Source organism: Alosa sapidissima, chromosome 9 (assembly GCF_018492685.1).
Source record: "Alosa sapidissima isolate fAloSap1 chromosome 9, fAloSap1.pri, whole genome shotgun sequence".
Taxonomy (NCBI): domain Eukaryota; kingdom Metazoa; phylum Chordata; class Actinopteri; order Clupeiformes; family Clupeidae; genus Alosa; species Alosa sapidissima.
The window spans coordinates 2,367,504-2,438,630 of NC_055965.1; the positions used below are offsets into that span (position 1 = coordinate 2,367,504).

At 44.5% G+C, this 71,127-nt stretch overlaps 3 protein-coding genes across 10 annotated transcripts in view; 2 read left to right on the plus strand and 1 right to left on the minus strand.

Annotated features, from left to right (window-relative positions):
- Positions 1–704: 704 nt before the first annotated feature.
- Positions 705–26,880, minus strand: si:ch211-79m20.1 (platelet-derived growth factor subunit B). 3 transcript variants are annotated; one of them, XM_042103878.1, is made up of 7 exons: positions 26,876–26,880; positions 18,976–18,979; positions 9,805–9,899; positions 5,553–5,649; positions 3,405–3,479; positions 2,041–2,240; positions 705–1,718 (listed from the first exon to the last, which is right to left on the minus strand). In XM_042103878.1, exons 3-7 carry the CDS (start codon positions 9,877–9,879, stop codon positions 849–851), a joined length of 1,317 nt encoding a protein of 438 aa, XP_041959812.1. In that variant the 5' UTR covers positions 9,880–9,899; positions 18,976–18,979; positions 26,876–26,880; the 3' UTR covers positions 705–848. The 3 variants fall into 3 exon arrangements, with proteins under 3 accessions (XP_041959812.1, XP_041959811.1, XP_041959813.1); XM_042103877.1 differs by lacking the exons at positions 18,976–18,979; positions 26,876–26,880 and having other exon boundaries at positions 9,805–10,646; XM_042103879.1 differs by lacking the exons at positions 18,976–18,979; positions 26,876–26,880 and having other exon boundaries at positions 5,557–5,649; positions 9,805–9,825.
- Positions 26,881–41,237: 14,357 nt separating this feature from the next.
- LOC121718723 (SUN domain-containing protein 2-like) lies at positions 41,238–57,316 on the plus strand. 3 transcript variants are annotated; one of them, XM_042103831.1, is made up of 19 exons: positions 41,238–41,371; positions 41,491–41,542; positions 44,856–44,970; positions 45,161–45,288; positions 45,780–45,950; positions 46,568–46,675; positions 47,933–48,026; positions 48,207–48,268; positions 48,479–48,582; positions 49,277–49,390; positions 49,507–49,560; positions 49,822–49,874; positions 50,189–50,339; positions 50,768–51,010; positions 52,627–52,711; positions 52,955–53,070; positions 53,430–53,597; positions 53,721–53,810; positions 54,060–57,316. In XM_042103831.1, the coding sequence occupies exons 2-19, from the start codon at positions 41,530–41,532 to the stop codon at positions 54,174–54,176; spliced, it is 1,986 nt and encodes a 661-aa protein (XP_041959765.1). In that variant the 5' UTR covers positions 41,238–41,371; positions 41,491–41,529; the 3' UTR covers positions 54,177–57,316. The 3 variants fall into 3 exon arrangements, with proteins under 3 accessions (XP_041959765.1, XP_041959768.1, XP_041959767.1); XM_042103833.1 differs by having other exon boundaries at positions 41,246–41,337; positions 41,446–41,542; XM_042103834.1 differs by having other exon boundaries at positions 41,238–41,542; positions 46,568–46,627.
- Positions 57,317–62,024: 4,708 nt separating this feature from the next.
- LOC121718740 (BUB3-interacting and GLEBS motif-containing protein ZNF207-like) overlaps positions 62,025–71,127 on the plus strand; it is a 13,734-nt gene continuing 4,631 nt past the window's right edge. The window contains exons 1-7 of one of the 4 annotated variants that reach the window (XM_042103866.1): positions 62,025–62,185; positions 63,025–63,151; positions 63,243–63,381; positions 68,273–68,449; positions 68,570–68,648; positions 68,757–68,830; positions 69,373–69,521. In XM_042103866.1, coding sequence (XP_041959800.1) covers positions 62,145–62,185; positions 63,025–63,151; positions 63,243–63,381; positions 68,273–68,449; positions 68,570–68,648; positions 68,757–68,830; positions 69,373–69,521 — 786 coding nt within the window. In that variant the 5' untranslated portion in view covers positions 62,025–62,144. The remainder of the gene's footprint in view (positions 62,186–63,024; positions 63,152–63,242; positions 63,382–68,272; positions 68,450–68,569; positions 68,649–68,756; positions 68,831–69,372; positions 69,522–71,127) is intronic. The other 3 variants (XM_042103868.1, XM_042103869.1, XM_042103870.1) reach the window with 3 other exon arrangements.

The following is a 71,127-nucleotide window of genomic DNA, read 5'->3' on the forward strand; positions in this document are numbered from 1 at the left end:
TACACAGAACGTAGATATGTAGATTACCATCAACTGTAAGTCATTGATTTAAATAGAAATTTCTCTCTCTCTTTCTCCCTCTCTTTCTCTCTCTCCTCTCTCTCTCTCTCTCTCTCTCTCTGTGTGTCACTCACATGATCATGGCTCTCATGGTGGCCTTGCTGATCCTCCGGCGGTGCTTGCGGCGTCTCCTGCGCAGGGGTGGGGGGCGCGGGGTGGTCTGGGCTCTGGAGGACGGACTCGCAGGCTGTAACGTAGTTGGAGCGTCCGTCACTGCTGGACAAAAAGAGAAGGGGGGGGGGGGTGTTAGAATGTGTATAAAAGGCAACCTAATTGCCCTCCAAATGGGTTTGACAGTCCATGGAAATTTGTAGTGTATCCATTCCATTGACGTACTCAGCGGCACTGGGAAGAATCACAGGAAGTGTGGCTAATTACATTAAGGCCATGTTTGGGCTGGAGATAAGGGCACATTACTCCCGAGGAGCTCAGATTAGAGCCTGGGAGTCAATAGAGGATCCACGAGAAAGTGGGAGCGTGGCTAACAAGCCGCAGGACACCGCGGATGCACAGCGCGCCGCTCGGACATAATCACACGTGGACAACACCCACCTGCTCGCTGTGTGGAGGTCTGCGGCTGGCTCTGGGGATGTGCCTGTTGATGATGATGATGATGATGACGATGAAGCTGTGACTTCACTTCCTGTTGCCTGTCCGTCTCCCTCTCTAACTCCTCTGCGTGTAACCTCTTCCTCTCCTCCTCGGTGTCCTCCGCTGCTCTCTGGCCGTTGGTCAGCTCTGACTGGTTCGGATCGAATGGACTGCTCCCCTCCGACGCACTATGATGGCTACTCCCTTCTGGTTGGACATGCGGCTGACCGGCCATGTCTGATTGGCTGTGGTGGTAAACGGGAGCGTCTGGTTGGCCGTGGTGGTAGGGCGGTCCGTGTTGTGGCTGGTGAGGCGTGGTGGCGTCCCGCAGCATGTGCGCGCCGGACTGTGTGGGCAGATGCCTCGGCTGCTCTCCCACCATGAGCCTGTCGCCGTGCTGCGGATGCTGCTGCTGCTGCTGCTGGTACTGATGCTGCTGCTGCTGCTGGTGCTGATGCTGATGCTGCTGCGGATGCTGCTGGTGGTACTGATGCTGCGCCCCACCCAGCGCCCGTCTGCTGCTGTCGTCTCCGCTGCCGTGCTGGAGCGTCGGCGTCCTCCCGTCCTCCGCTGGTCCGCCGTCGCCGAGGGACGGCTGAGCTCCAGGCGGCATCTGTCCGGCCCCCAGCTCCCCCTCCCGATCTGCGGCCCCCCCCCCCCGGGTGCTGGCGGGGGGTGGTGGTGGTGTGGTGGTGCGGCGGGGCCTGGTAGTCCATGCGGCGTGCGGGCGTGTGGTGCGGGGGTTCCCCGGCCGTGTGCGATGGGCTGTACTTGTTCTGCCAGAGGCGCTCCTGGCCCAGGCGCTCGTCCAGGTGCAGCCGCTGTGTTTGCTTGAGCTGGTCGTGCCGGTGCAGGTCCTCCTTGGTGTGGCCGTGCGGCTGCGGGGGCTTGTGGGCCACGCGCGGGGCAGGAGGGGGCGGCGGGGTGGCCTGGGGCTTCCGCGCCGTCGAGGTACGGCCGGCGTGGGGCGAGGTCAGAGGCTGGCAGCTGCACCTCACGTGGTCCTCCACGGGTATGATGACCTTCTCAAAGTGTGCCCGCATGTTCACATAGGTGATCTTGGTCATCTGAAACAGCACACCAGAGGGGGGTATGACTTTTTCTGCCAGCTCACACAGTCAACCAATACTATCCATGTGCACTGCATACTAGCGACAGCTTCCATATATGTTTCTAGTGAATTTCCCTCCATTACTTCATGGGGTGAATCATTAACTGTGAAGCATGCAGGCACATTCCTTATCAGTATCAGTAGCTGAAAATGGTACCACAAGTATGCCAGTTACATAAGAAGCCAAGTTTTATGGACATCTAAATTTCCATTGACTGTTGACTTCGGGGGCTTTTCCCAGATGCTCAGTGCTTGTATGTGTGTGTGTGTGTGTGTACCTGCAGCTGCCTGGTCTCCGTGACGACGGGCACGCACTGCGAGGTGCGGCTGTTGCAGCAGCCAGAGCAGCGCTGCACCTCCACGCAGAGTGGCCACAGCATGAAGTGGGCGTTGGTGCGGTCATGCATGGAGCGCGTCACCTCCAACACCTCCGTGCGCACCTTACACGCAGCCTGCAGCGCCGGCTCAGCGCTCGCCACTGGACACAGCAGGACACACAGAGAGAGAGAGAGGAGGAGAATACAAGAGTTAGTATTATATGAGCAAGACATGGGAGATACAGAGCCATGAATACACAAAACATATGACTAAAATGTAACTTCATAAAATGGTAGTTTCTTTTAAAAGTGCAAAGTTAATCTAAGACATTCTGAGATGTAAGTACAAATACATTAGGACAATTATTGAAGAATGTGAATGCATTAATGCATTAAATGTAGGGCTGTCAATCGATTAAAAAAATGTAATCTAATTAATTACATACTCTGTGATTAATTAATCTAAATGAATCGCATATATAATTTTTGCTGTGAAAGTATTTTAAATATTTAAATTAAAATGAATCATTGAATAATCAGCATTAGTGACATTAAAGTTCAAAAACTCTTTTATTATTATTTTCACTGTTCAAATAATGGCCATAATAATCTACGATATAACCTATTATGCTGAGGAAATAAATTCAAAAGTGCAGTGCAAAAATACAATGCATTTCAGGCCACAGATATAACCTAGGGGACACAATGAAAATCAACACTCCCCTCAATGTCAACACTATTTCTTTGCATTGATGTGCGACTTTAGAGTTGACAAACTCCGGTGATATGCAAATTCCTTGCTACAGACATCGCAGAGGACTTTATTTTAATCAATACTTTATTTTTATCAATACCATCAGGCTGTTTTTTAAAAGTAAATGTTCCAATAACTGATCTAGGCAGTACATTTTCTTCTCTCTCCTTTATTTTACAGTCTAAAGGTTACTGACTAGAACGACTTAGGGTCAAAGGTCATACGGAATCGATTAATCTGCGCTATTTTTTTTAATCAGTTATTTTTTCTCAAATTAATTAATTGAAATTAATCAGTTATTTTGACAGCCCTAATTAAATGTATTTATACAAATAAATGTGTGAGTGAATGTGTGTGTGTGTGGTGTGTGTTGTGTGTGTGTGTGTGTTGTGTGTGTGTGTGTGTGTGTGTGTGTATGTGTGTGTGTACATGACCATGTGGAGTGGCACAGATGTAGAGACAGGGTGGTGCCTATCCGTAGACAAGACTGGAAGCCAGTATTGTCTCCACACACACACTCACTTCACAGAAAATATGAACAATGAGGAGCTTCAAGACTGAAAATACTCACTGAGGCTTCTGGGAACTCGGTGATGAGCATCGCTGGAGTGGATTTCATTGGTTGTCTGGTTGTCTGATTCTTCTTCTGTGAAATGAAACAGAGGCATGGGTCACATGAGGAAAGAGAGGAAGCTTCATCCATTTTGAACACTGTTTCAGCCATTGACTGGCTTCATTCTGGACCGTTCTGGTTCTTTGCTGGTGATTCCGTGTGTGTATGAGATATGAGGCACGGAGCCCCCTAGAACAGAGAGGATTTGTGGGCCCGTGAGGGAGTCTGGCTCCCGAAGCCTGACATTGTTTGGGCACATAAAGGAAATTGTCTGATTGTAACAATTGCTGCTATTTCTCCCCGCAGCCTGTCTGCCACACAGTGAGGAATGTGTGTGAACAGAGATATGAAAGTACAAATATAGCATGTGAGTCTGTGTGTGTGTGTGTGTGTGTGTGTATGTGTGTGTCTGTGTGTGTGTGTGTGAGAGAGAGAGAGAGCGAGAGAGAGAGAGAGAGAGAGAGAGAGAGAGAGAGAGAGAGAGTGTGTGTGTGTTTGTCTGTGCGTTTGTGTACATATGTGTGTGACGTGTATTTACTTGTGCGTGTGTCAAACTCAGTCGTAGAGACAGAAAAAATTGAATGGCGTGATTTTGTAGCTGTCTGTGTTTGTGTCTGTGTCTATGTTTGTGACATAGCGTAGTGGGATCGTTCGGTACACAATGGCAACTTCTCTGGGTGAGTCTCTCAGACGTCCAGACAGATGCCTGTCTGTCTATCAGTGTGTACCAACATGTCTGTATGTGTGGACGGACGTCTGCATATTGGACAATCTGATGTACATATTGTACTCCCCTCTCATCTCTACAACACAATATTGTATTTATACTTTCATTAAACCTTTTTACCCTTAACTTTGTTAACTTTTTATATATATATAGTTTTTGTCTGTGTCTAAGAAAGACAGGGAAAGAGAGGGAGTGCCTCTGTATGTGTGTGTTTTAGACTTGATGTTGAGTATGTTGGGGTCAAAAACACAGAGATATAAATAAGGAATCAGTGCCTATTGTTGTGTGGGAGAGGGGTGGGACCCTTTGCAGAAACACACACACACACACACACACACACACACACACACACACACACACACACACACACACACACACACACACACAGGATTCCGGTACGGGAGAACAATGGCGTGGCCTTGAGTGTGTCTCTCGGTCTGTAAACGGAGAGTGAGGCCTGAGCTCAAGGTCAGTGGTATTGTCCGCTGTGTTCTCCGGGCTGCTTGTCCATGTAAATATTACCATTAGCACCGAGAGCCACGCACTCCCTGGGCATTCCACACACGGAGGCTTTCCTGTGACCACCACCCTGCCCCATCTGCCCAGGCAAAATGCAGCTGCGCACTTCTCCAGCTCCCACTCACACTAGCTCAGTGTACGCCCTGTGTGTGTGTGTGTGTGTGTGTGTGTGTGTGTGTGTGTGTGTGTGTGTGAGAGAGAGAAAGGGGGAGAGTGTCTGAGTCTTTTTCTGTGTGTGTGTTTTAGGTCTGAGTGTTTGAATAGAGTATGTCTGCTGCAGTGAGTTGCACTTTACTCTGTGTGGGTGGATAGAGTCAATGTTCGGGTGCCAGTCGCTGTGCAAATGTGCGAATGCCATCTTTGAGACCGAAATACCCGTGAAGGATTTATTGGAGCCGGCCTGCGGTGAGGGTCTCGCTCATCCAGCACATCATCCCATTTAGCACACAGAGCAGAGAGCTGCCATGCGCCTACTGGAGTCACAGCCTCCCCTCTCTCCTCTCTATCTGCCCTCTCTCCTCTCTATCTGCCCTCTCTCCTCTTTATCTGCCCTCTCCCCTCTCATCTGCCCTCTCTCCTCTCTATCTGCCCTTCTATCTGCCCTCTCTCTTCTCTATCTGCCCTCTCTCCTCTTTATCTGCCCCTCTCCCCTCTTTATCTGCCCTTCTATCTGCCCTCTCTCCTCTCTATCTGCCCCTGTGTGTGTGTTACTGTCACTGTGTATAAGAGAGAGGTGTGAAAGGAAACCACAGCATGTTGGAGCCCCATGCACAGCAACTGCTTAGAGGGTGTGTGTGTGTGTGTGTGTGTGTGTGTGTGTGTGTGTGTGTGTCTGAAAGGGACTGGTGAAAGAGCTTTACCTACGGAGTCAGTGTCCAGCAGCTTCTTCAAGTCTTCTATCGATGAGATGGGGCTGTCCCTTACCATAACCACCAGGGACGGAGGGAGTGGGTCCCCCTAAGAGAGAGAGAGAGAGAGAGAGGAAGGGAGGGTTAGCATGTCAGATTCTGAGCACTTCACAGATTGCCTGCAGCCACAGAAAATGGAAGGGTGCCACTTATCCTGACAGGAATCCATCTGTAAAAAATGTGTAAGTTTCCATGAAGAAATATAGGTAGGGAGCAGAGGTTAAATTACTAGGTGTGAGCATTTGACTGTATGGATGTGTATTCCTGTGTGTGTGTGTGTGTGTGTGTGTGACAGAGAAAGAGAGAGAGTCCATGTGAGCAGTATTTGAGTATGTGTGCATGCAACGTGTGTGTGTGTGTGTGTGACAGAGAAAGAGAGAGAGTCCATGTGAGCAGTATTTGAGTATGTGTGCATGCAACGTGTACGTGTATGTGTGCGTGTAGCCTGTGCTAGTGGTTTTGTGAATATGCGTGAGTCAAAAAGTTTGTGTGTTCAGGATTAACCCGGAGAGCAAGGGTTTCCTCTGAAACCAAAGGAAAATAATAAAAGGAAGTCTCTGTAAATAGGTGTCTTTATCCTTTTTCATTCAGCGTCTATTTTCATTCCTTTGGGTTAGTCATAATCAGCCTGCTCTCTCCTGACAAACACACACACACACACACACACACACACACACACACAGACACACACACACACACACACACAGTACAGTACAGTCAGAGTGGTGACGTTTGTGTGGTGGGGGCCGTTGGGACGCTGGGTGCGTACAGTACAGTGTGCTCACTGTCATGTGGCAGAGTACTGAAGCAAAGAGAAGCGCAACCCACAAACACATCACTCCAAGCTACTGCCAAACAAAGCAACTAAACACACACACTCACACAAATCACTCCTGTGTGGGTGCGCGCGTGTGCGTATGTGCACGCTTGCATGTTTGTGCGTGCGCGTGTGCATATGTGCACGCTTGCATGTGTGGGTGTGTGTGTATGTTTGTGTGTGGTAAACCTGTCTATGCATGCAAATGGTAGTAGGGGGTCAATTCTGTCACACACCTGTTTACATTTTACTAGTGTTTGACCCAGCGGCCTAACTGCCCAGAGACTCTCAGAGCGAAACCACTGGAGCCAAACTCCATCCAGTCCTAAATACCCCCCCCCCCCCTCCACTCCTGTGCTAGACTCAGAGGCACTATAAAGACCAGATTATTCCTCCTCTGCCCAGAGCTACAGAAAAGTACTGCTGCCAAACAGAGCAAAATCTGTGTGAAGGGAAAATGGCTGAATGCAGAAATCACACAGAGCTCTTTTTCAACTCATGAGTCTGTGTTGTAGTATTCAACTCATGAGTCTGTTGTTGTGTTCAACTCATGAGTCTGTGTTGTAGTGTTGTAGTGTTCAACTCATGAGTCTGTGTTGTAGTGTTGTAGTGTTCAACTCATGAGTCTGTGTTGTTGTGTTCTCAGGAATTTGTGTGCTGCTCTTCCTCTTTCTTCTCCAAATGTGTGACATGGCATTAGGGAGGAAGCCTCCCTCCCCAGTCAGACCAGGGGCTGATGTTTCTCACAGTGCAACAGCTCTAGTGTCAGCATTTCACAGGGAACGGGCCGTTTACCACGCGCACTATACTGCTGTCAGATATATGCGTGAGAAAGAGAGAGAGAGAGAGAGGGAGGGAGAAAGAGAGAGAGAGAACAAGAGAGAGAGGGAGTGAGAGATAAATGGCTGTGTGATGTACCATTAAAATGATCAATTCATTGAACACTGCACCATGTTGTGTATGTATTTGTGTCTGTTAAGTGTATGTGTGTGTGTGTGTGGGTGGGTATGTGTGGGTGATTGTGTGGGTGTGGGTGTGTGTGTCTGTGCGGGTGTGTGCTTCTGTCTCAGTGTGTGTACTGGTAGGTGTGCAACTGTGTGCCGGCATGTTGGTTTTTCCACCAGATGTGTCTCAGGTGCCAATCAGATGACATCAGCCTGCCCTCCTTTGAGGGATTAAAGGAGGATCGGACTGATCTGGAATGGTTGTCAGTCCAGAGAGAAAGGTTAGAGGTAATTGCATAGAATTATGGAGCTGCCCGGCTAACTGCTGACACATGCACACACACACACACACACACACACACAACACACCTACATGCCGTACTTACAAGGATACATAGACATGAATAGACTAACAACACCCACTGTAACTCCCTACACCCATAAAGATGATGTGCACACTCCCAACATGAAGACCTGTGGCAAATGGTCAGGGCTGTGGATCCAGACATAAAGAAACACTTCATCTCAAGACTTGGCAAAAGTAAACACACTCAGACAGCCTACATCCCTGTGTGTGTGTGACACACCTGCAGCCCTGCAGCGGACACACATCACACACACACACACACAGGATGCATGAATTCCACATGTCGTGGAAATGGGTAGGTAGATGATGGATGAACAGATAACACAAGGGAGGAGTGAAAAAAGTTGATTTGATTTAACACACTGCTTACAGCCTTCTCTCCCAGCCTGTTCTGACATCTCATAAAGCACTATTCATCTAACTGTCACAGAACCACAGTGGATGAGAAACAGAGAGAGAGAGAGAGAGAGAGAGAGAGAGAAATAAAGGGAGGGGGGGGGAGCATCAATGTGTACCATACAATGAGCTTGTGATTTTGCCGGTAATCGATTTATCTGCTTCAGTAGATCCATATACACTACAATCTGCTCAGATTCAATAGCTCACAGTGGATAGCACAAGACATTTGAAATGAGCATTTGTTTTGGGACTCATTCAAATCATATCTGGTAGCATCATATTCCAAACCACAAATATTCGCTCACAGAGGACATTTTAATACCCTTGAGAGCTTTAAAGCCCCAAATAATCTTATGTGTTTTTGGGCTTTGGTCGATAAAATCTGAAAACAGATTATCGTGATTTTTACCCCCCCTGTTCTTACATAAACAGGGGAGTTAATGCCTGCGGCCTAGAAAAGATGCAATGACAATTGCCCTTGGTTTGGCAGTTGAAGTGAAAGGAAATGATACTTCACTCTGACCTCAGGCCAAACCTGTTTGGGACTCACTGCGGTAAAAAAGAAGACTCTCAGTATTCTCCCTTCACTGCCCTTTTTGTAAGTGCTGATTGAGACTGAAATCAAGCTGATTATTAATCTCACTTGTGTGAACACTTGGAGGAAAAAAACACAAAGGAAGGACATGGAGAGGATGAATGTAATGGCCATGGTCTTAGTGCTACTGGAACTTATTGCTACAGATTTTTTTCAGGCAGAATTCGAAGTAAGTGTCTTCTGAATGGAATTCAAAAAGCATCAGTGCAGTCACTTTGTTTTAGCTGTCTTCACTTCTGCAGCGTGGTTTTGGGTCATTCTTCATAAACCACAACTGAGGATACAATTTCATTAAGCGCTGCATGTTTGGTCTCTTCAATAGCCACATGCCTGTGTTGTAATGCATCTATTAACTTATTATTTTACACTTCTAGGCAATATTCTAGCCTGGTAATTTCACGGACAGAAGCCTGGATGAGAGATCGATGGCTGTGACATACCGTTTTATCCTGTGGTTGAGTGCATTTATAAATTGTGAATATTACTAATCTTTGGGCAGGAAGGTTGAGGTGGAAAGAGCCCTCAAAGATGGTCTTGCCATGAGAGAACAGCGATGTTTTCTCTTTTTTTTTTACAAGAGCGGTCCCGGGAACTCAGCCAGGCGATACATTTCAAGCAGGCTAAAACGAAATGTCGCACTTCGCTTGATTGTGCATACAAACAAAATTTGTTCAAAATCCAATTAGCGTCCAGCCTCCAGTAACAGGAAACGGCACAGTATTTCATAAACATAACGGAAAATGGCGACATTAATAGCGGCAACAGTGGTATGGTGCACTGCCAATGGACAACTGAACATACACTGCATACAGGTGACAGGTTAGCAGGACAGATGCCACCGCAACACCGCAAGTTCTAACAGACCTTCAATTTACTGCCCTTCGCCTCACCAAGTTTATGAGAACTGTTGTATCATGTTGTTTATCATGTCATGTCATGTTGTAGCTGTTTTGTATGTTATTTAAAAAAAAACGTGACTTCAGGTGAGCAGAAAAGAGTATTCTAAAACTGACCATTTAAAAAACTGGCAAGGAGACTCCCCAGGTAAAAGCCATCCATATGACAATCAATGTCAGTCTTACCTCCGCGCTACCAAGCCTCAGGAATGCCGCAAACGCCGCGAGCAGCAGAATGCACGAGCTCTTCTTGCCGCCCATCCTCGAGACCCCGCGATCGGCTGGGCATTTATGGGCGCGTGCTGGACGGGGTCTCTCCTCAGCACTTCAGCGCGCGGGACAGCGCTCCGGCGAGAGAGCACTAGCTTCTTTCAGGACCCCTTTTGCGTAGAGTACTGTCCCAAACAAGGTCTTACTGAGGTTTTCGAGCGAGTTGATTCGGAGAGGGTCAGGAAAGTATCTTGGAAAAAAAAGTCAGGTTTGTCTAATCTATAGTAGGCTCTCCCATCTATATAGTAGTAATAATGAAGATTGCGAACCCCAACACGTTGATAGGTGGGATTTAGCTCACTGTTGCTTAAATGGGATGTTTTACCATCAAGGAGCATTACAAGTAATTAGTAATCGGGGAAAGATAACATTTATCCTCCTAAAATAATACCATTATCTTAAAGAAATGTTACTATTGATAAATGTTGCCTATTGATTTTGTAGATCGCCTTGCTGACAGGTGTCAGAATTCCAGATTTCTGATTTCCAAAAAGGAAAAAAACTTAAGTGCATGGCTAAAAAATAGTGCATCTATTCCATGAACATCCAGTTCAAATAGGTATTCTTCAGGTAAAAGAAAGTCGAGTGTGTTATCCAAAACGATTTCCGTCGTGCGCAAACCGCTTGCTTGTGTTCTAAACTGTATTGCAGCTGTGACCGCGCTCCTGACTGAGCTATAGTGCAAGATCAAGTTGTTAGCGCTCCAGTGCCGTTCCACTCTGATTATGCTGCGACTGTGCAGCTTTCCAAATAGAAACGGCCTCCAGTCCTCAAGTTTGTAAGACTGTCCCCTCCCGTGCCCTCCCCTCGCCCCTTTAAGGCAGGCCTGCCATGTCCATATTAGGAACAAGGGGAGCTTCTCCTTGGTTGAAGTGTGGTGCGCTGCAGAGCGATCTTAAAGGGAAAGTCCTCAACTCTGCCGAATGTTGCAGTATACTTCATTACAGCATGTTCTCCACTAGACATTTTAACACACGTGCCAATGCGATGTTTATAAAAATACGTTTCAAGCGGAAGTATTTCACCATAACAGTATATCATTCACCGAATGCAAATGAGATTGGGCAATTATTAAGCACCATAGTGACTAATGGGTCTTGTCAAACACTCTTGTCTGGAACAGTAAGGTGAATCATATCTCCTGAGAACCGCAAAACCAACTTAATGTGTAGGAGAAGTAATGTAATGAACATTTTGATGAGTTTGCCATATTTTGAAGATGACTGTGGATATGCTTATGAAAAATGATTGACAGATAGCTGATGTGTGAAAAGCAGTTAGCTTATATAAGCTCTGTGCTCCTCAATGGCCAGTATGTTGGACCACCTCAGTGTAATATAAACCCATGAGGTCGTGCTGTCCGTCCTTGGAACCTCTCCAAACTGAAATGGTGTGAGAGGACACACTTTCACGTAAAGGTGAAGTTTCTTGTATACTTCTGAATGCAATATTGTGAACTATATAGCTTAAAAGGACTGCTCTTTCTCTCTCTCTCTCTTTCACTATAAATGACAGGAAGATTTATGTACAAGCTTTGGAGTCCTACCGTCCACCCAACCCTAACCCACTTTCCCCTCCTCCAAACCACCCCTCACCCCCCATTTCTCAGAAGATCACACGTTCCGCTGGGGCAGGTCACGATGACGGCTGTCAGAGGTCAGCAGCAGAGATGTGGATTCCCCCGTTGCATTCACAGGAAGTGACATGCATGTTTTTAACATCCCCCTGTGAGGGTTATTTTTGGACCCATTGACCTTTTATATCCACATGCATTGAGTGATTGATGGCTGGAGGACATGGTTGCTGTCACCGGCATTAAAGCTGAATGCTCACCTGCACTGAGAGAGAGAGTGTGTGTGTGTGTGTGACGGAGAGACGGAGATAGCAGGTGGACTCTGGGCATTTTACTGTAGCATTTCATGTTTAATGTCTTCGGAAGGAGAATGGGTTGTGTGTATGTTTTGATGTGTGTATTTTGTGTGTGTGTGTGTAGCCACACCATGACACCCCTGTCATATGCTTTTTCATTGTGAGCAGTTTGACTTTGGTTGTCAGGCCCACCAGTGGGGTTTGATTGGTATGGTGCGATGTCGGCATATCAGTGTGCCTGAGCATGTGGTTCCTCCAAGTGTGGATGTGTGCATATTATGTATGAGAGTGTGTGTCTGTCTGTCTGCATGAGTGTGTACACACACTCTTGTGTGTTGTATGAGTGTGTGTACACACTCTTGTGTGTTTTTGTACTCACCGGTTAACCTGTCTGATGAGAGTATGTGTTTGAGTCTGATGAGGATATGGATATGTGTTTGAGTCAGGTGAGGGTATGTGTTTGAGTCAGATGGGGATATGGATATGTGTTGGAGTCTGGTGCATGGTCTGGTCTGTGTTGTGGTAACTGTTTTGATCTGGCGGCTCGGGCTCCTGATTCACTTACTCTGTTTACTGGGTCTGAATCATAGCACAGAAGAGGCCAGACCACACAGCAACTGAAGTCTGACAATTCAATTTGGACCAGAAAGACACACGCGGAACGTCTTCACAACATCCTCACCTCTACCCATCTGTCGGCCTCTTTCTCTCTCTCTCTCTCTCTCTCTCTCTCTCTCTCTCTCTGTCATTCTCTCTCTCTCGGTTTCTCCCTCCCTTTCTCCATCTCCCCTTCATGCGTGTCTTTCAGTGCCCTTTAAAGAGGTAAGATCCTGTTTATGCCGGTCAGGCAGAGCGGAGGGCCAGTAGTTGTTGGATCTCGTCCTCTTGTCCTCTTTCCCACCCTCCCCTCTGCTCTTTTAACAGAATTAGGCAAAACCAGCCGTCCAGTCAGCCGGAATGGGCCGAGCTGGAGCTCACCTCAGATTCCTCTGTGTAAATTAGCCTTCGTCTGCCTGCCTAACGTGATTAATGGAGCCAATTTAGTCCCTCCGCCCAGTAGCCCAAACTACTAAATTCACTTCAAAGACAACAACTTAGAGTGCTGCTTAGATCACGCCTCCCCTGTCACTACTGCACATGATAGCAAAAGCTCTTTGAAGGTGTTAACATCAATAGTTTTAGTATGCTGCTCTTTAGTATGTTGTTCTTTTCTTTTCTTTTCAAATGATTCATTGGCAAAAGGTAATTGTTGGTTGTAATTTGGAAAAGTCAAGTGGCTAGAATTGCGATGTTGCTATTCAAATAGTTCCACAATCAGTGGAATGGAAATTTTTGGACACGGGCAACGTAGGAAAGAGCAGCAGGAGCAGTGTTGGGAATTCTGCCCCTCCACAGGGTTTACTGTTTGGGAATGCACCTCTTGATCTCTCAATTGTTTGTAGAGGCCCTGGCAGTAGGAAACAATGGCCAACGCCGTCACCACTTGGCTGTGAATCACGCCGTTGCATCGTTCTCAAAGCCCTCACGTTAAAAATGAATGGAGAGTCAGGAGGCCTATACTCTTACAGTTGAGAGAGGGAGAGAGAGGGCTGAAGAGAGAGAAGGAGGGCAGGGTAGAAAGGGAAGAGGAGGGGGGGTGGACTGCATTGTTTGTGTTTTCCCGAGTCAACAGCAGAGGAAATGAACACACCAGCTAAATATACAAACAGCACAATGCACGAGCATGAAGCAGCTGCACACAGGATCATGAATTCAATATGAATATAATACCAGATGAAGAGAGGCCGGACATCAGCATCCGCTAACGCAAACTACCGGCAGAGATGGATGCATGAGCGGAGAGAGGGATGGGCACCGGGCATGGTGTGGGGGCACAAGTAAGGGCAGGTGACAAATCACCACATGGAAGATGGAGAAAGATGTTTAGTCTAAGGAGATTGCGTCAAAATCATTGGCTATAATAATGATTAATAATAAAATATAAAATATAATAATAAAATTCATAGGCATTTTAGGTACATCTGTATGCAGTATACACACGTGTATAGTACATGTTCATTACATGTAGGCCTCTGTGTTAACATTTCTGAGTTGAGTGTGTTTGCAGAAAGACCTTACAGGATAAAAGAACATGTGTGTTGCCACGCTGGGCTGTAAGCAGCAAGCATTTATAGGTCATAATGCATGTGAATCCGCGTGTGTGCAGACACAGTCTTGGTCCAAATTACAGGTCACAGGCAGAGGCGGGAGAAAACAGGAAGTGGCTATGCTTATGTTTTCTTTGGTTCTGTGGCGGATGTTGCTGTCATTTCTTAATGTGGCTGTGCTGGCGGACCAGGATGCTCAGATATCTCCATAGACCTTTGCTGTGTTCATAAACCAAACCACTGGACTCACACATCTACACACACTCCTCCCCACACACACACAGAGGGGAGAGAGAGAGAGAGAGAGCGCAAACGGAAGACCTTTTCACAACTGCTAGCCCCTGTGTCCCCCCCCCCCCCCACACATCACTCTATTAACAAACAGCACACCGTCCCCAGCCCAACTGATAATGTCATAGCAGAGGTGGGGCCACTTTCAATTCCACCATTTGATGGAAGAGCCCTCTCCTTTTATCTAAATTAAAACAAAAGGCTATCTGAGAGCTGTGGTCCACTCCCCTCTCTGACCACTGACCAAACTCCACCGTAGCTGGTGTGTAAACACTGATTGACTTGGGTCAGTGTGGTGATGTTTCCATTTCGGGCTGCGACGCTGAGCCCATTGTGCACCGGCCAGCAGCCCCCTCCTTTCTATGCTGATGTCAGACCTCGCTGCAGGAGTTTCCATATTTACTGAGTTTCCAAAAGGGTGGCAGCTGTACCTGCCCACTGCAAATTAAAATAGGACAACTGGAACGCCTCGTCTTTGAGGTGTGATAGCACCCATGTCATAATCTCTGGGAGTGTCACAGAGAGGGGGGAAGGAGAGGCTGGTTCAGCCTTGTCTTGGTTCTGGGGGAATTTGCTCCAAGACCTTCGTTTCATCCAGTGTTTCTGGCACAGGTTGCAACATTAGGCTCAGGTTTCAGGCATATTTGCAAATATGAGGTCCTTAAGCTACAGTACGGTGTCAACACACGCCAAAGCGAAATGGAGACCGAGAGATCAAGTGCATTCTCCTCTGGTCTTGGCTGGCTGTTGAGCACTCAGATGTGGCCACGTGTCTCTTCATGCTCAGGGTGTCCGGAGGCCTCAGCCTGGGTGTGTGTGTGCCGCTGGCTGCTCTCGATCAGGTTCAGTCAGCAGTCAATACTGTTGCATACCTCAGACTTCTCTGTGAGGTTCTGCTGTTCTGCAGTGAACTTGGTCTTACAGTATATAAGACGTAAATATGCATGTATGTGCATGTGTGTGTGAGGAGGTGCTTGGGAAAGTGTGTATTCTGAATGGGGTTCTTGGTCTCGGACTGTCGTTCCCTTTGAGCGGCTCACAGTGGGACTTTATCACTGCGTTTGTGTCGGTATGCAGTCCAGCCCAGTCAGGTGAAATATGCTGAGGTTCACAGAAGTGGCTGTGTGCTGTGGCGGGGGTCAGCCTCAGAATGTGTGGGCCAGACAGGTGCTAACACTTTATTATCAGGCTGTGGCTTAAGGTCGGAGGTTAGCAGGGATAATGAGCCATGATTGGCTGGGTGAGAGAAAGGAGCATAATTCAGTGCTGTCGATGTCTGCCATCAGCCTGTCACTCTTCGTGTAAATCTTGGCTAAATCCAGAGAAGAATTACATTTATTTGACCTTCATCCTTCATTAGAAGCATTTTGTGTAACTGAGAGCTGTCAGAGATTGCCAAGAGAATATTCAAACCACCCTCCTTTGTGTGTGTGTCTGTGTGTGTGTGTGTGTGTGTGTGTGTGTGTGTGTGTGTGTGTGTGTGTGTGTGTGTGTAAGAGAGAGTGAAACTATGAGAGAGAGTATGCGTGTTTGTGTGTGTGTGTGTGTGTGTGTGTGTGTGAGAGAGAGAGAGAGAGAGAGAGAGAGGGGGTATGCGTACGTGTGTGTTTTCTGTCATGAACAAGCATTAGAGCGTATTTCAGCAAGTAATAGCCCCACATGTAAAGACAAGTTGGAGCTATTGGTGTCATTTTGGTATGTTTTACTGTAGACATATTTTGATAATTCTACATGATTACAGGGGGTGTGGTTCCCCCCATTTTTTTGTCTTGTGTCCATATTCTGTAGCCACAGTTGTATTCTTCACCAATATCTCAACACATGTCAACAAACTGCTCCGTACGCCATTCGGTGTGTCCATGTTATACAGTAGTGGTGACAGAGAAACTGCAGTTGATTTGCAGACTTCTCTCACTGTAGCCATGGCCCACGTGAGCGTATGTGAAAGGCTTCACCCCCCTCGCGTCCACCTCTGGTCAAAGGAAGTTAGGGAATAAAAGGAGGACTGAAGTCACTGTTGAACTAAAGGAACTAAAGGAAACCGCTCTCCCACTGAAACCCGCCCCCACCCCTCTCCTCTCCTCTCCTCTCCTCTCAGCCAGAGTGTTTGCTGGATAAATAAATAAGGAGGTGAAAAGAAACACTCAGTTAAGCCCTCTGTGGTGGGCTGACATGTTGAGCTGTGTTTAGTCTTTGTCCTGTGTGACGCGGGCCGTCTCGGGCAGGTGTCTCTGGGACGCAGATTCAGTGCGTGTTACAGCTGCTTTGATCTGCCAGAGCAGCAGGGGCTCAGGAGACGCAGGAATTTCCCCTCTCACAGTGCAGCGCAGCACAGCACACTGGAACACCACTGTGGCAGAGCCCTCACTCACTCACCTCCTTATCTCTCTTTTCCCTTCTCCTGTGCTTCTCTCATCCCTCGCTCCTTCTCATCTGTTGTCCTTTTTGCACATTTCTCTCTCTCCTTCATCTGTCTTTCTCTCTCTCCTTCATCTGTCTATACTTCTCCTCCACTATTCTTTACTCTATCTGTTCCCTCTTAAAGAGTCCAAAACATTCCAAAGAGAAGACATCTAAGAAAAGCATCCTTGGCTTTTGTCTTTTCCTCATCCAAGCACCCAGAGCCTTTTTTTCTCCCCTCAGGCCCTCACTGCTCTTCACAGCACACACACACACACACACACACACACACACACACACACACACACACACAGACACACACACACACACACACTCCTCAGTTTCCAGAACTGCTCAATCCTTCCCTTGTCCCTCCCTGTGATCCTCTTCAGCACATAAATTATGAGCATCATAAGCTTTTTCCGCTGACAACCGTCCGCCCGCAGAGAAGACCCCACAGGTCAGCGAGCGCTCTTGCAGTGGCCTGTCCTCTGCTGTGTTTACAGGCATCACTTGTCATGCTGTGGAGCATGTGGTCCTCCACTGTCCTACAGTAAGTCATGTTGTCCGCGGAAGTCTTTGAGATGTTGATAGCACAGTGTCATGTCCAGGTTCACTCAAGTGGTAAATCAGACTCGATTGAATGGGCTCGAAGTGATCGCTGGAAGCGCAACAGGAGGCATCTCCGTGTTAAGTACATGGTTACGGTGCTAAGTGTGTGTTAGTGAAGTAGTGTGTTTGCTGAAAGGGTGCTTTTCTGCATGGTAGCATGCTATTGTGGGCTGCTAGTCCAGTAATCATTTAGAATTACATGTGTCTGGGGGCCTGGTGCACTGTGTCTGCATGTTTTATGTTTTATCGCGTCAAGTAATGATCATGCTAAGTGTTTCTGTTTGTGTTCTCATCTCAGGCATTTACGGCATAGAGCGCCTCACTGCAGAAACCATTTGTTGCAGCTTATTAACCACTTTAAAACCACTCTACTCTCTATCTATCATCTATCTACAAATATCTATCAAATAGATGTTGAGTCATGTTGGACTCTTTCATGTGGGTCTAAGGCAGTGAAAGTGAGTGAAAAGGAGATACCCATCACACCTTCGCAAATGAGTGTGGTCATGTAGCTCCATGCTTTTCCATCGTTAAAACTAATTACTGGCCGCGAAGACCAGCATCTGCCCAGGACCCCACTACTCCTTCCCTCCCTATTCACCTCAGGGGCTTTTCCACTACTAAAAGAGAGAGGGAGAGAGAGGGAGACAATTTGCATCTATTTTGGTACACTGTGTGAATTTCATTTTTTAACTAATCATTGTCCGTGCCTTTTTGTTGGCTTTCTGTCCAATAGGTTTATATCTGCTGTGCAGTGAAATGAATGATAGAGCATATCTAAAGGAATTGAGACCATAGAGAAGGCCTGCAAAAGTATAATGGTGCAGTGATCTGCTCCATCACCACTCACTGCCACCAAAGATGGACATGCTTTTTCATATTTAGACAAAAATGATAGCTTGTGCATGCACACACCAATGCCAAAATAATTCTATCATAATATTACCTATTTTTCTACCATTTCATAAAGAATTATTTTGTAAAGAATTACATATTTATGAACCAAATGTTTTATGTCTGATATTAACATACACATTATATTGTTGAGAGTGAACATTTCTGATGACAGCATTGGCGTTCAGAATTATATGGCTCACAGAATTCTCTGAAGTCAAGGGCGTTTATTTTAGGCAGCCCATTCATTCACATACAAAAATAAACATACGGCAGAAAAATAGATGCTATTTTTCTCTTCCCTTTTTCTGTCGTTTTTTTATCAGTGGGCAGTCAATCTGTCATAGCTCCATTTTAAAAACAGTAGTTTATTACAGCCTTCACACGCCACCGCCTTCAGTGCTTCCTCAAACACCACACACTTCCAAACATGCTCAGTTCCTACAAGTGCTATACGAGAGAACTGGGATAGTAAGATATAAATGTGTGACACTGACAAGGTGTGTTTTAAGGAATGGCTTGGGTGGATGTGTTTATATATATGCATGTGTGTGTGTGTGTGTGTGTGTGTGTGTGTGTGTGTGTGTGTGTGTGTTTATAGTGCCTTACTGGCCCAGTGGTTGTAATGTGACATTAAAAATAAGTGTCACAAGCACCCAGTGCTTTAATGAGCATGACGTGTCACTCAGCCGCCCATGACGTGCCACTCAGCCGCCCATGACGTGCCACTCAGCCGCCGACTTCTACATGTCCTCCTCAACAGGCTATTCTCACTCCACAACAACACTTCTACATGTCCTCCTCAACAGGCTATTCTCACTCCACAACAACACTTCTACATGTCCTCCTCAACAGGCTATTCTCACTCCAAAACAAGACTCCACTGACAGCTGTGTGTCCAACAGTTGTCCACCTGGAATCGACTTTAATGAAGGAACGTAGCACGGCACGCTAACGCTGGTCTGCCTGAGCTAATGACTGGCCTACAACACCAGTTTGAATGGCGAGTGATCGTGAGCCAAAAGAGAGCGAGACAGCCAGACACAGAGAGAGCCAGTGACACAGAGAGAGCCAGTGACAGAGGTTTGACTGAGGACATGCGGCGAGCTGCTTAGAGAGCGTGTGCGTGTCTGGGCTGTGCTGGCCAGTGACGCTGGGCCGAGCGCTTCCTACAGAAAGCCCTTTCTCTCTGTGTTCATGTTTCAGCACAGTGCTGTCAACAGGGGAGGCATGGCCGTGAATCATGAGGAGGGATTTAGACAAGACAAGGAAGAGAGCGAGGGAGGGAGTGAGTGACCTGAAAGGACAGGCATGTGTGGAATGCGTCTTGTTCCCTGGCAGCCAGACGAGGAGCGGGAGGGAGCCCGCAGATGGCAAACTGAAGAGGCATTTAGCACATGTTACACTGGAGAGATGGTGCACAGCAGACTCACACACTGCCAGCCGGCCGCTCCTCACTCACTCACTCCCTCCCTCACTCCCATGTCTCCTCTGGGTGAGCATTACTTTTTATATCAGTCTCATATTCATATTTTTAGATTTTTTTTTCTCTGTCATTTTCTCTTTCTTCTTCCCATGTGTAAAATACACATGCAGAGAGAGTGAGGGAGAGAGAGAGAGAGTGAGGGAGAGAGAGAGAGAGTGAGTGAAGGAGAGAGAGAGGGAGAGAGTGAGGGAGAGAGAGAGAGTGAAGGAGAGAGAGAGAGAGTGAAGGAGAGAGAGATGCTGTGAGAATAATGTGAGCTGGGGAGGTGAGCTTAGATGGCCGGGCTGGGCTTGCTGTGGATTTCTCTCTTGGCGGGGAGGTGTATCTGATGGAGGGGACTTCCACCTTTGATATGAGTGTCATGCACGCTGCTGCATGTGGGCCCCACTCCCACTGCCAGCAAACACATTAGTGTCGGGGTGGGGGGGCAGATCAGAGGACGGGGGAGAATACGGTGGAACTGCAGGGGAGGGAGGCCATAAAAGCAACAAAAAAAATACTGAGTGCTGCAGAAAGAGAAGATAATATAAAGGGACACACAGGGAAGGTCAAAGAGAAAGAGTTGAGCAAGAGAGAGAGAAAGTGAGAGAGAGAGACAGAGAGAGAGACAGACCAACTGACACAAACGGAACAAGAAATTGCGAGAACACTCCGAAATAGCCTCGGGCGCAGACATGGCCGCAGGTGTCCACTGCGCTTTGAGCTCGTCTGGGTTCACTTCCACTCCCCGCGTCCTCGTCACATCCACTGTCCTCTCCTCTTCCTGTTTACACGGGCAACTTCCTGCGCCTGGCATGCGTGACTGCTGGCCAGTAACACTGTCAGACTGAGTGACCTGTGCACAGAGAGCGACCTCGACAGCAGAAATGTCCTGCCTCACATAACAGTCCTGCCTCAGAGTGTCAGACCCTGTATGATATCCTGCCCCTCACGCAGCACTAGCGCCCACGCTAGCCCAGTCCTCGCTATAGGCCTCACTGTTTGTTTATGTAGGGAAGAGCGAGTACTAGTCGTGAGCAGTCCTCATGCAAGACAATGCACAAAACACATTGCAAGCCAAAACAGCCGCACAACCCAAAACAGACAAAGCAGAGCCAAGGAACACCATTCAAAGTGTGTTTACTCTGGAGGAGGATGTGGCTCTGTATGTCATCTTACTTTATGGCAGCTGTATTTGTGTTGGCGCTCTCGGTCTCACCCACGCTGTTTGTTCATTCTCTCTGTGCTGGTCTTTCTTTAATGTGGTGCCACACAGGTGCTCCTTCATCACCAATCCACGTTAATGCTGGGACTTCAGAACATGAGTGATCAGCAGGAGATCTAAGTGTGTGTGTCTACGTCATCTATGTGCAAAGTTCATGTCGCCACATTGAGCTGATCCAGAATCAGAAACAAGAAATGCTAGCTAATACTGTATGTGTCTATGTGTACCGTAATGACCCTATTAACCAGGGTTTATACCTTGATTTTGTTTTCATGAGGTTTATGCATTGATTTCTTTAGCTGTGAGGTTACAGTAATACACAGAGGCGGGCTATCTGATTGGAATTTTCTGGCCTATTGGACACTGTGGTTAATACACGGGTGCGGTCAATGCAGTTTTGTTTTGTTTTTAATTTGTATCCAACACTATCATACGGTTTATGATCAGCAGTCTATGTGCAGCTAATACACAGGAAATGACTGTACTGCAAACACATTGTATACACACACATACAATGGCCTCATACAGTAATGGGTCAGATGTGGAAGAAGGGTCTACACAAACCCTTTTTGCAGTGACTTCAAAGTGACTACCGGTAGTAAATACTTCCAAATTGTAGCTGAAGTTGATATGTGAATGACTGTTCAAGTGGAATACAAGTGTAGTGATTTAGGCCCTGTGTCCACCAAAAAAATTTTTTTTTGCGCTGACAGCGCCCTCAACCTCATTTTCAGCTCTGTTAGAATCTTTGATTTTCAGAGTACTTCGTCAAGTGTTTATTGTTGCTAGGTTACAAAGTTGTGATTGGTCGTTGAGAGAGAAGTGACATTGACAAGGCCAGCGCTGTTCTAAAAGTTGAACAGGTTTCTGAGCGCTGTGGGGTGGGGTGGGGGGGGAGGGGTTGGGGTGGACAGTCAGCGAGGGCTTTTTGCCACCGAGGGCGCTGAGTGCTGTGAACATTGAACTTCATAGGATTTGTATATCCTATGAACGCGATTGGTAGACACAGGCCCTTAAGTATACAAACTATACAAAAAGTGATGGGTGAATTTATTTGTAAAAGCATATTTCTCTCACTCTCCATCCATTTCTACTTTCCATCAAAATAATAATTAAAAAAAAAATCCACAATTGTGGAATCCCAAATGCAGATGCTAGTGCAGTGGCAGTGCTAGTGATAAGCCCCAGCTCTGGTAATGCGCCTGCATGAGGTAAAGCCTCTCATGAGACAATGGAAGATGAGCGCCATGGAATGCCGCTGACATCATGGCACCGCCCGAGCAGCCTGGCGAGCCATGTGGAGGAGGTGTGGAAACACCACGCACGCCACCCACACCAGGCAGCCAGACACACACACACCCACACACACACACACACACACACACACACACACACACACCCACACACACAGTGGAGCCTTGGTATTCCGGGTGCCAGAATCTCCCAGCGTAGGCCTCAAGGTTCAAGAGGGAAGAGGAGCAGAGGCTAAGGAAAGAGGGAGGGAAGAAGGGAGAGGAGAAAGAGAGAAGGGAAAATCCGCTCTTCCCACTCAAACCACATGACAGCAGCAGCAGCAGCCTGGGGGCAACCGCTGGGTTTGGCTGAGCTCTGTGCTGCGCTCCTTCATATTTCCACTGACAGAGTCGTAAACCCTGGTAGCGTGTGTGTGTGTGTCTGTGAGTGTGTGTGTGTGTGTCTGTGAGTGTGTGTGTGTGTGTGTCTGTGTGCGTGTGTGCGTCTGTGTGTGTGTGTGTCTGTGTGTGTGTGTGTCTGTGTGTGTGCTGCTGGCGAGGAAGATGAGCTGTGGTGAGAGAGTGATGGACAGCTGCCTGACTGGCCAGAGAGGACAGAGGGGAGCACAGCGTACCCAACCCCACCACCACCAGCAGAGGCCACCGAGTTTGCTGGCCACACAAACACGTGCTCATAAATTCACACATGCAGCCGCGCGCACACACACACACACACACACATATGCACGTACGCAACCTGCACTCATGCGCACACACACATACTCTCTCTTTCTCTTTCTCTCAATCACTCACACACACACATATATACACACATGGAGTTCTGCCTGTGACCTGGTGGGTGTTAGCCAACACAGATGGCTTTGACCTAGCAGTGACACCGCTAATGACATTGATCATATGAAACACCCATTGTTGTGTGGAGAGTGCTGAGATCTGGGCCTCAGTGTGTGGAAGAGGTTTGTTGACTGGGCTTGCTGAGGGCAGCTCAGCACTGGAGCAACAGGATGTGATAGCGTATTTATGTGTGTGCATGGACAGCAGAATCCTAACAGTGAGGAATGGATCCACTGATAGAGGAAGCTCAGTATATGGGCAGCTAATGAACGAGTGTTGTTTGATATGTCCTGTGCTAACAGAACTGAAGACAGTTCTGAACTAACAGAACCATCTGCTTTATTTTATGTGGCTAATGCTATCCTTTTCCCTTCAATATGATACTAAAGTAAATATCGAAAGAAGAAAATCTTTGGTCAGTGAAACTAAAGTCATGAACCGTATGTGTTAACTGTACAGCTATCGTGACGCTAACAAACAAAACAAAGTGTATAGTGTCTGTGTGGAGTTTAGGATGTGCATGAGATGCTCGTAATAGACACAGAAACGCACCTGTGAGCACTTTATCTTGGAGCATGTGCGCTGACTGAATGTTTTCACACTTGACCATTCTGTGTGTGCTTGTGCTTGTGAAGAGCAGAGCCCCCGCAGTGTGGACGTATAGGTGAGTGAGTGCCAATGACACATGAGTCTTGCGCAAGCCTGTCTACCTTTCTCTTTCTTACACACCCAAACAGAGCGCCTTCACTCACGCACACACGCACTCCTGAGCGCAGCGCCCCTGGGGATGACTGAGTGACTAATTGGCCTGTCTGCCTGTCTGATCTGGCGCATACTCAGGGCCTTACGCAACGCGGCAGGGGGATCGCGCGGTCGGAGCAGATTTCACTGGATAAATATTAACACGTCTGTCCCTGTGTCTACTCACACCTCACAGGGATCGCACGTCTCGCAGGGATCACCACGCCAATCTTCAGCCATCACGCCTGACGTCAGCCCAATACATCCCGGAAATGCCTGTCAATTAGGCCTGCTTAATCCTGTGAAGTCAGCATGTTGAAGTGGTTGCGATGGATATGGATATTCATAACTATAGTTAGGCCTGAATCACCAAAAGGGCTTTGATGTTGGAGCTTTTCTGAGAAGCAATCCAGTTATTTGAAGAGGATTACTTCTGAAAGAAATGATGTTCATGAAGGTTGAGTGTGTTTGGTAGGGGCGGCTGGGAGGAGAGGTCTGCATTAAAGCACATGTATCCTGGACTGCTGAAATCCCGGATAGCGGGGGAGCTGCATCCGTTGTGGGGTAGAAAAAAAAGGATGTTACAGATTCCGCCTATTCACACACACACACACATATGCTCACTCCCGCTCACAACTTAACTTAGTTCTCAGCACTGCACGATACACACACTCCCAGGCAGACGCACACAAACCAGCATACCACCGACTAGAGCCGGACATGTCTGAGGCATTAACTTCTCTCTTCCTGCCTGTTATTTGTGTGTAATCAAACCTCCCAGGTGTCTTCCTGTTCTAGTGTGGGGTTCCAATACTGAAATAAGACTGAGGATCTACCGCTCTTCCGTCGTGACTCAGGGGTCTCTTTTACACTCACTCTCTCACTCACTCTCTCACTCACTCACTCATTCTCTCACTCCACTCTCTCACTCACTCACTCATTCTCTCACTCCACTCACTCACTCACTCACTCATTCTCTCACTCCACTCTCTCACTCACTCACTCACTCACTCATTCTCTCACTCCACTCTCTCACGCACTCACTCACTCTTTCACTCACTCACTCACCTCATTCTCACTCACTCACTCACTCACTCTCTCATTCTCTCACTCTCTCTCAGCCCTCTCTCTGACTTGCTTTTCCAATCTTGCTAACTTGCTATTCCCACATGTCTCATATATCTGCTCTTCCCCATTTCAGAGCCCCCAGCCCCCACCCACCCACCAGCGAGATTATTTCCCCCCCTTGCTCATGCACACACATAGCAAACAATGTCTGTGCTTTACATGCAGCCTTTGGAACTGTAGACTAGAGCACAGCAAGATGGCACCCACTACATGCAGAGAGCAATGCACAGGGCAGCAGCCAGACAGCAAACATACACACACACACACACAGACACACAGACACATAGATAGACAGACACAGAGAGAGAGAGTGAGAGAGAATCACCTCACCATGGCTTGCCACTCATCTTGGACATCTTATCATGACACATTAGTCACTATTACCCAATATCCTTCAGCCAGTCCCTGTGATTGCGGCACATTCATACTGTCAGGCCAGACAAGCACAACATTCAGCACCTGTGGCGACGTGTTTCAGCGGCGCGTGTGAAACGCACACCGCTCCAAACGTGCGACGGCATCAAAACATAAACACCACCTGCGCTGACCGCCCAGTCACACCCAAAGTATTGTGCTGTGAGGGTTTCCATGGTAACGAAGGGAAAGGCGCTGTATGAAGGAGCCATCAAAGGGACGCTGCAGTGAAGAGAAGTGCTGACAGCCTCAGAACGACACAGGAGGAAACGGCAGATTGTGTGAGAGATAGATCAAGCTAATCGGACACAGCGAGAGCAAAGTCATAAATATAAGGTGCAATAATAAACAAAGTTTTGTTGGTGCTGAGAGTGATTCTTTTATTGCACTTCTTTGTATTGTCCTGAGGGCCGTGACTCCACGAGTCTCGACGGTGAGTGTGCATTAGTCTGAACGGGCCTCGTAAATGCCCTATACTTGACTCTCACTTATCAATGCCTCCATTTATTCACTAAGCCCAATGGAAACCTCACCCACGCATAGCTCACGTAGCATCTCTAACCTCTCAACACACATATGCATGAATACAGTACATACAAACACTATATATACACTACCAGTCAAAAGAGACACTTAGAAATGGCCATTCCACTCCATTATAGACAGAATACCAGCTGTCATTTGCATTGTTATTTTTTTAATCAGGGCAGCAGTTTTCAGATTACATTATGTGCTTACATAATCGCAAAAGGGTCTACAACAGTAGAAACAAATGACTGATCTTTAATGCAATATCTACATTGCCCATTATCAGCAACCATTCATCCTATGTTGCAAAGGCATTCTATTTACTAATCTGACATAATTTTAAAAGGCTAACTGAGAAAACATTGGAGAACCCTTTTGCAATTATGTAAGCACATAATGTAATCTGACAACTGCTGGCCTGAGTAAAAAAACAATGCAAGTGATCTCAGCTGGTATTCTGTCTATGGAAATGTCTAAGTGTCTCCAAACTTTTGACTGCTAGTGTATATGTATAGACTAATGTAGGCTCATGTTCATGTATGCATATATACACTGACTCAAAGGCACATGCACAGAAACACAGTCTTTATTAACGCTTACTTTGTTAAGAATACAATTATTGTTTGGGAATTTTTGTGGAGAAGGACCATTAAAATGGGGTGAGATTCCATTACTCATGAGAGGGTATCTTTCCACTCTGTCACAACATGCACACCTACACACACACACACACACACACACACACAGACATGAGCTCACTGGGGTAGCCCCTCTTGTGGTGGTTGAGGTGAGACCTCCCCTCGGGTGTGGTGGTTTGTTTGTGTCATCCCTCACCTCCATGTGTCAGTGCGACCCCATCGTCAATTTTCCTTTCCTCCTCCTCCTCCTCCTCTTCCTCACGTCTGCGTCGCTGTCAAAACGCTAATTAGCGCCGTCTGCCTGCCCACAAACCAGGCTCCAGTCAACACTGTGAGGAGGAGATGCGACTGAAAATAGATCACTGCCACAGACAACAGTAATTAAAGCGCATCCAAGCGATGATCGCAATTAACCTTCATGCCATCACTTAGCCAGATCCCCAGCGTGACGTGCGTTGGCAGCTCTGCATGAGCGGACGCGTTTTATGAATTAGAGTAGAACAGCGAACTGCAGCGAGGCGAGTAGCTGCCTCAGCTCACATGGTAACGCACACGTCTGCTGACCACAGGCTCTTACAGTAGGTGCCTGCCCTCAGGGCAGACGTTTCAGACTACAGGTCCTGTCCTGCCTCAGCCCTGAAAGTAGGTTAGCAGAGACTTTGACATGAGCATCAGCAGAACGATATAAATTCTTGTAAAACATTCATTGGATTCATTCGATTTGAATAGAAATCATAGGTCAACTGCATACTGTTTCAAGAGAAGTTATAGTTGTAGTTTTATGGTTTAATAGGGTGTAAGTGTATCCTTTTACATTTCTCACATACAGAGCAGCGAGCACATTCATATCACTCACAACTGTAACAAAGTTGTTATTGTATGGTCCCCACAATGTGCTGCAGCATAGGGTGAGCCTACATGTCCTTATCTGGAAGTCGGAGGAGAAAACATCCTCTTTCCGTTCACCTGTTTGCCCGTGATGTCACTGATAATGAATTCCTTGCTCTAGTCGCACCACTAGAGAGTTAATATGTCACAGCAGCACTAGCACACACACACACGCTCTCTCTCACACACACACACACACACACACAGACAAAAGAACACCCAGTGGTCCGTTCAGACGTTGTCCCCCTGTTGTCGTGGTGCAGGTGAGTGGTCTGTTTGGGAATGCCACCGGCCCACGGTGATGTCACAGGGCAGACTGCCAGCAGTGGCCTCTGGAGCCGGTAAAAACATGAGTCACCCACACAGGTCTCAAAACAGCTTCACAAGACATCTCTCAATCAATACATTGTAATAATTGCATGACCTCATGCAGACAAAGCTCATATGAGCTCCAGTGTATGGGAGATTCCAGGAAAACACCTGACTCAAGTCTCCACTGCTTCAGTTGGATTCATGAGACGGAATTTACACGACTTTGAGACTTTGTGTCCACTTTGTGACTCAGTGACTGGGTCTGACCCTGTGTCATTCTGTCTGGAGGAGTGTGTGGGTGTCTGACAATGTCCAGTGTGTGTGTGTGTGTGTGTGTATGTGTGTGTGTGTGTGTGTGTGAGAGAGAGAGAGAGAGAGAGAGAGAGATTGGGTGGGTGAGATGGTTAATTCACTTTGTAGAAGAGAGCCTGCTAAATGAGTAAGTCTAAATCTGTGTCTGAATGTAATGTCATTATGGACTCTGTACTGCAGCAAATGGCCTTTTTAGAGTAAATGTCTGGCTGGCCCTCTCCATCTCTCCCCTTTGTTACTCACGCCGCCTTTTTCACGTTCAAAAACAAACATGCCCCCCCTCCCAGCCACTGCTCACTCTCACTCTATTTTTGATAGCATTCCTCTGGCCTGAGCTAAGTGTGTGTGTGTGTGTGTGTGTGTGGGTGTGTGTGTGTGTGTGTGTGTGTGTTCGCTGTCTGTTTGTCTGGCAGACTGTAACCATAAGAATTGTATATAAGGTCAGAAAAGACAATGGGCATTGGGCATTTCAGTACATATAAAGTGTTAATGTACCATATTCTAGATAACTACATACTGGCCTTGTAATGGTGCGTTACTTATCGTCAACAATACCCTTTGTAGGCTGTATTTTCTTCCACTAGGATTATATGATGCATAGATGATTGTAATCTTTATTTGTTACTGTCTGTCTCATTCTCTCCCCCCTCCAACCCATCTCTCTTTCTCTCTCTCTCTTTCTCTCTCTCTCTCTCTCTCCCACTCACTCTCTTTCCCTTCGCCTGCACACACCACGTCTGGAGGAAGCTGTGGAATAATGATAACAGGCAGGGAGACAATAGGCCTGGCAGCGCTCACACATGGCCCGTCTCAGTTTAGCTCGCCGGGGTCAGCGCAGCGCAGCGGAGCAGGACGACCCCCAGCCCCACACCGCCCCTCCTGGCCGCCGCCTCTGATAGCCAACACTCTGATGGCCTTTATTTAACAAATATGGAACAATCCGGAAATACCAGCAACCTTTCAGAAGTCATCGGCACACTGGCTCCCAAAAGCACTTTGACGTCAGATTCCAGCAGTCTGCCCGGGGATATTTCGGGTGTGTGAAAAAGCTGGTTAGTTAATGTGTAATTTCAAGGTCCAGTTAGACAGAGAATGACTCGCTCTAAATCTGTACAAAGGGACGGCTTGATTAAAGACCATAACAATGTAATTTATGAGCATGCGAGTTATTTGTGTGTTTTTTTAATGGATTTCCTGTTAAGGAAAAAAATATAGGCCTAATTTAAGTCAGAATGTGCTATTTTCAAGGACTCCTCTGTTTTGCACATTCATGTTTTTTTTTTCTTCTTTTTTAATTGACCAGCGATTTCACACCAGGCGCTGCCTTTCCCTATTGTGATTACATCTCCTATTATAGCCAGAGATCACTGGATTTATGTAATCACAGTAAAAATAGCCTCAGCTCTGTCTAGGCCTGAAGGAGGGCCGCGCTAAAAAGAGGTTCGAGTCGTCCCAAAATGTCAGCCCGTGGCTGCTACCCTGGCTATTCTCTGCCTCCCCAAGCTGTAGCACACCTAACAACAGAAGGTCAGCCGATTTCGAGGGACTCAGATGCCATGTGAAAGGTCAAAACGTTCTGTAGCATAGAGGAACATTCCAGAAGGGCCATGTCATTTTGAATAGGAGGAAATGTTGCCGTCAGGTGCGACAGAGTCGTTGAAGTTATCACTAATACGCCACATCAGACAGATTACTGTGCTGAAGAGAGAGCAGTGGACGTCTTCGGCAGGGACTTCAAAGGCAGCTGTTTGCAGCTGTAGAACACTAGGGATGTGAGGATGAAACAAAAGCAGCTTTGATGAGTCGGGTCTTAGAGGGATACACACTTCACACGCACATGAAGCTGCAGAGCAGATTGGTGCTTTATAGATGAAGCAGAGGATGAGACGTAGGGGAATCACGTTTGTGTTTGTGGGGCTCAATATAATAGATGTTTATGTAGCGATGACAGAGGACAAACTCTGATGAACTTAAATGGGGGACACTCGGAGAACAAAGACCCTCCTCTAGCCTCAGCTAATGTGTAGATGAACTCCACTGATGTAGACCCTTCTCTAACTGGCCAGCCCAACCCCCTGAAGCCAGCAGCACGCTGATCTTCACACATTGCAGGGCAGGCACAGCCATGACTTTCAGATAAAAGGACACATCCTCTCTGCAGGTTCCCCTCGGCCACCCTGACTGGATCAAACACAGCACATGTGAGCAACACTGGGGCCTCGTGCTCCCTCCAGACCTGGCCTTCACACGCTACATCAGTACCACAGAATGGAAAAGGAGAAGGAAGATATGACGAAAGACAGAGAGAGAGAGAGAGAGAGAGAGAGAGAGAGAGGGGTGATACTGATCCAAAGCACCGAGTGGGGTTTCAGCCGGGTCCCCTCCAGTCTCTGGGTTTGGTGTCACATATGCAGAAAGCAAAACCAAATAACCTTGGATTTGCCCCTTACATGCTATTTGAGGGTATAAAGTGTTCTATGGCACAGCGTTAAGCTGCTTAGCTCTATTACAAGAGCTCAAAAACAGCAGCTCTCTTGGCTGGGCTGGAGTAAGAGAGCCATATAAAGCAGGGGTAGGCAGGCAGAACAGGCCCTGTGTATGTGGATGTGTTTTTTATGATGTCTGAGGAGTCATTTATAGCCGGGAGATGAAACTGATGTAGTGACTGAGGTGAGAGACAATAGGTCGTCTGGTAGATAGGAGACGGAAGGAGAGGAGTGGAGAGGAGGAGTGGAGAGGAGGAGTGGAGGGGAGGAGTGGAGAGGAGGAGAGGAGTGGAGAGGAGGAGAGGAGAGGAGAGGAGGAGTGGAGAAGAGAGGAGAGGAGAGGAGGAGAGGAGAGGAGGAGAGGAGACAGACAGGCAGTTAAAAGGAGAGCCAGCCAGCTCATGACGACAACGTGAGCCTCATCCACACACCAGTTTTCTATGATCAGTCTTTCCATCACACTCACACACACACACACACACACACACACACACACTTACGTCAATGGATCACAAGTGTGTGCCTGTGTACATGACTAGTTCTTCACTGTGTGTGTTCATTTGGCTATTGACTGTTTGACTCTGTGTTTGTGAGAACAGTGTATGAGGGATGTGTGTGTATGTGTATTAAAACACTTTGATGTGTGTGTGTGTGTGTGTGTGTGTGTGTGTGTGTGTGTGTGTGTGTGTGTGTGTGTGTGAGAGAGAGAGAGAGAGAGAGAGAGAGAGAGAGAGAGAGAGAGAGAGAGAGATTGTGTGTGTGTTTGTGTGTTTTCTGTTTCTGGGTTGTTTAGGTTTCTGTGTCTTCTGAGGTTAACAATAGCCTATTCTGTAGTGGCCAGGACAAGAGGGACACACCCATTGAAAGAGCCGACCACTGGGGGAGATTTGGACAGAGGCCCAACAGTAGGGTTGGGTCTGGGGAAATCCATCAGAGGTATAATACTATAACACTGGGATTCTATATATTCTTTATATTAAGTCTTAGAGAGGGAGGGAGGGAGAGAGAGAGGGGGGGTGGAGTGTTTGTGTAGGGTTGGGGCTAGCTTGCCTTGTTGTACGTCAGGTGGGTCATATTTATTTCTGTCATTCTCTCTGTATATGCTGGTGTTCCTGACTCTGATTGTTTTTTTTCCAAACAGTTTACTCTACTGGAGTTTTTTCATCTTTCTCTCTCTCCCTCTCTCTCTCTTTCTTTCTTTCCCTTTTTCTTTTTCTTTCTCTCTCTCTCAATTCAATTCAATGGGGCTTCATTGCCATGACAAAACATACTGCCAAAGAATTTCTTATTGTACAGTAGTAGTAGTATGTGAAGGAAAAAAACATAGACAGAGCATCATGCATCATCTCTCTCTCTCTCTCTCTCTCTCTCTCTCTCTCTCTCTCTCTCTCTCTCTCTCTCTCTCTGTCTGTCTGTTTTGTTTGTATGTGTGTGTGTTTCTCGATTTGGTGAATGATATCTGTTTTAAGAGCTGTTGTCTGGTCATTATCGCATCATGTAAAGTGGCCATGACTGATGAAGACAGCTTGTTCTATTTTCTCTGCTCTCTGTCCCTGGCCGTCCCACGGACTCTCCCCTGCCTCTCCCCTGCCTCCTTCCTTTTCAGCAGACACTTAGTCTGTCTGGGCCTGGGAGGGTGCTGCTCACACCGCGCACTGGCCAGTCTCAGTCCAACTTCTCCAATTTTCAATATGTAAAAATAACCTACAGACCCAATTAAACATAAGCACACACACAGAGACACATGGAGACAAGCGGAGACACACACACACACACACACACACACACACACACACACACACACACTCACACACAAGTACAACACTGACAGAATACTTTTTCTTCTGAGATATCGATCACACGTACATTTTAAAAATTCAACATGCACACACACGTATACTCCGTCCTCATGTATGCAAAGCGTGTCAGCTTGATCAAATGAGAGCGGTAAGTAACTCCTGGAAGGTTGCATATGGAGGTTTCAGGACATATGGAGGGCGCTTTCTGGAGCGGTTTGACTGTCTTGGACCCTGAGAGGAAAGCAGTGTCACACCAGGCTATCAGAAAGAGCTGGTGAATTGCTGCGGCATCGTCACGCACGCCGCACAGTGCAAACTCATCCTCCATCCGCACGAGCAGTGCACTGCCACCGGCACTAATCCGCTCCTGATAATTGCTCTTTTCCCGTCTCGGTGCCTCAGCACTCTTTGTCTATTCATGCGTTTCTCCACTCCGCTCTGCCAGCCCTGCCGCTCCTCTCCTCCCTCTCCGCCTCCTTCACTCCGTCTCAGACAGAAAAGGTAGCTGCAGTGCTGAGGCAGGAGAGCAGAATGGAGGAGATAAGCTGATAGGAATGCCGTGTGATTACGCTTTTTAAGCTGGCGGGGGGGGGGTTGTCAAAGCAGCGCTATTAGTGTGATAAGCATCACCGTGCGTTGCTCAAGGCTGCCACGTTTCATAAAATGAGCAAAGACATGGATTGCAGCGCAGGTGAGATTGTCTACTGAAGTGGTGGTTGTCATTGCAGGGACAGGGGATGATTGAGGGCCTGGTTTGTCCTGGGAAGAGAAGAGAAGAGGCGCCCTGAACAGAGGAGGTGGGCTCCCCTCCGGCACATTCACACCCGGCAGGTATCACTTCCACCCCAGTGCTGAGTGTAGCGAGTGCTGATCTCCTCACGAAAGCCTGTGAACACTTCCACGCCAGCCCAGGGCCTCCTGAGCCAAGGTCAACACCGGTGGGTCACACTCACAGCCAAAACACAACTCACCCTCTGCCCCTTGGATGCGCTCACTATCCCTGTCAAACATCCTCCAGCGGGAGAAACAGAGTGTATGAAAACACAAAAGATAACTCTCAGAGACAATACAAATGAAAAGGATTGGCAGCATATTGGCTCATCCCGATGCGGAAGACGAGGAGTTCACTACAGCCGCGTGGTCTGTGCCTTGCGGATGTGAGACCCTATTTCCAGACTGGCTGAGAGAAGGCACTCTAAAATTGTGGTTTGGAGTGAGGCACTTGACCTTAATTCTCTGAGGGAAATGTCCTTCAAATGCTGCAATGCGGTTTGTATTCGCAACAGGAGCTGTCATAACCCCTGAGTTTGAGAGTTGTACTGCCAAAAAAAGCCAGTGCACATTCTATCTGACACTTGCTTATCTTGTGAATCCTGCTGTGCATAGAGGTAATAGACATTAGTGGGACATTAATGGGACTGCAACATGTTTCACTTTTCTAACAGTATAATTTAGAGTTTTAAGGATATCATCTCTTAAAACTAAAAAAAAACAGCCTGCAATTGTCCAAGTCAAGCACAAGGGTCTTAGCTGCAGGTCAGACTGAGCTTTCTAACTACCTTTCGTCACTTTGAAAATAAGCTTGCTTATTATAGCTCAATGGCGCCATCACATGGATGACAACTAGCTGTTTATTACAGCTTGTCCCATATGAAAAGGTAGGCCTACTGTAGTAATACTAAGATTTAGTAGTTCTATGGCAGTGTATACTTAAATACTTCTATGACGTTCTGTGATACCTCTATAATAGTCTCTCCCTCTAGTACCTCTAGTGTTCCTATAGAACAGTCTTATAGTAGTATGTCCCAAAATACTATAGTATTCCAGATTACCATAATATTTTGTCCCAAAATACCATAAGATTCCTTTTCTTTTTCGTAAGGGGAGGACACAAAATGCTTATGTGGTTGGGAGACTCTTCAAAAGAGTTTTGTGACCAGGCTATCTAAATGTGCTGAACTAAACTGGGCAAATCTGCACTATGTTATGAGCCTGGCTGAAACCAGGTCAGGTCAGATAGACACACCTGTCGCTCCCACTACAGTCTAGGAACCAATAGGATATTACCATAAACTGCCCAGTCTGTAACTAGACCACCCCCATGTAAAGACAAGATACTTTAGGTGAATAATAAAACAAAAAAGAAACACACCCAGTGTATTTGTCTGCTCACATGAAGACATCTATTATTAGCATTCAAATTGTCTGAAATGTTTAAATGTGGAGATGTGCCATTTTGTATATGCATAACAGGATCTAAACATTGGATATTATGGATAAAGCCAGGTTCAACTTTTGTTTTGTTTTCTTGACATTCCATGATACATGATACAGGCTAAATGAACTCTTCTGTTAGAATCAGAAGAAAACTGCCTTTAGGCTTCTATTAATATGCATTAATATGCATTAAATACACCGTCTCAATTAGACAAAGTTATGGAAGCCTATTTCAGCCACAAAATAAAATTCCCAAAATTTTTAGATAAGTATCTTCCATTACAAAGTGTAGTAAACAAAAATCTAGAAAATATGTAAGAAAATGGTGTCAAGTTTCGTCAAGGTAGTCAACTTTTTCCTCTACTGTATATTGACCCCTGGACTGAGAGGCTTTAAAAAGTAATTGATCTTCGAGGCTGAAAGGTTAGGCTGTCATAGGCTAGCATCAGGGGCGCCTGCAGGAATGAATGCTATGGTACGCTATGGTACGCCCACCCATCCGTGGAGGGTCTTTAGCCTGGTGAGGTCCTCGTCTCTTTAGCTTTTGAAGTGAAACAACATTTTATAGAAAAAATTTAAATGGGAAACAGCATGAACAGCAGTAATTGCAGAATAATTTGGGGTGCACATCATTACATATTCACAGCGGTTAATGCTGCGTGGGCCTGGTCCATTATGTATAATATATTTTGGAGTTGAAGGCCTGCTGGTCGTAGGTGAAGAAGAGGACCCCAGGCCTTCCTTCAAAAATTCCAAGGGACCCCTGGACCTTAACCTTGCCATGAGCAAGCTGTTAGTAGAAGTCCAGGGAAAATTTTCATTGGATTGCATATATAGATTTCAGCATAAGTACAGACTCACAACAGCCAGGGCTAGACTGGCTATCTGGCATTCCGGGCATTTTCTCGGTGGGCCAGGGCACTTTTGGGCGCCGATGTCATTATAATTTATGCTGGGCCTATATATTTTTTGTGCATGTTTCTGACAGCGCTGGCCTCAAAGGGCTGACAACGGTCTACTGGTTAATTTGGTGTCATTAGATATAGAGGCATAAAATTAGGTTGTAGTGGTATATGAGTGGCCATTCAAGCGACCACTCTAACGTGGGTAGGTTAGAAGCAGCGATGTTTTAAAAAAAAAAAAAAAAAAAAACATGAATGAAGCGGATTCCTGTAACTGTCATATGAAAACAGCATAGTAACATTGCAGCAACTGCACGAAAATTGCGACTTCTTGTAATAATAATAATAATAATAATAATAATAATAATAATAATAAGCTTTATTTGTATAGCACCTTTCATACACAGAATGCAGCTCAAAGTGCTTTACATTTGAAGCATGTAACACAATAATAGTCAGTCAGTCATTATCAATCACTTTTCTTCATTGCTAGGGGCCGTTTATGATCCACTCAGCAACATATCAAAAATATAGAAAATGACATGTCATAAGACTGGCAGCCTTAACCCTCTTACCCCCCACAAGCACGCCATATGGCAACTGTGGCAAGGAAAAACTCTCATATTCCAGGAAGAAACCTTGAGCAGAACCTGACTTAATAGGGGGAGCCCATCTGCTTCTGGCTGGCTGCGCCCTCCAATAGCAGCAGATGTAGAATAATCTGAAAAAGTAGTCTACAGGATAAGATGAGTTAACTAAAAGCTTTCCTGTACAGGTATGTTTTCAGATCTTTTTTAAAAATATTTACTGAACTCGCCTGCTTGATGTACAGAGGCAGGGTGTTCCATAGTTTGGGGGCATAATGGATAAAAGCAGCTTCTCCACTTTGTTTGTGGAGCACTTTGGGTACGATTAAAAGATTAGAATTGGATGATCTAAGTTTCCTTTGTGGTTGAAAAGCTCAGAGATATATGAAGGTGCTATGCCATTCAGAGCTTTGTAAATAATTAACATAACCTTAAAATCAATTCTATAGGAAATAGGGAGCCAGTGCAGTTCAGCCAACACAGGGGTGATGTGTTCTCTTTTCTTAGTCTTAGTTAAAAGTCTAGCCGCAGAGTTCTGTATGAGTGCCAATTTCTTTAGATGTTTTTTGGGAAGACCAGTGAAAAGTGCATTGCAGTAGTCTAACCTGCTAGTGATAAAGGCGTGAATTAGTTTTTCTGCATCTTGTTGAGTTAAAAAGGGCTGCACTTTGGCAATGTTTCTCAAGTGGAAATAGGCTGTCTGAGTAACTTTACTGATATGGGGCTTAAAACTTAACTCTGCATCTAAGATGACACCGAGGCTTGTTACTTTTGGTTTGACCTGGTGCGCCAAGTTCCCCAGATTACTAAGAACAATATTTCGCTTTAGTTTTGGTCCAACCAAAAGTACCTCTGTTTTGTCATCATTTAGTTTCAAATGATGGATGAGTGGATTTTTTGCTCATCCACTGATTAATGGAGGTTAGGAATGCAGTGAGGGAGCAAAGGCCATCTGGGTTAGTTGGCTCCACAGAAATATACAATTGGGTATCATCTGCGTAGCTGATTTATGACGTTTCCCAATGGAAGCATATATAGGGAAAATAGCAGGGGACCAAGGCAGCTCCCCTGGGCCACACCAAAAGGCAGGTCATGTTTTTCAGATACATGATCTCCTAGACTGATATAAAAATCTCTGCCAGTAATGTAGGTTTGAAACCAGTTTAGAGCATTATCAGAGAGACCCACCCACTTCGCAAGGCGGTGAATTAGGATGCTATGATCAATGGTGTCAAATGCTGCACTCAAATCCAGAAGAATAAGGATTGAGACTTTGTTTGAGTCAGTAGCCAGTCTGAGATCATTGACTATTTTAACTAGAGCCGTTTCTGTGCTGTGGTTTGATCTAAAACCTGATTGGTATTTTTTAAGGTTACTGTTTTCGTTGAGGAAGGTATTTAACTGATTACAAACAACTTTTTCAAGTACTTTGCTCAGGAACGGTAGATTTGATATAGGCCTGTAGTTGCTCAGATTGGTATGGTCAAGATTTGACTTTTTAAGTAAAGGTTTCACAACAGCGGTTTTAAAAGCAGTTGGAAATATACCTGTTTCTAATGAGGTATTTATTACCTTGAGAATAAAGGGAGCTAAGCTATCATATACTTTTTTGAGGAATCTAGTAGGGATTGGATCTAACACACATGTTGAGGAGCCGGTTTGAGTTATAATTTTACCAAGCTCAGATTGAGTAATAGTGCTAAAGGACCTTAATTTTGGGGGGCTGTTTTTGGGTGTACTATCAAACATATTACTTGTGTTACCAATAGCCTCCCTTATAGAAATGACTTTGTCTGCAAATTCTTCGCATCTTAGAGAGGATGCCTGACTGAGTGTATCAAAAGGTGTTTGATGCAATAGCCTATCAATGGTAGAGAACAACACCCTAGAGTTTCCACTGTTTTCAGCAATTGCCTTAGAGAAGTGGTTCCTTCTCTCATTCCGAATAGCTCTATTATAATTTGCTATTTTTTCTTTTAGAATGGCACGGTGAACCTGTAACTTAGTTTTTCTCCATGTTCTCTCAGCTTTTCTACATGATCTTTTTAGATCATGGATATTTTCGTTCATCCAAGGTGTCAGTTTGCTACAGGGCCTTTTTTTAGTCTTTAAGGGTGCCACTCTGTCAAGCAGAGCGCCTAATTCACGATTGAGAGCCTCTACCATTTGATCAATGGGATGATGTAAAATATCTAAATTTATGGAGTCTATAAGAGCTATGAACTGCTGTTCTGCTCTAATGTCCAAGAGTCGCGATTTGATTGCAATTTCGGGATGAATTTTTGGTGTATGTAGTACTACATTAAAAGATACACAATAATGATCAGACATATTTATATCATTTAATGATAAGTCTGTGACTTCTATCCCTCTAGAAATGACTAGATCGAGGGTGTTGCCAAGGTTGTGGGTGGGTCCTGTAACATGCTGCTTTAGCTCTAAACTGTCCAACACATTAAGGAACTTATTGGCTTTAGCATCAGTTGTCTTATTGACATGAATATTAAAGTCGCCATTTACAATTATCCGATCATAGCTAGTGATGATGAGCGACATAAGTTCAGAAAACTGGTCAAGAAAGCCAGTCCATAGTTTAGGAGGGCGGTATAAGGTTAATAGAAGTACAGCTGGGTCAGCCTTCAGAGTGAGGGTAATATTCTCAAAGGAAGCGAATTCGCCAAAGTTGACTCTAGTGTACCTATATTTGTTTGAGAGAATGAAGGCAATTCCACCACCTCGTTTGCCTTGTCTAATTGAGTGGAAGAAATTATAATTTGGGGGACAAGTTTCAACAAGAACAGCTTCGCTGTCTGAAGTCAGCCAGGTTTCAACAAGAAACAGAAAATCCAATTTTTTTTCACTAATAAAATCATTGATTGCAAAGGTTTTGGTAGTAAGTGCACCTATATTTAGTAAACCCATGTTAGCTGAAAATGCCTCTGGCTTTTGAGGAATATGCTGAGGTATGGAAAGAATATTTGTTAGGTTTCTAGTTTTAAATTTGAAGAGTTCAGATGCAAAACCCTCTAAATCCGTCTGACCACATTTCTTTTAAATGAGCATTTAAAATCCGGTTCCTATAGGTTTTTGCATAGAAATCGATATTTCAGACCAGGAAGAGAGTGTTATTTGGTGTGTTTTGAAGTTAAATTATTTGATTAACGTATACTATGTGAGGAGAGCATTCACTCACCATCTTTATCTCATTTTTGACGTATACGGTGGCATTTAGAGGCTTTTGCATCTGAACCCTTCATTTGTCTTTTCTTTTTACTATACGTTGGGTAGAAACCAACGTTGGAATAGAACTATACCTCTGTTGTAGGCCTAACAGAGGTAGGAGTGAACGCCAAATGTGGGCTGTTGGGCAAAGAAATTAATGAGGGAGATATGCATCTCCGTTAAAAGTTGTAGTTTTCCTAACATCTCCATTATTAACGTTAAGATCCAAAACTATCACAAGAACGCAGAACACTCATGGCATAAAAGGCACGCATATTTTAAGAAAAAATGTACTAGTTGCTGCTTTACCAACATATTTGAAGGGCTTGTGGAGGCAAGGAGGTTGGCCCTTGACAGTATTGGTATGTTTACACACAATCATGTTAAATGCCACCAATTCTATACTATACATATTCCATCAGGGACCTGGCATCCAGTAACACACACAAAAAAAAAAACAGTAGTGCATCTAGATCTTCAATGTGACACTTTTTCCCTTTACAGCGTTACACAATGGGACATACTGTCTTGTGGGCAAATGCTGGCGGTATGCCTCCTTCAAGGAGGGGTATCGCCCCATTTTTTTTCCATGCGCCTTTTCAGGCAAATCTGTGGCCTGCCACCACTTCCAAGCACCATTGATTGAGGAAGTTGGTGACCTGGATTTAAGGGAGAAACTAAAGAACATGATTGTGTGTAAACATACCAATACTGTCAAGGGCCAACCTCCTTGCCTCTACAGGCCCTTCAAATATGTGGTGCTTTTGAAGCTGGCCACATAGGCGGCGTCTAAACTCCCTCGTCCTGCCCCCTTCATCCACAGTCCCTTCTCCTGCTCCACTCCTACAAACACTACATCGAGCCTTGAGAGTGGGTCAAAGCCCTACCGACTGAAGGCCCTCACCCAGTCGAACTCCTCACCACGGAGAACATGCCGTCCATCACAAAATCAGTCATATGGGCATGGGAATCATGATGCAACACTGCAGATAGCAAACTGAGTGAGCAGGTTGTGTTAACTAATTAAAGGAGGTTTAAAGACAGAAAACATACCTGCAAACAGTTGGCGGGCACACAGAAACCCAGTGTCTAGAACCAGTTAGTTACCTGCTGCTGTGACTAGCTGAGATATAAACAAAATCACCAAGTTCTGACATATGGGAATTCCTTGAAACAGTCCTTGAAACAAGGAAGGGGACATATCTGTAAGCCACAGACTAAAAGTAGCCTCCAAACTACAGCGGAACCGGCCCAGGGATGTCAGTGAAGATGACAGGCAGGCGTAAAGTTTGGCCCTCACAAACAAGGTGAACATCTGCCAGGTAAATGTTACCTGCTCTTTCATAGAGCACAGGTGCCAGACAGGCAGGCAGGGAAACACAGCTGTGCTCTTAGTACTGCTCCTGCTACATGTCAAATACACTAGTTACTACAAAGCAATCTTGAGTAAAGGTAAGAACAATTCATTTCAAAACATTAACAACATCTTTCAACAATAGTAGTTTAAAGTATACACAACTTGGAAGATCATTGTTGTTCTGCTTAAATAATTCAGTGCAAGTGGTTTCTTCCATTCCTGCAAGTAAGCAGATCTTGCCTTGCTCCACAGGCAATTTCAGGAGGATAATGTAATTTGATTATATTAAATTAGATTAGATTTAACTTTATTGTCATTGTGCAGAGTACAAGATACAAAGAAATGCAGTTCAGGCCCCCCTGGCATCCCCTCGCGGCCCCCGGCCCCCACTTTGAAAACCACTGGCCTACATGATTTGAGTAGGCTACTAGTCAAAAGAGCACGTTTTAATAAAACGAGCGCAATATTTAAGGAGCACATGATTTAGTAAAACGAGTGCAATCTCTTTAGTAGCCTACTAGTTGTGCAATGCATGAATGTTTTTCATGTGCAAAATATTACATTTCATCCATATGAATTGCAAATAATTCCTCCAAAACGGCATTTTTGACACTCGAATTAAAACTGCAGTTTTTGACATGTGAAGTAGGCTAGTGCGGGATACATTTAGGAGGGCATCCTTCACCGTTAGCCTACCAAAGAGTGTAACCTCATAGTACGCTGCTAGGGGGCGATATAGGATAAGTTGTTGTGCCAGCACGATGAAAACAAAGCGACGCAAGAGCTGTGATGACGTCTTGCAGCAGCAACTGTCAAGTGACTCTTCCTGGTGGTGCAGTTGTCACTTTTTTAATCTAGCTACGTGTGTACTTCTGTGCTGGCAGCGCCCATGTAGGACGCCTCGCTTCTTTCTTCTTATTCTGAGTTCGTGAGCATTTAGCAGACACGAGGCGCTTATTCCCGTGAGTCAGACCCTGGCAGTATTTTGCCTGATGTTGTAACTAATTAAATGTGTTGTTTTTTGTGTGCTGGCTAGCTTCTCAGTGCTAGTTGATAGTAACTGAAGATTAACATCTGACAGATCTGCCTCTTGTCTTCGGCGACCAGTTCTAACGGTGGTATGAATCAAATGGGTAAGTAGTCTTCTTGACACCGCTGCTAAGCTGTACCCTCACCCTGAAAAAAAAGAATTGCACTTTCTGTGTATTTGTGTTCTTTATGTGTGTAGGCTAGCTCGAGAAATCTGTTTACTGTGTGAGAAGGATAACTGGAAGGGGAAAGTTAGGCAAGGCAAGGCTGGCTGCAGTTAGTTCATAAACAAGCTGCATTGAATTAGTGACAGTAATAATGTTAGCTGGTGACAGAACTTGCGAGAGCAATGCAGCAGCGACTCCTAAATTGGTTTGCTCAGTTTCATGTCTCAACATGTTTTTACCTTCTACGTAGCAGAAAAGATCCCATAAGTTCCACCATGGCTTTGTTTCTGTTACATTTTAGCGGTCGGGATTAAGCGTATGGGAAAAATGGGAATTTATGCCACATGCAACACAAGTGTGCATTTCCTAGGAGTCTGGCAACTTGACAAGCCAAGTTGGTATTTGTGCATTTCTGCACTGCGTTCACACCATCTAATGCCACATATCTGTTTTTTGGCCTATTTGCTCATGTGGCTTGCTTCCATTACTCATGAGCTGGATGGCAGTTGGTCGATGCCACATAGTGTGCCATGCATTTTCTGTCTGAAGGCCAAATGCTTAAATGGCTACTATTGATGTTGTGGTTTTGCAGTAGACATTTAGGGCTGTTCTACTGAATGGGATTTTGGGAGCTAATTACACGTTTCAGCCATTGCTGCATAGAGATGTCCCCTTTTGTCCTCTCAGATTGTCACTAGGATATGACTCGGCACTTCCACTGTGCTCACGATACGTTTCACATTGTGGCCTTTGCGCCTCCAGCTGCTTTGTCACGCTCTGCCAGCCTTGCCAACGCCCTCATGCCCACCCCACCCACCCAAAACGCAATCGAGATAAATGGAGATCAACTCAGCCGCCTGCTCTCCTCCCACTACAGTGAGGATGGCTTAGCAAATGGATTAATTGGCCAGTCAGCTCATTAGGATCATGACTGGGGTGCATGAATGTGTCCCATCACTTGCCCGCTTGGCAGGTGCCCAATACTGTACATGGAAGCATATCACCACCCAAGACCTGCTAAACACACATACAAAAAACAAGCATTCGTGTCCTCATAGTATTCTGTGTCAAAGGTGGGTTTGGGTTTAATGTTCAATGGAATTCAAACCGAATGAAAGGTAAGATTGTATTTAAGAGGATGTATTGATTAGAAACACACGGTTCTGTGTTGTTAAAGGCTGCGGAGGGTGGGGTAGCCATAGTGAAGAAAGAGAAACTCGGTAAGTGGCTGATGACTGGTTGGATTTGAAAGGGCACAACTTGGAAAGGAGGGGCAGCCATGGGCATGGAGGAGATGTACACACGCAGAGGCCTAATGTGTCTGATTTACCACAGCATGGAAAACGGAGAGACCTCAGTCTGGGCCAAGAAAAACTAGACAAAATTGCTCAGACAGGAAGTCAGAGACGGGCCTCGTTTATTTTCGGTTTTTAAATGTTTCTTCCTGCTTATACGAAGCGTGCATTTAAAATGAGTGTCATTTCTGTGTGCTGTCTTGCAAACATCACAACTGGATCCAGCCAGGTTTATTCTATTGATAAAAGTCACTTTGAATCTAGTCATAGCCTAGATTTTCTTCACAATGTTTGTATAACAATTGGCCCTTCCCACATCTGGGCCGTTTGTCGGACTGAAATGTTCAGCGCTGTAGGTTATATTGCTTATTCTGTCATTATTCTGAGATCTCTCACTCTTTCTCTCTCACACCCACACACTGCTGGCACCACCCTCACTCTGTTGCACAAGGCTGAGCAGAGCAGAGCAGGCCAACGGTCAACAGATCGGCCTCCACATCAGCGTGCTGCTAGTTAGTGCAGACCGGGGCGTGTGAGTGGGATCAGTTCAAATCGCGACTTTGGATTTGCAGGGAAACTAAGAGAAAGAGGCCTTTTCATGGGACGCCATCAATGGCCCTCTTGTGCACCTTGTATTGTACTGTGTATCCCCCGATCAGGTTGGATTTCAGGCTCACGCGGGATGCTTTGTGTTTGGTTGTCTGCACTGGAGATGCAGGAGGCGTTATGCAGCGCAGCACAAGACCAACATCTAAATTCATCCAGCATTTATCCTCATTATATGTCCCAGGGATTATAACAAGAAGTTGCAACAATGCCACACATTGTCCAGGCACTGCAAATGCTCCAAGTAGCTATTTTTGTTGGGCGTCCCTAACTGGCTGGCTGTGGTGTAAGGGTTTAGATCTGATTTGTGTTGGTGGGCGTCCCTAACTGGCTGGCTGTGGTGAGGGTTTAGATCTGATCTGTGTTGGTAGAGGGTTGGAGCAGTGTGGTGAGTTGGTGCACGTGTTCGCTCCACGTGGAGGACATTCCCGCGTGGCCCAGCCTGCCCCCGTCTCTGCGTGTGTCTCCCAGCGCCGCCGGGCCAGCCGGCATCCTGATCTGGTGAAGTGGACACTAGTGGACACACACACACACACACACACACACACACACACACACACACAGCCATGCAACCCTCTAGATTAGCCTGGGATTACAGATTAGGGATTACAGCGCAGGCATCTGTCAGAGATGGCTCAGTGGTGGTGACACTGGTGTGAGGGGTCTGGGTGTTTTGTCTGCTTTCCTAATCACTCGGTGCGGCGTCTCCTAACGAGACGAGGACCTTCCCTGGGTTACGCAACGCAGAGGAAGCCCAGTGCCTGTGTTTGTCCAGGCAGATCTATCCTGCTCTCTGTCTCTTCTCTAACTCTACATTACTGTATCTGAGGTCACATTGCTATCTTTTGTTTCTGTGCTGTATGTGTCTGTTGTGTCTGTTAACCTGTCATGATCAAAGTAATTTTATGACCGTGTTTAGCTCAAAATATTTGTTCCTTGTTCTCTCCCTCTCTCTCTCCCCTCTCTCTCTCTCTTTCTTTCTCTCTCTCTCTCCACTCTCTCTCTTCCTCTCTCTCCCCCTCTCTCTCACTCTCTCTTTCTTTCTCTCTCTCTCCACTCTCTCTCTTTCTCTCTCTCCCCCTCTCTCTCTCCCTGCCTGCTCCCCCTCTGTCACTGTGTTGTTAATGTGTTGGCGTTAAGCTGCTCTCTGTCAGGAGAGTGTTAATATGCTGGGTGATGAGAAGTCAAGCCCATGTGCCTGGCATGTCTCGAAGTGTCAGCGCGGAGCACTTGGCAGAATGTGTTAATACCCGCGGTCCCGCGCGCGTGCATGCGTCCCTGGGTCTCCTCTCTCCCTCTCTCTCCGGCTGCTTTCACTAACGCTCTGGCGTTCTCTCCGTCCCTCACAGAGATGTCCAGGAGAAGCGCCAGGTTGGGCACCAAGGATCTGCCCGACGACGATGCAGCCAGCACCAGCTCCACTGGCTCCACGGGTCAGGTCTCCTACAGAGAGACTCCAGTCAGGTTTGTGTGTGTGTGGGTGTGTGTGTTGTGTACTGTATGTTGTGTATGTTGTGTGTTTTGTGTGTGTTGTGTGTTGTGTGTGCGTGTGTGTGTGTGTGTGTGTGTGTGTGTTGGCTGTTTCAAATCTATGTATTCTCATCCAGCGGTCATCTTCAGTCTGTGAAATGGATCATGTCTCCTCTGTGTCCAGGATCTTCAAAAGGAAGACTGGGGGTCGTAAGCCGGCGGGCTCTTCGCGAACCTCCAGCCGTGATAGCAGCGTGTCCGGCGAGACGGTCAACCAGAGCAGTGACCCAATCCAAACGGACAGATACCCTAGTGAGTCAGCGTTTTCGATTCTCATTTTCATCCAGTTACAGTATGTTCAGTAGTAGTATGCTGAACTCCCTCCATGTGTCTTTTCCCTCTTTCTTATGTTTCCTCTCTCTCTCTCTCTCTCTCTCTCCCTCCCTCTCTCTCTCCCTCTATCTCTCTCTCTCTGTTCCTCTCTTTCTCCCTCTCCCTCCCTCTCTCTCTCTGTTCCTCTCTTTCTCCCTCTCTCTCTCTCTTCCTCTCTTTCTCCCTCTCCCTCCCTCTCTCTCTCTCTGTTCCTCTCTCTCTCCCTCTCTCTCTCTCTTCCTCTCTTTCTCCCTCTCCCTCCCTCTCTCTCCCTCTGTTCCTCTCTTTCTCCCTCTCTCTCTCTCTCTCTCTGTTCCTCTCTCTCTCCCTCTCTCCCTTTCTCTCTCCCTCTGTTCCTCTCTCTCTCTCTCTCTCTCTCTCTCTCTCTCTCTCCCTCTCTCCCTCTGTTCCTCCCTCTCTCCCTCTCTCAGGCGTGTCCCCCTCCGTGCGGAGTGTGGTGTCGGTGCTGCGTGCACCCATAGGGAGGTCCAGCAGCAGCAGTCGTTTCCAGCAGGAGGCTCCAGGCTTCTCCTCTGGGTACTCGTCCTCTGAAGAGGCCTACTACAGGCCCAGCCCCAGCCCCAGTGCCAGCGGCGCCTCCAGTGAGTGTGTGTGTGTGTGTGTGGGGGGTTGAGGGGGGGAGGGCCGACTCTGAGCTGGGAGGGTGGGAAGGGCCGACTCGGAGCTCAGTTACTTGAGTCTTCTGTGGGCAGCATTCAGTCACTGTGCTGTGTGGGTTTAAAACTGTATTGTCCTTGGATGGACAATTGATTTGCAATGTATGCGTTGGAAGACTGGAATAATCTCTTCAAAGCATGTCAGTCTCCGTGTGTTTACATACATACCATATTCAGAGAGAAAAGGAAACACTTTTTTGGATGTGTTTACTCTGTCATTTTCCCTGACAATGGATAGGACATGTATTTTTAGGTTGTAGTTAACAACCTCCCATGTCATGCAAGTTGTTCCTCACTGTCCTAGTGACAAGTTGTTATATCCTCCAGATCTCCAGCAAAACTCCTGTTTAGATAAGGAGCATTTGTTTGTCATGTTGTTGTTGTTGTTGTCCTCTTGCTGCCCTTCCACTCAGGCAATATGTCTAGTCATAGAAATAGTCCAAGGCTGCCAGGCTTTCTGTATCACCCATCAGTCAAACCACAGGCGCCTGTTCCGTCCCTGATAGTTCTTTGGCTCCCTCTTCCTGTTTCCTGTTTCCCAGGTTCCCTGCAGTCTCCAGCAGAACCAGAGTTTAGCTTGAAAGATGCTCTAAGATCTCCTGGTGAGCCCTCCAAACTCTCTGTCTGTTTCTCCCTCCTGTCATCTCTAGGTAAACTCACACTTTACACAGATATGGAACATGAGTAGTGTTCACTTTATGAGTAGTGTTCACTTTACACTGATATGGAACATGAGTAGTGCTCACTTTACACTGATATGGAACATAAGTAGTGTTCACTTCACACTGATATGGAACATGAGTAGTGTTCACTTTATGAGTAGTGCTCACTTTACACTGATATGGAACATGAGTAGTGTTCACTTTACACAGATATGAAACATGAGTAGTGTTCACTTTATGAGTAGTGTTCATTTTACACAGATATGGAACATGAGTAGTGTTCACTTTACACTGATATAGTACTAATTGTATACTGCTGTCAAGTTGGGGATGTATAGTTGTGTGAAATTGAGAGATTTTGTAAGTTATTTGCACACATTAGAAATCTTACTGGGGCACAGTATTCTATTTGCACAATTAGATACTTTAGGGAAACTTCCATGGAAGAATAAAGTCCAACACAGTACAACTGTATGTCTAATATTGCTTGGGAAATCAGAAATGCAGTCAGGACTCAGGACAATCCAAGACATCTCATTCTGGTGGAATCTCAGGAAATCACTCAAATTGAAACTGAAATTCCAAACTCTAAACAAAAACAACATAATCTCTAAAGCAGAAACAACATGTACCGGTAGTCATTGTAAAGGACAGTCTTTTTTTTACACACCTTCTGAATTAGACTGATCAGACACAGATCTCTGTTGGTAGAATTGGTGTTGTGCATTGTCATCTGATTTGCTCTGTACTTCCCAGAGTGAATGCTCTCAGAATATAAACCCTTCTTAGATCACTAAGTGAATGGTGGGTGGTATAAGTGACCATCATGACCTGTAGACAGGGAGCAGGACATTTCAGTAGCGACGTGGGTAATGTGCTGCCCCAACCCCCCCATACCCCCTAACCCCCCACCCCCCTCATTGGAATTCCAGTCTGTGCCCCAGATGCGTTGAAGACAAACTCTAACTGTGCCAAATCCTATTGTTTGAAGCTTGTATCCATGAAATAATTAGGCCAGTATTTTACTTTTTATTTTACTTTTAATTTTACCATCTGGACTGGTAATGTAAATAAGACTATTTGGAGCCTGCTACAAGTCAGGTTTTGGCTTCCAATCCATTGTTCCTGTTGAGTGAGCTTTGTCCGTTTGTCTCTCATTTGAACTGGCTGCTTATTCTCCCTTCAACAGTGAGCTAGTTGTGGCGTGGTGGTTAAGAGCATTCTTGTGCTGTTGTGTGTTGCCAGCTCAGTCTCTGGTGATGGTGTACTGGTGGATGGGCTCAGCCTGGTACAGTCTCACCTCAGGAATCACATTCCTGGATGTGTTCCTACTCAGCAGGTAATAGACTCTTTGTGTGTGTGTGTGTGTGTGTGTGTGTGTGTGTGTGTGTGTGTGTGTGTGTTGCTAAAAAGCTGGTGAGTGAGCATCTTCAGGAATTCTGTATACACATATTCCATAGCAGCCGACTGCTGCTGATTTTTTTGAGTGCGTGTGACTGACTCATCATTCCCCCCTCAGGCGCACTGCAGGTGTGAGGAAGGCCATTCTCCTCTTCCTCCTCGTCCTCCTCCTGGCATTCGGTGAGTTCAACCTCCACAGTGCATTCTACGGTCTTAATGACGGAAATAGACACCTATGCTCAATGTCTGGTATTCTCTCTCTCTCTCTCTCTCTCTCTCTCTCTCTCTCTCTCTCTCTCTCTCTCTCTCTCTCTCTCTCTCTCTCTCTCCCTATCCCTCTCTCTCTGTCTGTCTCTCTCTCTCTCTCTCCCGCCCTGCGTTGGCACGTAGGCATGTGGTATTGGTATCCCCACCTCTCACGCAGTCTGTCTCAGATATATGTGAAGAGCAAGCCCAGCCCAGCTCCACCAGGCCCCATCCAGCACAGAGTTAACGTGAGTTCCTGCTAACACAGCATGTGCTAACTACTCTATTCAGCATGTCATCACAACATACACAATGATGCTGTATCCAGAGTGGACACACAGCTGTTAAATACCTGCATGTATTAGCATTCTCTACTGGATTATATGAGTAGGCTCTTTTTGGTATTGGAAATCATTGACAATAGAATTAATTTGGAGTTTCGGAGGCCATGTTAAAAACAAGTCATTAAAGCAACAGGATTAAGTCCTTTTAGCTTAAAATAATGGCTTCAAGCTCATGTTGATGCCCCTCTGACTTCCAAAAAGGAGAATTGAGTCTCTAACATTGCTGATGTACACTCAGACCGCCTCGTAGTGCATTATGAAATACATCATGCATTACATCATGTCCTTGTTGTACAGTGTTGGAGCTTTTCATCAGTTTTAGACCAATTAGGTATCTCCTTAATGCTAAATAGGTACCCATTACATTGAAAGTTGCTTGAGTCATCCGTAAATGTGAAATGAAACGGAAGTGCGACATTGTATTCAGGCCTGGTTGTCATGACGATATCTATCTCAGGCCCCACTTCTCCTCAGTTTCCTGTGCGGCTTTCTCAACAGTGTGCACGCTGTGCTACAAACCACATCCTATCCCCCACACAGCCATGCTCATAGCGTTGCGCTATTCTGTCTTTGTCTCTTCCCTTCTGTCTTCTGATAGGATGGCATCCCTCCGGCCAGTCTGTCCATCCTGAAGGAGGAGATCTATAGGCAGCTGCGTGAGCAAGAGGCCCGGTGGTCAGAAACCGCGTCCCAAAACCTGGAGAGTGTAAAGGTATGGGAGGAGTTAGAGCAGAATAGAACGCAGGGAAAGACCATGGAGGAGAGGGGGGAACTCACAGGTGGGCTTGAATGATTGAGTTGACTGGAATGTGTTTGTGGTTTCACCAGAGAGAGATCACTCTTCTGAAACAGGACGAACAGAAGCAGAAGCAAGCAACTGAGGTGAGACATTTCACCATGAGCAGAAGATGAGCTGACACCAATCACACATGTCCACTCCCACAATTACACCATTTAGTTACAGAAAGCTCTCACGCTAGTTTCTTCCTGTGCACCTCCCTTTCTGTCCTCACCCACCCACAATATCCCCTATCTTGTGTTTCATTTCTTGTTGTCATGGTCGCACACAAGTCAAACAGGAAATACAGCTGTTGGGTTTAGAATATGGAAGCTTTAACTTTGACATATGGCTTGTGGTTTTAGGTGCTGCAGACTGCTATTAAGAATCTTCAAAACGAAAAAGTGACAATTACAAGGTAAGCCAAAGAAGTCTCAATTTGATAAATGGCTCTTCAGCAGAGCAAAATTAGTGTCAATAGGCTTATTTTACATTAATACATTTATGTAAAGTAGTATTTTACATTAATAAATGTATGATGTTTGAAGACATCATAGATTTGTTAATGTGTAATACTCTACCAACATAGAGGGCAAACATTCCACTGCACACACACACAACATGTTTGTTTACAGTATTTGTTTTCTAGGCGTGTCTTAGCAATCTCTTTAGTTCCGCCCACGTCAGGCGGGTGCTGTGCTGCAAGTCTCACAGCTCTCTATCTCCCTCTAGTGTGCACTCCGAGCAGCAGAACTCGCTGGGCCAGGAGCTGGAGGGGGTCCAGCAGCAGATCACACTGCTGAGATCTGAAGTGTCCGACCTGCGTGCCGCCTCAGACTCACTCCAGAACAGGATCACATCCCAGGAAGCTTCTCAAACCAAAGTATGCACGGCATCCCTCAAAGTCTTCATAAATTGTTTAGTCTTAAAACAGACTCTCTGTCATACACAACCTGAACACACAAACACACTTGCACATTTCCACATTGTAGATTTGCCCTCTGTACATCTTTTGTATGTCAACATCTTTTGTATGTCAATACAATAGAAGTCTTCTACTTCTTTGCCAACATTACATTATATTTGAATTTATTTATACATTTTGCAGACACTCTTGCAACTTTTTATTATGATTTAATTACACATTTACTTTCCTCAGCTATTGACCGCAGTGCTTTGGTTTTGAGCCAAGAGCTTGGTGCTGTTGCCACCTTGACCAACCAAAGATACATTTAGCTCAAGATGCTCATATTGCTGATGATGTAGCATGGCTCATCACTAATGCCCAGTTGCCCCTTGTTGATCTGCCAGGCTGCTGCTCAGCTGAAGGAGGACTTGTCCAGCTGGCTTCTGCAGAAACTCTCATCGCAGCGCCAGCCCCAGCCTCTGCCCAGGGACGTGGTGCTGCAGCCTCACCTGCAGGGGGCACTGGAGGCCCTGGAGCAGCGTCTGCTGACGCGCCTGGCAGAGGAGAAGGAGAGCCAGAAGACGGACGCCTGGAGGACTGTGGGGGAGACGCTGCAGAGGGAGGGGGTGGGGGCCATCACCGTTCAGGTGAGGAGGAGACCACGTGTATTCCTTGACCACAATTCAGCCATCAAATACTGCCTCTTTATCTTAGGGGACTGGCAATGACTTTCTCACTGCATTCTTTGCTGTCTGTGGCTATGGCAGTGTTTCTCACTGACCAGTGTTTGGTCAACTTTTCCAGACCAATGACAATACTCACTGAACCAAAGTACCAGTAGGGGTTAAGTCATTGAGAGACCTCAGACCCATTAGACCAGCCTCAGACGAGTCCAGGAAGTGACATCAATTCCGAAAATAAGTACATCATTTACTTTACTCTTTATGGAGAATACAGCTGGAAAAAACGTGTTTTCTTTTACAGTTCATGGAAAAAATAGTCACATTAGGTAGAAGATTTTTATTATTAATCGTAATTCACATTTATTTATTAAATAATCGATCGCGACTGACTGTCCACGAGATATGCCAGAGTCAGCTGGAAGGAGCTCGTGACTCACGCATAGGGAATCAAGGCAGATATTGCGCGAAATTTTGGTTTATGGCTATCGTTTAGGTGTCCTTCCTATTCATTAGCATGAACATGATGACTGACTAAATAACTGACTATGATGTTTAATAAACCATTGTAGGCATATAAGTTATCATTATATCACATCACATCAATTAAGTGTTTTCTGTAGGCTAGGCTACTGTGTGACATGCTTTACACTAGGCTACAGCATATAAATCAACAATAGGCTATCAACACATTTGCAGTATCACTGTTGCAGAAATCACATACAAAAAGGCATCCTCTTGATTGTTTGTACATTTTTGCACATTCCAACATAAGGAAGCAGCATGAGGAAACTTGTCGTTTTTTTGCCTTATTTTCTAACTACTTTTACGAGTCTGCAGTATCACAGCTGTTATGTTATGTTATGATGCATTTCCTGCGACGCGGTCATTCGTCTCTAAATGACTTAACTTTCTCTCCAAAGTACTCTGCACCTTGCTGGTTGTGTCAGAGGTTTTGTTTGATTTTCTTTTAACTAACCCCGTCTTGACAGTTTGATAGTTATGTTTCTAGTAAGTTAATATGTATTCCATAACTTTCATCAATTACACTGATAATTTGTAATCTAAATAAAAAGTGTAAACTGGCATAGCTACATAGGCAGTGTCACAGCAGACAATTCAAATAATGTATTACATATACAACTCACAGCTTTGCTTTGGAGTCTCGCATAGGCAGTTTAAGAAACACTGATGGAAAATATGATATTTTACCACATCTGCTTAAGGACCACTAGGGAGCGCTAGTGGACCATCAGTGTCCCCGGACCACAGTGAGCAACATGGCTGTAAGGGAGCACTGTCCCTCAGCAGCTACTGTACCTCTGATATATGTGGAAGAGCGCCAGTCAGATGCATACTGAGTGAATGCTGACTGTTCTATATTATTTTATTCTAGTCACACATTTTTGTCAGCTGCTCAGTCTGTATATGTGTCTTAATATGATGCACACAGGTGAAATGTGTTTGCATGGAATGACTTAAGAGACCCAGGTGTGGCATTTGTTTGACACATGTTTGCTGCCTCATGTATGTGTCATTTTCTTTTTCATACTTATTTGTTTGTGCATTTGCATGTGGAGCAGGATGTGGAACAGATTGTGCACCGAGCCTTGAGTTTGTACCGAGCTGACGGGATTGGCATGGCTGACTATGCGCTCGAGTCTTCAGGTAGGAGAGCACTTAGTCAATGTGGTGTGCTGCAACTTGTCTTTAATGAGACATTGTTGTAGCTCTAACTTCTCTTTAATGAGACATTGTTGTAGCTCTAACTTCTCTTTAATGAGGCATTCTTGTAGCTCTAACTTGTCTTTACTCATCCTGTGGCTGTAACTGGGGTGTGGTGGTGTGTGGTGTGTGTGGTCCTGTGGCTGTAATTGGGGTGTGGTGTGTGTGTGGTCTGTGCACATGTAGGGGCGAGTGTGATCAACACGCGCTGCTCTGAGACGTACAGGACCAGGTCGGCTTGTCTGAGCCTCTTTGGGTTCCCCCTGTGGTATCACTCCGAGAGCCCCCGCACGGTCATTCAGGTACAACTCCACTCTATTCTCTCTCCTCAGCACCATTCGGCCTCTATTCTATCACCAGTCACTCTTTCTCTCAATTTACCGCACACGCTTGCAGATTATATAAATATATATACAGTAGGTACATCATTTCTGTGTGGCGGCCTTTAAAGAAACAGTACTGAGTTCTTGTTGTAAACAGGCAAGAGACCTGACTAACAGCATGGCTGGCAAGAATGAAAGTTGAATATGTATTTTGGCAGTGTACTGTGGGTTTCCAACCAAGTAGAAGGCTTTATTGTTTGTTGTATGGGCAGATAGTAGGAAAGACGACTTCATCACATGACCATATCACATGACCGTGACCATATGATTTCCTGCAGCCTGAACTGTACCCTGGGAAATGCTGGGCTTTCCGTGGGGGCGAAGGCTTCCTGGTGATCGCGCTGTCCTATCCAGTGCGCATCACTCACGTGTCCCTGGAGCACCTCCCGAAGGTCCTCTCTCCCACCGGCCGCATCGACAGTGCCCCCCGCAGCTTCGCTGTCTACGTAAGTCGCCTGAAAGTCCCCTGAAAGTTTGACCCAAAACACATGTGACATTCTGTTGTTCTCAGGAATGCAGCTGGCACTATGACTCATGGGCTTGCGCCATGTCATCTGTCCTGTCACCAGGGTATGTCCAATGAGCACGAGGAAGGCACCGCTCTGGGGACCTTCACTTATGATCAGAATGGGGAACCTGTCCAGACCTTCAAACTCCCGGTGAGATTGGAGCCTTGCGTGCGCCGTTTAGTCATGCCACACATCAGTGTTTACCACATCCGGGTTTCTCTTCTCACTTAATCAAATGGCACACGCAAGTTCCCTCCTTACCCACATCCTTCCACGGAGCACCAATCTCGCTTACTTCTGTCTCATCCTTTTTTTTTCTTGTCCTCCGTGACCCTTCTTCTGTCTCATCCTTTTTTCCCCTTGTCCTCCGTGCCCCTCCCTCGCTCTCCCCCATGTCAGGCCCCGGTGAGGGACGCGTACCGGATGGTGGAGCTGCGTATCCTGAGTAACTGGGGCCACCCAGAGTACACGTGTGTGTACCGCTTCCGAGTGCACGGCGAAGCAGAGGAGGCCTGAAGACAGGAGCACAGCACGGGGGGGGGGGGGGGGGGTGAGGAAGGAGTAGAGAGCGGTCAGTTGAGATTTCAGTTAGACCCCCCCCCCCCCCTCTCTCTTTCTGTCCACTGTCCACTCATGAAGGTGATACTGCTCATTAGATCAGGAGTTATCACACAAAACTGCCTCATTCATAAACACACACACACATTCTGTTTCACTCACTGTTTCACTCACAGACACATGCACACAGTGTTGGAAAGTAACGGATTGCTGATTTTATAAATCCATGTAGTTACATTATAGTTTAAATTTTTTTTAAAGATTGCACCATTATACTCTTTTGTAAACAAGCTACTGCATCAGACAGGCCTCCAACTGACCCATCTTCTCACCCGTGTTGACACACCAGTAAACAGGAAAGCGTGAAAAAGTGTCCGAGCATGTTCAAGAAAGTGTTACATCTGTTGTCCTCTGCTCTAGTGCTGCAAAAAGCAAACATAAGGAAGGTTACATCTCTTAATATGTTGCTAGTGAAAACAGAACACAAAATATCTGCTAAGCGATGAAAATATCATTTGACTTTACCAAATTATTTTTGAAAATCAGTGATGCAATCTGAAAGTTACATTATTTACGATTTTACAATAGAAAATATTTTTACCCATGTAAATTCCATAGTGTAATTCACCCATACTGTGTGTGTGTGTGTGTGTGTGTGTGTGTACTCAAAACCACAGGCAACGCATAATATAATATTTCAGTCACAGATTACAGATATGTACATTTGTTGAATACTTTGCACTATTTAAGCAAATTTATTGCTATTGACAAATGCATAGGAATGTTTCCCCTTTGCTATTTATTGTTTGTATTGATGAAGAGAGGCTTCTGGTGTTCTGCTACTGCATCTGTTGCTTAATTTGGCTTTGTCTGATGCTTTATGGTCATTTTATGCACTGCCAGTTCTCAGCTAGCAACACATGCCTAAGAGGAGGTAAAGTTCGTCTGCGGGTGTTAATCTCTCCTCTTGCTTTAAATATATTCATTAGTGAGACCATATCACATTTCTCCAGTACAGAGATGCGCTCAGCAAACTATATTGACATGCATGCTAGACATGATGCTGTTTGCAGTTTGATAGCTGACTAAGATTGAATGTATTACATCTGTTTGAAATATTTTTATTTTGGTTTGTCAAATACAGTGTTATTTTAGTTTCTTTTCTTAGTAAAGCATTTTTAGGAACTGATTAGTAAACTGATTTTATTTAAAGAGAGTGTGAACATGTAACTTGCAGGTTAAATTTGTCACTGTTGGTAGGCGATCCATGGAGCTGGACAGTGGGTATACCCCGAACATTCTATTAAACACTGATTGGCAATGGAAAAAAAAACCTGTTGCAGCGATTACCAGTTGTCACCTGATTGTTTTAACAATCATACTTTTTGAAACAACACTGTATGAAGTTATAACAATTAATCAACCAACCATGGAACAAATAACATTCCATACATCATACTAGGAGTCATCTCTGGCTGGGGGGCACCAGCCCCATGTGCAGCACTAGATTAACCACAGGTGCTTCTGTCCCAGCGGAGCCACATTTGTGGGTGACATTAGCTGTACCGACACCAAGATTCTTATTTTGTTTTTTAAATACAGTACACTTCAAGACATTTAAAGATTTTTTTGTTTGCTTCATTTCCCTACAAATTAATTAATTATCTTAGCCTGCAAGTTTCTCTTTAAGCCATTTGTTAAAGCATTTCTATTTTTTGCTTCCAAACTGATACTTGAAACTGGGTCATGGATGGAAATATTTGACTATATATTTTTGTAGGGCCATAACTATTGGAACAGACTTGAATCCATCGGGGCTATAATATTGTTTTGTAATATGTAAAAAAAAAAAAAAGAAATGTATTTTGAAATGTTAGAAAAAATCAGTCACATTCATTAAGATTTTGTATTTGAGATTTTTTTAAGTGTAAATATTGGCCTCATTCTTTTTTAATAGTTTTGTTTTCAGTGTAAGATGTGATCATCATAGGCTTCTTATGTAAACACAACTGATATAGTATTACTAAACAAACTCTCCAAAAGGCTAAAATCCATAACATAGATTCAAAGAAGGTAGAATTACACAAACACAAGTCTGTACTCAAAACTTGAGCTCACAGCCTTACTGTCTTCATGGGCACATGAATGTTAACAAGTCAGTGGTTGGTCATGTTTAAATATTATGCCTCTAGCCATGTCTTTATTTACAAGACCGTGCATCAGAACACTGTTCTTAACACATGTTAAATTGCTGGGAGTAACATGGCATATAGTTATGCTAAACAGATCATCATATATTTTACCTCTGCATTTATAGATTAAAAGATTTTGTGGTACTGAATGTATTTGAATTGTGTATGGGTCAGATTTCTAAAACAAGCTGAAAGATTACCGTAACCAAGTTTATATATAAACTGGACTAGAATATTGATATATAACATTTGAGTGAAAGTTAAACATTTTCAAGGTGTTCCTTAGTGGTGGATAAACATTGCCTTGTGTTTAAACTTCTGATTATTTATGCCTTTTTGTCTTTATCTGCAAGAGTAAAACTGATCTTTGTATTGTGCTTGTTTTATTCTATCTTATACCACTGAAAAAAAGTGTCTAATTTAACAAAACGTATATTCAACATATTATGCACTCAAGTATTTTCATTTTCAAGGGTGTTGAGAAATATGGAATAAAAATGTTTTACCTCATTGTGAAAGTAATCACCAATACGTCAATCACAGTAAATTACTCAACATGTTACGGTACATTTCAGATATTCTCAGAAGTATTTTATTTTATTTTTTATTTTATCCATTGTTTTTATCCATGTCTCCTGTAACATAAATTGACATTGGTTGTTGGATATATTTTCCCTTGCTGGTTTGGGGATGATAAGATATTTTATGACAGGGTATCATGACTAAAGTGCTTCTTGCTCCTTTGACATAGCTCATAAATAGCTGTAGAACATGTTGTGTAGTGTCTTGATTATCAGATATTTTCCCCCACATGCATATAAGCTAACCATAGCTGAATATCCGTAATCAAGCATTGCTTTTGTAATATTTGTATTCTTAAATAAAGTTATTACTTTAATAATTGGACTAAGTGTTGATTACGATATCATCTCAATATAATATTTCTGAACAAAAGTAAAACATCTGCTTATGGCCCCTGCCTATGGCCCAAGGCATAGTTAATCTACAGTATGCATCCTTTGACTAACATTTGAGTCATTGATATGAAAGGCAAATACATTATTCTGGGGCGTTTTTGCCTTTATTGTGATGGGAGGAGACTGACGTGAAGCGTGTGGGAAAGAACCTGGATGTAATGTGGTACAGAAATACACAAGTGTATTATTATATTACACAAGGAGACAATGCTGTGATTTCAAACTGGGTTACTTGAGAGAACCTAGTACAGATGAACACATCACACGAATACCATTATTCTGTAAGCATAAGGTTATCTATTCAGCTATTCCACTGAGAAGAATGGGTGTGGAGATGGATGCAGAATGTAAATATATAAATTTGATGTAAATTCAAATGTATTTTAGCAAATTCTAGCAAAATTATTTTCTTAAAGCTGCAGTTGGCAAGATTTTTTTGATCATATTCACTGAAACCAACACTATGCTCTGACAGAACAACATAAATCAGCCGGTTTTAGAAAAAAACCCGCACTTCTACCTCCACCTAGAGCCTGTTATTTGTTTTGCAAAAATCCACAGCTCCCGGTTCTTCTGGTCACATCAGAGCAGGGCTGTGTGAGATCTGACTGTCAATCACAGTCTGGTGCGCACTGACGAGCACAAACTCGATGAGAGGGTGCTCGGTGGTTGTGGGGGAGGGGCATGAGAGTTGTAAACATTCAAAATTTTCCCCTCAATCTGTCAGACTTGCCAACTGCAGCTTTAACTGTCCTGTTAATAAAGGCTGAAACCCCAAAAATAACCCTGTAACAAGTAGATGGTGATTAAATCAACCAAAAGGCCACTTGTTTTCCCCTCAATAGCTGGAGGGTGTTGCATCTGCATTTGCAGATGTAGTTTTTCACACTGTTTGAGGAATAAGTTTACAAGAATTTGTGGGATAATCTGCTGTGCCGAGTGTGATGCTATTTCTCAGAATTTTCAATGATGTTTAAACATATTTACTGTGTGGCTGTATCAATACTGAATCAACTAGATGTACCACAAAGCGGTACAAAATATGACTGCCGCTCAGTCCTGCATTCTCTCCGCAAAAATAAATCACACTTGTCAATTTGTCTCCATCCCCAGTCAAGTCAAGTTTATTTACAGTATATAGTGCATTTCATACACAGAGGTCATTCAATGTGCTTTACATAAACAAAACCAAACAATAATAACAAATAAAAGCATAGAAGGGCAATATAGTCAAAGAATAGTTCAAAAGGTAAAGATCATAATAAAAAGAAAACATAAAACACAAGGTAAAATCATTTAAAAATAAAGAATAATTAGTAAACAAAAACAAAGGCAAAAGTAGTAAAAAAGTAATAAAAGACCAGGTAGAATAGGTATACTCTTGCTCTTGCAACTTTTGTGTACTGTATGTGTGTGTGCATGTGTGCGTTTGCTTTTGTGTATATGTGTGCTTCTCTGTGTGTGAGTTTTCGCTTGTGAGTGTGTGTGTGTGTGTGTGTGTGTGTGGGAGGGGGGGGGTAATGGGGTGTGTACGTCTGCTTATCTGCGTGTGTGTGTGTATGTGTTTTATGTGTGTGTGTGTGCGTGTTTGTGTGTGTGTGTGTGGGGGGGGGGGGGTTGTTTATGAGTGTGTGTGTGCGTGCACGTGTGTGTGCGACGGATCATAACGAAAAGCAATGGTTCCGTGTCATCCTGGGGCTACGTGCCCATCAATTTTCCTGCACCCCGGTCTTTCAGTGTCCCGGGAATCATTGACACAAAATTACTGAAAAAATAAAAAACTTTGACTAAACCTATATTTGCTGCGCTGCGGTCATAATAACTGGAATCATCAGTGAGAGAGGCCTGTTCTATCTACATGTTGGCTTTTAATCATTCAGTTTCAGTTGTGGTTAAAGTCCTGGTTAATGCATGTTGTATGACTCTTTTAAAGGTACACTAAGCAAGATTCTCAGCTTACTGTAATATATACAGTATACTGCATACCTTTATATAACCTTTCTGACGCCAATTTTATGGTAAACAAACTTGTAATAGGCAAATCGTTGACCTAGCATAGCTTTAAAGCATAGTAGCGAGTTGCTACTGAGAAAACCAACCATGCAACTTCAAGAACGTCGGCCCAACAAAAATCTCGAGAATTGTGAAACATTCCTTGTCAGTAGATATAGCTCTTTGGAGATCCTGTTGTTAAAGGAGAATTCCGGTGTGATATTGACCTAAAGTGTATCGAAACATGATACCGAGTGTGAACGTATGTCTCATAGCCCATCTCGGCTTGTCCCCTGCACTCCAAAATCTGGCGCTAGTTAGCCGATGCTACCAACAACTTTTTCAGTAGTGGTGCTTCGGCATCGGGCTAGCCATGCAAATAAATCACTGTTTTACACCCATTTACGAGGCTCAATGTATCTCCACACTTCATTGGTAGACTTCCGAGGGCCCTGACATTTAAAACGAGACATTGAGAACTTTGAAAAAGCACTGGTAGTTTACTTACAAGACGATTTATACAGACAGTATCTTCACGAAGTTTAGCGTTTGCAGCCATCTTGAATTTAGTCACGATAAGTCGAGCAACGAGTAAGAATGAACAGGTATGATAAGGGATCAGATTCCAAAAATAATTCAGTGGAAATGCATGGATTCCAGTTGCTGCTACTGGAAGAAACTGGAATCCATGCATTTCCACTGAATTATTTTTGGAATCTGATCCCTTATCATACCTGTTCATTCTTACTCATTGCTCGACTTATCGTGACTAAATTCAAGATGGCTGCAAACGTTAAACTTCGTGAAGATACTGTCTGTATAAATCGTCTTGTAAGTAAACTACCAGTGCTTTTTCAAAGTTCTCAATGTCTCGTTTTAAATGTCAGGGCCCTAGGAAGTCTACCAATGAAGTGTGGAGATACATTGAGCCTCGTAAATGGGTGTAAAACAGTGATTTATTTGCATGGCTAGCCCGATGCCGAAGCACCACTACTGAAAAAGTTGTTGGTAGCATCGGCTAACTAGCGCCAGATTTTGGAGTGCAGGGGACAAGTCGAGATGGGCTATGAGACATACGTTCACACTCGGTATCATGTTTCAATACACTTTAGGTCAATATCACACCGGAATTCTCCTTTAATCCTTCCCCTCCACAACAAAAGCCTTTTGTGTACAGGGGGGGACAAGTAATCTGGATTACATAATCAAATTACAAAAAACAAGTAACTATAATCAGACCGGATTACATAAGAAAGTGTAATCAGATTATAGTTACATTGTCGAAGATTACTTGATTAGATTTTGTTTATGTGTTTCAATACATACAGGGATGGGCAAAGGTACATCAGGACGTAGCCTATTTTTGAATGTATCAAAATAAAAGTATACAAAATACTGTAGCCATAATGTATCAAAATAAAATACTGTATTTTAGTATTTTGAAAATACTCAAAATACGTTTTTCAATGGGGCATGGAACACTTTCTAAATCAGCTTTTTTATCCCAAACATTTAGGCTATTAAAACTAGAATAAGACTACATATGGAATATCACACACCAGGTATTCCAAAACGGTTCAAAAGTTCTAAACAGGCAAATTTATGAGCAGGGATGGATTACTGAATGGGCCTAACAGGCCCAGGGGCCCAAGTGTTCAGGGATCCCTGAAGCCCAAACCTTTGCGTGAAGTCACTACTATGTTCTCCAGCCCTGATATCGTAATAGAGCCCCTCAGTCAAATAACATAGGTTATGTTATGTGATATGTCTTAATAGGGCCCCTCAATCATATAACATAGGTTATATTATTCACCCTGATATCTAAATGGGGCCCCTCATTTAAATAACACGGGTCACGCTATATGTGATAATCATGCTTTGTAATTGCCATCTTTTTTCACAGCAAGATGCCTTAAATGTGGTGATGGTTATATTATAAGTCTCAATCTGTCATTTATTTGCACAAAACTTGCCAGAAGTCATAATTTAAGGGGTTATTGCCTTTTAGCACACCCAACTGCGACCCAGCTGGAGAATAAAATGGACGCCTATTTTGTCCACTTCATGTGAGTGGTTCTGTGCAGAAATACAAGACCAGTTGATAGTCATAATTTGTGTTTAAAAGAGGAAGTATAAGGCTACATGTGTGCTATAATGTAGCAGAACTAGGGTGACCACCAACCAGACTCAAAGGAGGACAAGTTATCTATAAAGTGAGGACAAATTGGCCAAAATGAGGACACCCCCAAATGTCATAGACCTAGCTATTATAGTTGAGTACCTGTAGCTAGCTGGTACATATCTGTGTAGTCTGTACTGTGTGAACTTCAAGTGGAGTTTTAATGTAGAATTACATACTTATGGCCTTACTTTGGGTCAGTTTTGGCTACTTTTTGGCTGGATTTGGGGGATGTGGGGGAAACAAGCCAGTGTTGGGCCAAATTTGGGCCATACTAAATGTGCTATCTGGGTAAGGAGAGTGGAAGTTCTGTACACAGATTGTGTATAGCCTTTTAAAACATTACTTTTAAAATGCACTACGTCAATGGAAAACTAGACTGGAAGTGGCCGTGCGCTCTCCTCTCCAGTGTCCCATGTCTACCAAAAATTGAAGGTATCAAATGCACGTGGTTCCGCTTGGACTTGTGGGTAAAGACAGCCCTCTGTGGTTTCAACACGGCGCCATTTTCGGCTGCAGACACTGTTTGGGAAGTTACTGTTTTAGTCTTGAAATTGTTTGAGTTACAAAAAAATAGCGATAAGAAATGGGACGAAAGAAGAAGAAGCAGATGAAACCTTGGTGCTGGTATCCTTTTCAAAAAAATTCACTCTGTGTTCACTCAAGTATTTCTGAACCCAATGTTTAGTGGTAGAGAACATCCAGCACGTTTTGTGTTGTAACGTTAAGCAAGCTATGAAGGAAATTAGCTTGCTAACGTTAGCTGTACCTACCAGATCCCTGTTAATGAATTATGTTGTCTCAACGTTTGTCGGGAATTTGTATTCTGATTAAACTATTCTATCTATTCCACCAACGAATGTCGTTATGTTGCGGTTTAAACATGTTAATGATTACACATAGTTTGTTTCACGGGCACCACTTAGCACTAGCATAATAGGTTAGCCTTACAGCTTAGCCTATGTACATTTTTGTGTTGGCTTCTTTCGTTAGGCACCGTCACGATACCCATTCCCCAACCTGGTTATAACAGTAGAGGTACAGTTACACGGCTACGATGAGACATTGTTATCGACTATTCCTAGACAATACATTGTATCAAAATCATTTTAGTTAATATAGTCACATTGTAGCTCTTTGTGTGCGTTTGTGTCCCACTCACATTCTTCATGTGCTGTTTATCAAGGACGTAGCAAGCAGAAGTGACCGGTCTCTAACTAACAAGAGCATAACAATGCAGTCTTTAAAAAATGTAACTGCGTGCATTTATGAAGCTACACCCTAACATTGTTGTGCTCCCCCTACCTATGAATCTGCTTTATGTATGGGTTGGCCAGCTTAATGGTTTGCTTTTGTAGTTGCTGTTTGGTTCTATATGTTCTATCATGTAACATTGTGCAGCTTTGTAACTAGTCTGATATGCATTTACATTTCCAAGATTTCTTTTCTTAACTGAAATCTCAAAGGTATTGCAACAGAGACTTTGATGATGAAAAAATACTCATTCAGCATCAAAAGGCGAAACATTTCAAGTGCCACATTTGTCATAAAAAGCTGTACACTGGACCTGGCTTAGCTATACATTGTATGCAGGTAGGGCCAATATGCATCTTGCTTTTTAAACAAATTGTTCGACATTAGATGACAATTGGCCATTGTCTAAAAATGAATGTCTGCTGTTCAGGTGCACAAAGAAACAATCGATGGGGTACCCAACGCCATCCCAGGTAGAACGGACATAGAGCTGGAAATCTACGGCATGGAAGGCATTCCAGAAAAAGATATGCAAGACAGACGGCGTGTTCTTGAGCAAAAATCACAAGGTACACTCCCACCACCCCTGTCATACGGTTTTGTTTTAGTTAGTAACTAGCTTTTATATCGTCCTGATTGAGAAATCACACCTGTTATTTCCACTTGGGACTGAGGCCATTCATGTGTAGTTTTGGGGTTCATGTTGAAAATCCTGTGCTACTGTAAGAATGGGTTTTTTGGCTAGTCTTCATCAAATAGATCTCAGAATGACCTAAGTCAACAAATTAGTAAGTCTTTGTCAGTGCCTACTGCAGAGCAATTGCTAGCAGGAATGGGTATCGTTAGGATTTGTCTAAGGCCACGTCTGCAGGAAAGCGACAGGCATATTTTTTCTTACCGTTTTCACACCTTTAGTAACATTGGTGAAAAAATCTTGCGTCCTCACGAAGAGGTGAAAATGAGCCAAAACGCTGTAGTGCATATGCCAGTCCAGTAGATGTTGCTATGGCGGTACAGATGCTTCACGAACACTACTTTATAGAATATAGAATTATCTAGCAGTCTTGTGCCATGTGCCATTTACCTTCGTTACTAACAGTTGATACTTTCTGCGGTCATCAAATCGCGCATTCGCATTTAGTAATCACATTGCATCTAATGTAGGCTTAACATGATTTCTAAGCAACTTGCAACTAAGCAACAAAATGCGCAGTTTTGAAAACGAACGTTAAGGGTTGTTTTAAGGGCATGTTTGTGCATGCCCATAGCCAGCCACTCTGAAACAGTCAAAGGAAACTTAAAACGAGTCAAAGTCGAGACAAGACCCATCGTCTAAATTTTGGTGTCCACCACTCTAGTTCATCCAAAACAAACCAGAAAAGGGACTCAAAGTGCTAAATACTGGAATTATCCTTTAAGCCAGGGGTCTCAAACTCCTCTCAAACGCCCGCGACCTATGTCAAAATAATAATGTAATCTGGCCCTTGAGGGTATTTTTAATTGCGACAAACAACGATACTGATTAAAATAGACAATAGATCGGTGACATCTCATTTGTATTTGACAAAAGTACGGTGACATCTCATTTGTACTCTCCTCCACTATTAGACATCCAGAGCTTGATTCAAACCCAAAATCGCCAAGTACACCTCGCTGCACAAAGTTTTCAGGAAATTCTTGTATTACATGCGAAAAACACGAAGACGTGCATTTGTAATGACGCGGAAGCGATGCAAGCCATAGTTTTGCACAGATTGAAGCAGATTATGATCGATCGTCTATTGACAGTGATAGTCACGGTGCGTCTGTAAACGGAGGTGCGTCTTTGCGTGTATACGACGGTGTCCACTAAGCATACCATGCTTATTTCGACCCTCTGCCCAACATAGCTTGGTGGTTGCAGTGGTAATCGTGATGATGGTGTCCGTAATGGATGTGGTACAGACAGCAGGGGTAGTAGAAATAGGGCTCTGAAGAACTACAAAGTCACCTGCGATAGGAACTGATTTGACCAGGATACTTTATTGTAGGCCTTGTGGTTATAGGCTAGTAATAGTTTACTATTGTTGGTATACATCTTAGGTAGCCTGACCATTTGCCATCCCCGTTGAGGGAGATGCAAATCGAGTGGAAGTACGTAGGAAGGCAATTAAAGCCAGGCTACATCTTAGGTGTTTTCCTGTTAATTTGTTATGTGGGTAATATGACAAAAAAATAAATTTAACCTGCTCAAATATGTTCATCCAGTATTTAGTGAAAGGTGCATAATTTGAGGTGCTTGCCATTCAGTGGCAAATTAGATGGGTAAATTTACCCCCTTCATAAACTTTTCTTTATACTCAAAGATTTTTACATTTACTGTAGGACTTTATCTCTGACCACTTTCAAGCCATAGCCTTTTGAAATTTTACCTACCTCCAATCAGATGACATTGGCAGAAGTGGCCCCCAACTCATTTGAGTTTGAGACCCCTGCTTTAAGCCAATGCTCGTGAGCGATTTCATGACCATTGATTGCTATTGTGTAACAATGTGCCATGTTATAGCCTACCTTTTCACATTAAGCATTTCCCCCTTGAAAGCAGACTTCAAGCAGAAAAGCTATGCATCTGTGGTGTCTGCCAGGTATACTGTAAAGCCAGGCTACATCTTAGGTGTTTTCCTGTTAATTTGTTATGTGGGTAATATGACAAAAAATAAATTTAACCTGCTCAAATATGTTCATCCAGTATTTAGTGAAAGGTGCATAATTTGAGGTGCTTGCCATTCAGTGGCAAATTAGATGGGTAAATTTACCCCCTTCATAAACTTTTCTTTATACTCAAAGATTTTTACATTTACAGTAGGACTTTATCTCTGACCACTTTCAAGCCATAGCCTTTTGAAATTTTTATATAAAAATCCAATGGTGTTGTTTTCTTAACCCTGACGCCTAGTTTGCCAGGTTTAAAAAAAGTTATGAGAGGAAAATATTTTTACTTGGTGTGAAACACACACATAGGCCTACCTGTTTTTATGCTTTTTTGTTTGTTTTTATAATTTGTATTAATGTTTATTTTATCATTATTTTATTTATAAGCTAAGGTTGCTAGCACAGGTGTCTAAAAATAGATAAAAAGACTTGCACTTTCTGTTTGTAATTTTGTGTAAATACAGTATTTGAAAAAAAAACATTGCATTTTAGGAAATAGCCGTTCTTTTTTTGTATTCTTTAACACTGACGTGGCCCTCCAATTAGGGATGTTAACCGGTAGCCGTTTAACCGGTGGTTGACCGAATCAACGTTGACCGATTAAAATTTTCTGCCGCGGGTTAAAAAAAAAACAAAAAAAAAAACACTATTTTTAAAGCTCCCGAATGCCAGCCAACGTCTGTTATTACACTGCGCGCACACGTGTTATTGGTGTTGTATTGTATGGGGCGATATGATCACTCAATATCTAAAAATGATAAATGTGAGCATGAGCCGTCCCACGGCGGAATTTATTAAGTGCAACCACAGCACAGAGCCATGGCTCTGCCGCAGCAGAGCTCATGTAGCCATTCTGAAAACAGTTTATACCGGTTACTATAGTGACTATTTGTACGCCTTACATGACAGGTCCTGTCTGCGCAGCTAAAAAAAAATCGCCACTATTAGCCTAAATAAGGCTTATGTGAAGCATGTTACCCATTATGTAAACAGTTAGAACATATAGGCCTAAAAACTTTTATTATTATAAAAAAAACAACTTCACTGCTTGTTAGTGACTGCGTGTTGACTATGGCATGATGATAATTGTAACAATGTAATGGCAAATGAAGACACGAAAGACTAACTTAGCATATGCCTACTTGTTGTGTTTTATTATTCATCTGTACTTAAATGGCATGACGACAGGAACTTATTGCAAAGGATTTTGTGCAGCACGCTACAGAGGCTGTTGGCAATCGGTAAGTTTTACGAAGACGTTGGTTAATATACTTTCCTGTAACACCACCAAATGTAGCGTTCTCTGTTGACTGTGACTTTGTAACGTGAGCTTTTTATAGCCCGAGCTCGGTGCCGCGTTGCATGGAAGGTCGACGTTGTGCGTAATGTGTGCCTGTGCGTGGGTGCGCAGGGAAAGCAATTATTTTTCTCCCCAAAACAAAACCCTTATTCCTCCTCAAGTAGTGGACAATGATTGGGGAAAATGTATTATACAAAGGGCACGAACTAATAACATTGTGTGACGGGAGCCTAACCATTCTAAAATGGGGGGATAACTTGTTTCACGGGCAGAGAAAGACGCGCGACAGGACACGGGTATCATAAATGGCAGTTATAGAATTTTCGGTGACCGACTTTAACCAGTTAATGAGGCTCAGTGGCCGGTTCAGATTTTTTTTAAATTTCGCCATCCCTACCTCCAATCAGATGACATTGGCAGAAGTGGCCCCCAGCTCATTTGAGTTTGAGACCCCTGCTTTAAGCCAATGCTCGTGAGCGATTTCATGACCATTGATTGCTATTGTGTAACAATGTGCCATGTTATAGCCTACCTTTTCACATTAAGCATTTCCCCCTTGAAAGCAGACTTCAAGCAGAAAAGCTATGCATCTGTGGTGTCTGCCAGGTATACTGTTGTTCACCATTGCGTTCAGAATGCAGACACAGTGCTGTGTGCTCATTGTTTTTAATATTGCTACTTAATCCGTAATGACACTAGCAACTCTGGCCAACATAACGTTAAAGGTTGTATCAGCAATTTCAGGCCCAAAAAGGCCCAAACATAAATGATCACATTCATCTAATCTTTCCTAACGATCCGCTAGCTGCCTGCCCCATAAGCAGGCCGTCAAAAAAACTTGTAGGCAGCCTAGGCTCCGAGATTTGTACACAAAAACAATTGCTACCATCAACCCCTCAAAGGCAAAATAAAGTATTTTAACCAATTGCACGGGAGGGGGGGGGGGGGGTAGTGTGCAAGCTCTCTGTTTTGTTTGAACATCAACAGAAGTGACGTATCCCCACTATCGCTGATACAACCTTTAACTAGTTTCTAGTCCTGTCTGGCACAGTCTACACACATTAATCATTACTGACAATGGACCAAATAGTATAATTTTCAGTGGACCACCTAAAGCCAAGCTTAATCAGTACGTTTTGTTGTATTGGTTGATTGCTGTGCCCATAGCATAACATAATTTAAGGTTTGGTTGTGTTTGCTCATGCCTGTGGCTGAAATCATGAATCTCTCCTACAGGACTTAATATTTGGGCATTGGGCAACATTTACTTCATTGTCCTACAGCATAGGTCAAGATGAGTGTGTTGCTTACTGTAATGTGCGTGATTGCTTGATGTGGTTTTAAATGTAACATTATCTTACTTGCAATGTGAGCTACTCTTGAAGTAGCGGGGTGATGATTACGCTTAAAACGAAAAAACAAGTTTATTTTGGGACTTGAGTGCATGTTTATGTGGTCTACTTTGACAGAAAGTCAGAAGAAGAAAAATAACCCAGATGACTCCGATGAGGAGGACGATGACGAGGCTGGACCTTCCTTTCAGCAACCAGTCGCCCAGCCACAGCCTGGATACGTTCCCCCGATGACTCAGCCCGGCATGCCCCCAGGCACTAGGCCGCAGGGCATGCCACCTGCCGGCTACTCAGGTACTCTTGAGAGCCGCACGAGTGGATACAGTAGACAGAGAGACATGGGGAGATTAAAAGTAGAAGTGTAGATGTGAGGAATCGAATCTCCTGAGCAACTGCCTTGGTTTTGTGTCCCAGTAGGAATGCCACCGATGATGCCGGGTATGCCACCGATGATGCCCGGGATGCCACCAGGGATGCCAGGCATGCCACCAGGGTGAGCGTTCTCTCTGGTTTCTCTGTATAAACTTTTGGAGTTCTCCTTCTCCTTACTGTGCATTTAACTGTTGCTGTTGTTGTTTTTGTTTGTTGTGTTTCTGAGCAGGATGATGCCCATGCATGGTGGTATGATGCCACATGGTCATGGTATGCCCCCTATGATGCCAGGAATGCCTCCAGGTGAGCCTCCCTGTTGTGATTCTGATCCCCTCTTTCTCCACATCCTCTCAGGCACTCTCATTCAAATGAAATGTCTGCATATTGTTATTGCATATTGCCCAATTAAGGCAAATTTGCATTCATCAATCCGTGATTTTAGTTTCAGTTTAGTTTACCTTACCTTTATTGTCATTGTACACATAATACAATGAAATTTGAAGAGCTGTTTCTTAAGGTGCACCACATTCAATGACACAACATATACATACCCATTTCATACATACTGTACAGCATAGTCCTGAGGTTCCATAATTATATGGATATACTGCAAGGTTTAAAATATTGCAAATTGCCCTTATAATAAGTGTCTACATAAAAAAAATAGCATATATATATTATGATAAGATATACATATGCTATGGAATGTTGACAGCCTATATGTAAAAGATAAGTTTTAATAGGGCAGGCCAGGGGTAGATAGTTCTGCAGTAGATTTGCTGTCTCTCTGAGCGAGGTGGATGTAGTTGGCAAATCTAAGAGCTCTGTGGGTGTCTCTCCTCCAGGTATGCCACCCCATGTTGTCCGTCCCGGAATGCCTCCCATGGGTCCGGCTGCCCCGGGCACAGCCCCTGGAATGCCCGCCAGGCCTGCGGTGCCTCCAGTCACCACCCCATCCGCTGTCACTAAGCCCTTGTTCCCCAGCGCTGCTCAGGTACTCTGCTGTGGGCTCAGCTGCAGTAGTCCAATACCTCAGCTTGACTGTAATATTATAGTAGTTGATATCCAGACTGCCAAAGGAAGGTTAAACAGGAATTGCTTGCTAATGAATTGTAGATGAACACATGATGTAACAAATCGGCAGTATTTTTTGGACCTAGTGTAGTCAAGAATTGGAGCCACTTTTCTAACTACTTTAAGAACTTAAAGGGGAACTTGGCAACTATTTCAACGTAATAAACCCGTTTAGAAATCATTCGGATGGTTAAATGACCTGTTCCGGTGAAAATAGTGACTTTCCCCGCTGCGCCTAGCGTCCCCAGGCGGAAAACCAACCTTGCAACATTGAGACTTACCGTCCCGGAAAGAGAAGTGAGAAACAAGAAACTCGTTTTAAATCGTGTTTCTTACCTTGTAACATCCACATAGTTCTGCCAAACTTATGCTAACCGTTCGCTAGCTTGTAAACAAATCCATGTGCTTTATCGTTACCTTTTCCCACAGTTTGAAATAGCATAATGCACAATTTCTCCAGCAGAGGGGGAAATCCTGCCAAGTTTCCCTTTAAGGGACAATTCTGGTTTGTACAAAAAAGCTCCATAGCCAATAACAATTTAGTTAAATTAAAATAGTTTCATGTTCCCAAAACTAATGAAAATACTGGAATTGAAACTTGTATTATGTTCCTCATACACAGGAAACTGCTGGTAGGGATGCACCGATACCATTTCTTTTTTTACATTTGTGTATTTGCTGATACCGAGTACTGAGATTTCTACCACAAAAATAACTATTAGGCTAGCATGAAAAATGAATGCTGTCGGCATTAACTAGGGCTGTAACGATACACCAAACTAACGATTTGGTTTGTATCCCAATTTTTGACCCACAGTTAGATACATACCTCGATTTGTTTTGTGGGGGGCGGGGTGATTTGAACATGAGTTTTGCTTTCACGATTGTGAATGTTGTATTTAGAGAGAGAGAGAGAGATTAAGGTAGGCTACTTCTATACTGTTTGTTAAAGTTGCACGCATAGCTCTACAGTGAAAGCTATGAAGTTATGGTCTTTATTTATTTTTGGACAATGTAGCGGTAGTTAAAGTCGGGAGATGTGTTGCTTAGGCCTAAACTGCATAGCGCTGCTGGAAACACTGGAATGGGTGTGTCGTGATTCTGTCTTCTCACACCGCGACACAGGTTTGTGAATATGAGTGTCGCGATTTTGGTTTCGATACCCATATACGTTAATCATAATGCGATTAAGGACCAAGTATAATGTGTTCATTTTCTTTTTAATCACATTAACCGAAGATTTTTTATTTTACACTGTCACTTGTTCTGTTGATTCAGAAAGAATCAATGATTCTTTTTGGCTCCTACTATTTTGACCCTTTGATGCACCCTGTCTTGTTCTCAAACTGGCAGAGTCTCAGACACTGTCTAGTAGGCTTCTGCCTGGTCCTTCTCCTCTAGTCATGGAGATCATAAACACTAACGCAGCTTTGAAAAAACTCCCGTTTGGATGAATGGCGCAAAAAACTCCCAGTTGACTTGGAATTAAAATATCACCGAAGGACTTAAGTTTAAACTATATTCTA

What these genes read in the sequence shown, in the direction of transcription:
- LOC121718723 (XM_042103831.1), top strand. An exon ending in GAAAAAGTGACAATTACAAG is followed by an intron (nt 49,875 to 50,188) that starts GTAAGCCAAAGA and finishes ATCTCCCTCTAG; the next exon opens with TGTGCACTCCGAGCAGCAGA. An exon ending in TCCAGACCTTCAAACTCCCG is followed by an intron (nt 53,811 to 54,059) that starts GTGAGATTGGAG and finishes CCCCCATGTCAG; the next exon opens with GCCCCGGTGAGGGACGCGTA.
- si:ch211-79m20.1 (XM_042103878.1), bottom strand. Translation starts at nt 9,879, where the DNA reads ATGGGCGGCAAGAAGAGCTCGTGCATTCTGCTGCTCGCGGCGTTTGCG. An exon ending in TGAGGCTTGGTAGCGCGGAG is followed by an intron (nt 5,650 to 9,804) that starts GTAAGACTGACA and finishes TCTCTCTCTTAG; the next exon opens with GGGGACCCACTCCCTCCGTC. An exon ending in CCGAGTTCCCAGAAGCCTCA is followed by an intron (nt 2,241 to 3,404) that starts GTGAGTATTTTC and finishes TGCTGTGTCCAG; the next exon opens with TGGCGAGCGCTGAGCCGGCG.